A 59,289-nucleotide genomic window follows, 5' to 3' on the forward strand; every position below is an offset into this window, starting at 1 on the left:
TGTATTTATAATTGCATCTATAATTAGATTGTGTACCTTTGATCATTAATATTCATCTATTACTTTGACAGGCAATTTGTTCATTAGTGATCAAAACTAATGATCTATGTTATTCCTATAAACAAAAATAAAGATATTCTTATATTTGAGTATCATAAAAGTTGTTGTGAAAAGGAAAAAAAAAAAAAAAGATTATATTTTTATGGAAACAAATATCTATTTAAGTTGAAATTTTAGAGTAACAAGTCATATTTTTATTTGAGTCGGTTTTAAGTTTGGGTAGTCAATAATATCATTTTTCCAATTGAAAATTGAATGTAATTTCATAAGATTTGAAATTCCAAAATAGGTACTCAAATTCCATAAAAATTGGTAAAATTTTATAATAATATTGCGATTATGATAAAATGATAAATATGAAACATTTCCTTTGTAATTAAATTCGAATATATTCCAAACACAAAAATAAAATTGCATTTCAAATCCAATTCAATTTCTTTTACTTTTTCAAAACTAAATCTATAAGAATCTGGTTCCAAACAAAGCCTATTTTTTTATTTCTAAACCTGTTTGAGTTTCCTGCAAAAATTTTATTGAATTTGCACTTATTGAAATTTCCATCGTTATAATAGGAAAAATAATTATTGCACCCAATAATTGCAGTAAATTATTAGACATACTTTTTTAATTGGTCAATTATATAATAAATAAGGAAATGAAACCTCTACTTAATTGTATTTGGTATAAATAATTAATTAAAATTATTCGCAATTTACTGCGAGTGTTCAATATCACTACTCTTGTAATAGCTATGATATCCATTTTTATTTTTTCTAGAATATTTTGTGATAAAGGATATCATTGGTTTGCCTCATTTTGATAGAATACTACATCATCACCATCTGTCTCCCCGGTTGATCATAGGTAACGGGAATAAATTTTTTTAATTATTATTTGGTCTTCGGTTGTAATATTTTATGTTATCATACTTTGTTATTTTATCAAATTTACATTTCATATATTATGTATAGTTTGTTTTATAAATATATATATTTTTACCAAGTTTTCATTTATTAGTTATTGTATAATTTTTGGATCAATGATTGATTCAATATTTTTATATCTCATGAAGCCTAGTTAAAAAAAAAACTAAAATGGCATAATACCGTTAGATACTCAATTAAGTATTTATATTAATAATTTAGCTATGTTATGCGTATTTTGCTAAAACTACATATTAATAAATGAGAACAAATATAGAATTTTTTTAAGTAAAAAAGTAAAATGTCTAAAAATATATATACGCGACTTTATAAATGATCTACTACTATATTTGTAGAACCATGAATTCACCTCATTTTTTTTCAATTTGATCTAATTTTGAGATGTGGTAAAAAGATAATAATTATTGTAATATATAAACGAATAATATACAACTATTACCATGTTTTTAAAATGATTTTCTATTAACATTAGCGTTCGGCTCACCTTCTGTTTTTTTTCTTTTTTTTTTTGGGTGAAAGGTACTGGAATACAAAGGTTTATGTAGAATTGACGCGCATACAAAGAATATCTTCACAGTATAAAAATCTACCATAAATACAGGAAACTTCGAAATATGGAATATAAGTAAATAATAATAATAATGACTACTTTAATACCCGACTTAAAATATACGGAGATAAAAATATAACGTGTTATTCTAAAATTCCAATTTAAATAGACATCATTACTACCTATCCTTATCTTTTCAATTTTCCATAATAGTATATCTTTTCTTCTTCGTTTTCGCAATAACTTTCATAGCACTCAAATATAAGAATTTGATTTGTACAAAATATAAAACAAAAACTACAATGTTTTACAATTTTCAAAACTTTGCAATAATTCTTTAAGTTCCTAGCTTTATTTTTGTTTCAGTGAGTCACATGGATCATTAGTTTTGATCATTATATAATGAACAAATGTCTATCAAAGTAATAAATGAATATTAATGATCAAAGACACCATACATAACCTAATTATATATAGGAAATGCAATATTAAGTATCTTAACAGTTCTCAGAAATATGCAACATGATATGTATATATATATATATATATAACAAGTATACAATTTAATATATATGGTGGTTAAAACTTTAATCTCCAACAAAAATACTATATCAAGATGAAATATAGAAAATGGATTACAACTTTTCTGATAATTAATTACCTTTTATTTTAAAATGGGTCCCATTATATTTGACATAAAGGTAGTCACATAAACTAAATGAAATAGTCGATTTTTATTTATCTAGGTAAGTACCAGGACCTAAAAAAAAAAACATACTTAAATTTGACAGATAAATGTTTATTATTAGGGCTAAAATCATAAAACTCCCATTAATTTCAATTTTTTATACATCATTTTGTTTATAAAAACCTTAACACTATTACAAAGTTATCTTATTGCCCTAATTATGTCAATGAGGTTAAAGGCTTGTTAAATGATTAAATTACCCTTACGATATACCGCTTTATTTAAAAAATTAAAAACTAATATTTTACAAATTACAACCGAAACAAACCTAAATATTATAATTCAGGTCAAGTTAAATTATGAATATTACATTATGTATTAAAATATCATTTAGTTCATTTAATTTAAATTTTAAAAAAATCTTTTATAGAATTCCCAATATGGTAAACAAAAAACAAAATAAGTCATTAAAATATCATTATTTATTTTACAATTTTTAAAAAATTGAATCATTTTCATACTTCAAAAAATTGACTATTTACAACACAATTTAAATATAAAAATCGACAACAATTAGGATAGCTAATATTTTTTTAAAATATGTTTAAATGGCTAGTAGATTTTGGATAACCACTAATTTTTGAATAAAATTCTAATTAGAAAGTTAAGTTCTTATTTTGAAAAATGGTATATATAAAAAAACGATTGATTCAAAACTCAATTGGAATAATATTTCGAGAGTTAAGTTCATTGTATTTCTAAAAAATAAATAAAATGAAAGGCCACATTATGTTTAAAAAGAAAATGCCTAATTTTCAGTGGATGAGTAAATGCCCCTTCTATTATTTAAAAATGCTTAGGGGTATTTTTGGAATAGCAGTGCTAGACTTCACGAAAAAATAACAATATTTAGGTTCTCATTGGTGAACATGTAAAGGGGTTTTTATGCACCCCAACCCCATCCCTTGGCAAGAAAAATGTAGCGCCGACGTTATTAGTTCATATCACGACATACATCTTATTGGTGATAACCTATGAAAATGAGGTTAGAATTCATGCCCAAATCAAATATTTTTATTTATAGTAATTTTATATCATAACAATAGTAGAAGGGATTGCATTGCATTGCATGACTGTTGATTATAAACTCAAGTGAACAATATGGTGTTTACTTTATTTATATTTTATTAATATTATTTGAATTTACATTATTTGAGGAAAAAAAAAACAATGCAAGTTGATACTTTTAGACATTGGAGCAAACTAAAAAAAAAGCTATGTTCACATAAAAGACTATAAACACGAATTTGGGTTTTAATTCATGATTCCAAAAATTTTGAAAACCCATTTCCCATATTATCAATTAACTTTATTGTTAATCGTGATTTATTTTACTGTATTTAATGTTGATATGATGTACATTGTATTTAATCACTTGCTTATTGCTGTTATTATGTCCATTGGTTTGATATTCATATCAAAGCTAGATGTTAAAAAATTTATTAGATTACTCAGTAATCTTTACTTTAATAGGACCATATGGACACGTATGCGGATGCAAGAGTTATCGCCATTATGTATATCGTAATTCATTGTCCTTATCTTAATTAGTTGTTTGAGTTAGATTAATTAATGAAATTATACACAGCGTGTCCTCTAGATCAATGGCTAACCCGAAGAGTAATGCAAGAATAGTAAATAATCATGAATACAATATAAGTGAAGGGTAGAAAAAACCCCTAATGTATAATCCATGTAATATTTTTATCCCTATTTGAAAAGGCGTGTTAATAACTCCCTTATTCTTTTGTGCGAAAACACTCCTCAAACATAAATCTGACATAAAACAATTTTGTAATGCCCATTTTGTCCTTTTACTTTTCCGAAAATGTCCAATGGAGTGTGTATGCTAACAATTTCATAATATAAGGTGTTATGTGCACATTCAACCTACTTTTAAGGATTTTTTTTCTCACATTTCTAAAAAAAATTAAAAATTTAATCTCTATATATTTTCCCTAACATTGTATTGTAATACCATGTAACTTTAAAGAAATTATTAAATGGGTTTTATTTAATTAAATTGGATTAAATTAATTTTTAATTTATTTAATGTTATTTAATTATCTATGTGCATTTAAATTGTTTAATGTTGAAAATTATTGTATGATTGTTATTTGGAATATTTAGTATGTTGTTGATGTGCATGTATATATGGATGTAGTTATGTTGTTAGCGAGTAATGATAGGGAACCGAAAAGGAATCACCGAATTAGTATCGAATTTGACGTGATTGATCATTCTTATCACGTGTTAAATAATTATTTTTGGAAACTGTTTAAGTAGATGAGGTGGACAAAAACACGTCAGATTCGATACTTATTCGGGATTAATTCATCGGTCTCCATATCATTATTCATAGAGGAAACAGAGAAAGAGAGTTAGAGAAAGAGAGTTGGTCAGAGTTGGAGAAGCATTATTCGGCTAGATTGCGACTTCGGATTTGTTACGAATCTTTAAGGCAAGTCACTCATCTATTCTTCCCATTTGAATTAATAAATTATTCACCTATTTGCATATATTATTGTGCTAAGCAAAACCATGCTAGTATTAGGATATTTTATTTTATTTTTAAAATTTTATGAATTAAATTGGAAGTATATAATTTATATGTGTTGTATATAATTTTTTATTGAGCTATAAGTTTTATTTATGGTTTAGGAGGGTTAATTAAAGCTTCGAGAATTTTTATTGGTTTTTTTTTTTTATATATGTATATTTTTGAATTTTTTGGCCAATTTTAAGCTATTGGAAGTTTCGGCGAGGTTTCGACATCCACGAGGCGTGGCGTAGGGAGTTACCATGCGCGCAGATCGTGACCATTTTTGAAAGAGGCGCTGATCTAGTGCGGTGTGCATAGATAAGCTCAACATTTTGATCCAGTGTAGTCGCGCTCATCATAGTACATAAGACCGGCCAACTAGAACACGCCACCATACGCGAAGGTTGGATTCGGCGTGTGTAAGCGCATCCAAGCACGTGTTGATGTCAGCAAGCGTGAACACTGGCACTCTAACTTTAAACGGTCGTTTTAACTCGAAATTAGGTTATTATTGAGTACAAACTAACCGCGTCGAAACAAATTTTCCAATGGTATGAACTAGTTGCATTAAAAAATTCCAAACATATAACGAGTTATGCCAACTTTAGTAAGAACTGGTCACTTTTCTTTCGCATGTCGAAGTACCGATTTGTATCAAAACCACTCTAAGGGCCTAGAATCTCATGAAATGTTTATTTATAATTGTTATGACATAGATGGACCCATTTCATGTTTCATTTTAGTCACCTTAGCCGTATAGGCTATTATGGTTTATTGCTTCCACAATTCAGACTCGGTATCGGATTGGGGTTTTAGGCTATTGTCGATGATTAACTGGATCACAGGATTCAGGGCATCACAGTGCGGTATAAATGCAATTGATCATTAACGATTTTATTGTAATTTATGATATTAATCCTATTGGCAGTATCTTGAGTATATGGTGGAGTATTTTAATTCAATTTCATATAAATTATAGGACCATATGAGCTGACTAATAAGTTTAGACTCACTTGTTCCTTTTAAATTCGTTGCCATAGAGTGATGTGTGGCTGTCGGGGTATGTGGTTCAATATTATAGGGATTCATTACCCAATGTTTAATTATTTACATTTATTATTGGGATTCGTTGCCCATTGTTTGATTATATATTTATTATTGGGATTCGTTGCCCATTGTTGATTATAGCTATTATTGGGTTTATTGCCCAATATTTAATTATATTTGTCACTCATTGATTCGTTGCCCAGTGATTAGAAGTTTACTATTATATTGGTTAGTTATTCTATGTTTATGGATATCAGTATTGGTATGGCTTTTGATTCAAAATGATTACTTTATTGGTTCTCTAATTAGGATAGCAGAAGGAACTTGCTCGTGGGTTTAATCCACCATTTGTTAATATATTTCAGTTCCTCGTCAGTTCCAACCACAGGGTATTTGAGGACTTAGTTTTTCGTTGAAGTCATCCATCATCTACTCTTATCGTTTATCTCAGGGCAGAAGTTTTTATTTATTGTTTAAACTCCAGACTTATCTACTTCAGTTTATGGAGTTTGGTTTTGGATTTAGGGTCCTTCATATAGAATTCCCAAGTTGTATTATGGAGTTTTTAATTACTTATGTATGGATGTATTTTTATTATTACTTAGATTTCATTTATGCCTTACATTTTCTTTATTATTAAATGAGTTTGTACTCCGTGCTTGTTTATTATCAATTATATTTGATATCTCCATATTTTTTGGTGTGGACTTGATCAACCCACGCTTGAAAATTTGGGGGCATCACATGCATTATTTCTCTCTGAGTTGAGAGTTATATAGTTCCTAAGACTTAATGCCACTCATAAGCTAGAAGGTTCTAATTGTTGAGGCTGAAATTCGCGCAGTCCGATACGATACCGTTTTCCTGCAAGGAAGAGAGGAAAAGATCGATGAACCTTGACGGCACCGGTGTGGTGCCTGCCAAGAGCACTCCGATGATCAAATTAGTCACGGAGGTCTAAAAAGAAAGCAGGGATTAATAATAGTTTTTACGCCGTCCCTTCTTTAATGGCTTAGTGTCCTATTTATGGCTGTCGATTGGAATCAAAATCGTTCCGCTGATATCGATGGTTGATCTTATCTTCCGCTTGTGCGAAATCATAGGAGATTTATTGCCAGATTTGTCGGGATATGATTTAATCCTTTTGACCTCCTCTAGTTATAGTAGGATTATTCTTACCTGTTGAACCACGTCAGATTTGATTTCATTATCCTTGATAATGAAATCTAATCAATCTTATCGAGGGTAGGGTATGTTTATATTTTTTCCTATCAGTTGCCCTCCATTCCCAAACTTGCACGTCTAGCTTTGGGAATGTAATAAATAATAATAATAATTTTTTTTTTTTTTTCAACCCCTGTGAACAGTACCCGTGGGTACTATTCCCGCGGGCACTATTCACGTGAATAGTAACTCATGAATTTTTTTATTTTATTTTTATTTTTATTTTTATTTTTTTCTCTCGGGTACTGTTCATGAATAGTATTTTTGTTTTTTGTTTTTTTGCACTCGAGGGAACAGTACTCTTCCTTTGATAAGGGAATAAATTGTATAAGTTTCACTCCTTAATAAGGGAATTGAACTTTACGAGTTTTACTCAGCTCACCTCTTTAATAAATGATTTTTATTTACTATCCCTTATTGTAAGGGGATATTAATTACGGGATTCATCCAACCCGGGTTCTTGTAGTACAGGACATTCATTTATTATCCCTTATATTACGGGGATATGGATTACGGGATTCATTCAGCCCGGGTCCTGATAATACAGGATACTTATCCCCTATAGTCCGGGGATATGGATGACGGGATTCATTCAGCCCGGGTCCTTATAATACAGGACACTCATTTACTATTCCCTTATAGTCCGGTGATACGAATTACGGAATTCACTCAGCCCAGGTCCTTGTAATACAGGGCACTCATTTACTATCCTTTATAGTACAGGGATACGGATTACGGGATTCACTCAGCCCGGGTCCTTGTAATACAGGACACTCATTTACTATCCCTTATAGTACGGGGATACTGCACGTATAAACTAAAAAGAATTTTATTAAAGACCATTATTGCCTCAAGGCTTATTAAAAACAAAATAACACGTAATGGAGCTACCCTCCATTTAAAATGATTAACTAAGATGTCCCCAGTCTTTATTGTGAATGACTTGATAAGGCTAATTCCAGCCGTGAGACACAATTTCTAGTCGGTATACTCATCTGAGTCATTCTCACGATATGTGTTGTCGCTCTAGCTGAAGAACGATTTCTTATATTTGGTATTATTTTCATCCCTGGCGAGAGGGGTTGGCCTCTTCTTGTCATCTCTTTCCTTCCGTGTACTCATGGTGTCTTCAGCGTTGATGTGTTTTTGCGCTCTGACCAGCAACTTTATCATGCTGGTGGGAGGTTCTTTTGATAAAGAGAACAAGAATCTGGTGGTTTGGAGTCCTCCTATGAAAGCGGTCAAAGCTACCTTGTCGTCCGCCTCTTTTACCTGCAACATCTCTGCGTTAAATCGGGTGATGTATTCCCGAATCAACTCTTCCTTTTGTTGCTCCATGGTAAACAGGTAAGTAGCCGGCCTCCTATGCCTCTGACCTGCAATGAAGTGGCTCACAAACTGTTTACTAAATTCTTCGAAGGTGTTGATGGTTCCTGGCTTCAACTTGTTCAACCAAACTCTCGCTGATCCCTTAATTGTAGTGGAAAAAGCTCGACACATGATTTCATCTGGCACAGCGTGTAAATGCATAAGAGCTTGAAAAGTTTCCAGGTGATCGAGGGGATCTTTGGTCCCATCGAAGCTTTCGAACGAGGGCATCCTGAACTTGCTAGGTAGTGGACATTTCATAACGGCGGGGCTCAGATGCAGATTGGTCCTTTGTACCAGGTCATCTACGGCGGCAGGACCTTTCCCTTTCATAGCCTGCATTACATCTTCCATTTTCCCCTTGAGATCCTTGATCTGCAAGTCGAGATGGGTAACTTCCTTTGTCTTTTCCTTAAGACAGAAGGCTATGCTTTCAGGAGGTCGGGAACTTCGCGGGAGAGATGGGTGAACCACCTTTCTATGTCGGGTTCCCACCTGGCTTTGTTCCACTTCAGTCTCATTTTAGGGGGATGATTATCCTTCTCTTCAAGATTCCCATTACCTCTGTTTGGACTTGAGAGATCTTGTCCTGGAAAGTTTTGTTGAACCGGTGGAACAAGGTGTTGCAAGAGCGTTGTATTTTGCTGGATCAACTGGTTCATACCCTGACTCAGAGTTTGAACTTATAGTTCCAACGCTGCAAGCCGTGCCTGGTCGTTTGGGACGTCCAGGTTTTCACCCGACTCTACCTTTTGACCAGATCCTTGCGACGGTATTCCTTCGGTAACCATACCGGACTGCAAACGTATATACCCAATGAGTAATTAATTGATTCAAGGGAATCATCGTTCCCACAGACGGCGCCAACTGTTGAGGCTGAAATTGGCGCAGTCCGATACGATACCGTTTTCCTGCAAGGAAGAGAGGAGAAGATCGATGAACCTTGACGGCACCAGTGTGGCGCCTGCCAAGAGCTCTCCGACGATCAAATTAGTCACAGAGGTTTAAAAAGAAGGCAGGGATTAATAATAGTTTTTACGTCGTCCCTTCTTTAATGGCTTGGTGTCCTATTTATGGCTGTCGATTGGAATCAAAATCGTTCCGCTGATGTCGATGGTTGATCTTATCTTCCGCTTGTGCGAAATCATGGGAGATTTATTGCCAGATTTGTCGGGATATGATTTAATCCTTTTGACCTCCTCCAGTTATAGTAGGATTATTCTTACCTGTTGAACCATGTCAGATTTGATTTCATTATCTTTGATAATGAAATCTAATCAATCTTATCGAGGGTAGGGTAGGTTTATATTTTTCCCTATCACTAATATATGTATTTTTTTACTAGTCAAGTATCGCAGTATATATATATATATATATATATTGTTAAAACCCCTTCAACTATTGGCCATGTGCAATTAACCCCCCTGAACTATAATTTGGCCGCTTGAACTATTGAATTTGGTGCAATTAACCCCCAATGTGACATCTTCGACCAATTGGTGTAAACGAAAATAATAAAAGACGAATTTACCCCTTACATAAAACTACGTCGTTTCAGTAAAAGACAGAGCATTCTTTTGAATTCGAACACCCATTTTTTGTTATGTAAAGAATTATATATGTGTGTGTGTGTGTGTGTGTGTGTGTGTGAAACCTATATTACAAATTGTAAAGTTTAAAATATTAAATGTATATTATATAGATATAATGATTAAGTATCTTTAATTTAAATTTAAATTATATATTTAATGAAAATGATACATATATTAAATTTTAATTGAAAATAATTTTTTATTTTTTATAATTGTAAAAAGAACTGAGGTTTTCATTCCATGTGATATATTCTCCATTCATCCAATAATTGGATCAATCCAATCGGCACATCTCTGTCACCTTAGACCTCCAGACCAACCAAATCCAACCCTCACCGACACGTGGTGGTCTTTTGTTCAGTTCCTCCCCGACAGCACCCTCCTACAGATTGGCGACGACCTCGACGGCATCCAAAAATTTCGTAAATTTGTGCCTTGTGAATCCACGGCGCTCTGCGACTGGATTGAACTTCAAGATGTCGAATAAGCTGAGGATCTGGTTGCCGCCAGAAGAGAAGAAGAAAGGCAACGGTGACGCAGTGGCGAAACCTAATTCTGTTGCAGTCGACGGCGGTGGCGGCGGGCGCCAGAGATATATGGCGGAGGACGGTGAAGAGGTTCTTAGATCTATTAGTAGGGTTGGTGAGTTGGGTATCGTGTTATAATTCTATTGTAGATCTTCTCGGCCTCGTATGCCAACCTTGTGGGTAAGATTCCCAACTTTACTGGGTGTCCATTCTTGTAAAAAATCAAACTGGAAGGAAACAATTTGAGTGGTAGCATTCCTTGGAACATTGATCATTATGAGAAGCTCATTTCCATGAATTTTCGTCGAAATTAGCTCACCGGTATCATTCCGTAGCAGATGTCGACCCTTCCGTCGATCAACGACGTTGATCTTTCCTACAATTCCTTGTCGGGGATAATCCTTTCCAATTTTGATAATTGTACTACTTTGGAAATCTTCAATATGTCGTTCAATTAGCTAACCGGGACCGTACCGTTTTCCGGAACAGTGTTTCGGAACCTCAACCACCGCCCCAATCTCTCACTCTCTCTTAATACAACCAGTACAATATCTTTTTCTCTCTCCTCTGTTATCAAATGAAGCCCCAAATCCACAGCAATTGCAGATTCTTTCTCTCTTTCCTCTGTTATCAAATCCTTAATTAATGATAATAAACCCCAATACTCTATCATCCTATATAGATGAGGTGGATGAGGATGGGCATGATTTCTCTCTCTCCTGTCAATGTTTTAGATCAACAATGAAACAAATAATTCCTTAGATTTCAGTAGATATTAGATGACAATCGTGATGGTAATATCGGCGTCTAAAAAATTGAAAGATGTTTTTGAAACCGGGAAACCCAATTGGGGTGATGAGTGGTATGATGATGGTATGTCGGTGTCCAAGAACTGGATGAGGGGTATAACGATGAGTCCCGAGATGGGTTCTTGGAACTCGGCGGAGGGCAGGAATGATTTTGACATAACGTTGATGAAGGTGAAGGTGGTGGAATAAGCGATCTTGCTGATTTTGAGTTGTAGATGTGGGAACGGACCGGACGGTGGTGATGGTATCATCTGTTTTATTGACGATGAACAGTGTGTATTTAGCATAAGGGCGTGTTTTGGTGTTTTAAGTGGTTTTGGGTGTAAAGGTAAAGGGTTGTGTGGTCATTTAAAGAAATTTGAGATATCACGTGACCCATTATGTGCACCTTTACGGTCAAATTCAACTGGCTTATCATCGAACGGGGTTAATTGCACCAAATTAGTTAGTTTAGTGGGGTTATATACCAAATTAGTAGATCAGGGGGGTTTTCTGCCAAATGGCCAATAGTTGAAGGGGTTTTTTTGCACTTTACCCTAGTTTTTAGGATAAAGTGTATAAAATACCCATACAGTATGCTTAGAGTGTGTATCACACCCCTTATGTGATAGACGACGTCATTTCGCTTTGTTTTCATTTTCGTTATTTCACAAAATATGTTATTTTTAATAAAATGCAAAATTTATATATAAGGGAAATTTAAGCAAACTCAACCTTAAATGTGTCAGGAATGATCTATTTGCACAAATTGAAACTTTATGGGTATGTTTTTGTACATGAGGAATATGATATGCACGGTAAGCAAACGACAGATGTGTTTTATGCACTTGACCCTATAAGTAAAATAGAGTAAGAAATTAGAATGTACCTAAGTATAATATTTATACGTGCACTCATTCACATATAGGATATGCAATAAGAAAACTTAAAATTATAGTAAGTAAAAATAACGTGTGTACTATTGGATTGTGGCTCATAAAGCACAATTGGTTGCATATTATGCTTCGTTTGGTAGGAAGGAAAGAATAGTGGATAATGGATAAAAAAAAAAAAAAAAATCCTTCGTTTGGTGGAAAAGAAGTAATGAGAGAAGAAAATATGATGGAAGATGGGGAAAACAAAAAAAGAAAAGAAAAAAGGCAAGGGTATTATATAAAAAAAAAATTTTAATTACAAAACTTTCCTTATAATTAACACACTATATTATCTTATCTTCTAACAAACAAAATAAGGTATCATCTCCCGGGGTAGAGCCAGGATTTTAGTTTAGGGGCAGTGGTTAGGAAAAAATATATATTTAAAGGACTATAAGGGAAAAAAAAAAAAAAGGAATAAGAAAAAAAAAAGAAGTAAGAAAACTGACAACTTAAAAAGGAAAAAAAATTATAATTTAATTTAACATGGAAAATATAACATTTTTTTTTAAGAAATTTAAAGAGTAAATGAGGAAAAAATTAGAAAATTTTAAAAACTAATAATTTTAGGGGGGCATTGTATAAATTTTTTCACATATATACATGTAAAATAGAAAGAAAAAAATAACCATATATATAATGGGAGGGCCTAGGTTAGGGGCAGGTGCCCAGGCATGCATTGCCTCCGCCCCTGATTATCTTATCCTCTTCTCATACATCTAATCAAACAAAATGAATTAATGACACAATATATTCCATAGGGATATCTCACTCATATTCTTTTCCATCCCTTTTATTCAAATTTCTTCTTTCATACCAAACGGGGCATTAGTGGATGTGGTTGCACTTGCCTTGTGAGTGCGGGATGTGATTTTCTTTTCCGTTTTGTAAGGTTGAAGACTTGTGGAGTAAGGTTGAAGATCTGGGGTGGAAGTTGTAGCTTATTAGATATCTATTTTTTTGTTGTGATTGATATCCTTAGTAGTTAGTAGGCAAGTCGTGGAAATTATTGTCCAACAAGAAATTAGTAATTGAACACTATTTAAATAAAATAGAGAGGAAAAAAAAGGGTTTGAGTGTCTAAGGAGATAAAATAGTGGGCAAGTGTTGGAGGACGTAATATCATAAGGAATGAGTTTGCTTTTAACTGTAAATCAATAGTGGGCTCGTTATGAGCCCAAAAAGAGTCGCTGGTTTGGTTGAGTGCATTTATTTACAAGTTGTAATTTTTCTCTTGATTCATGATAGTGAAAGTTCTCGAAATATAGGCATACCCTAATAATTAGGTGAACCATGTAAAATATTATGTTATGCATGAGTGTCTATGATTGTAATATTTATATATGTTGTGACAATGATACTTTTACTATCAACAACAACTAATCAAGAGCTAGTTGGAGGGTGTTAATATTCCTAACATATATGTATATTATAAAGATAATTTGTTATTTCTGTAAAACTTTCAAACTTAAATATTAACACTCGTATTCTTTTGATAAATCGTATAAAACACATACCAAACGAATTATGTATTTATATTTTTAAAAAAAATTTGGTTACACAAATATTGATAAAAAGTTTATATTGTCTTTAATTCTTTTATTAAAAGGAAATTAATGTAATTATAGTAACATAATCGATATTAAACCTAACCATTTTGTTTATCTCATCTAATAAATAATAGGACAATTGCATAAAACACCCCTAGAGTATATTCCACGTAGCACTTTTATCCCTATTTAAAAAAGTGTGCAAAAAACATCCATAATATTTTCACATTGTGCAAAAATACCACTTTGACATAAATTAGTCTTGTAATACATGTTTTGCCCTTTTTACTTTTTCGAAAATGCCCAAGTGAATATATATGTTACTAATCTCATAGTATGGGGGTGTTATGTGCACATTATTTTATGTTTTTGTTTTGAAACTTTTTTCTATGTATATATCTCTAATTTTTTTTTTTTTTTTTTTGTAAAGTACAAACACACCCTCTGAGGTTTGGCAAAAGGACACTAAAAGAAAACTTACCTGTTTTTTGGATAAAAACTCCTCATGAAGGTTAAAAAATAGACAAAGACACTCATTTACATGAGAAATTGACCAAATTACCCTTTGACCTTTTATGAGACTTTTTTAACTTTACAATTTAATAAATTGGACTAATCTACCCTCATGAACAATTTATGCATTAAAAAAAAGAAAAACTTTATATTGTTCACTTTTTTTATTTTTATTTTTTATTTACTTTATAAATGTCCTAGCTTCTTAAAAATGTAGATGTGTAAAATGATTTTTTGATCCAATACATATATTTATAATAAATTATATTTGTTGTTACTTTTTTTCTTTTTCTTTTTTATTTTTAAATTAAGATGCTAAATTATTTCATCTAAAAAAATTAAACCAATCTATTTTTCTTAAAAATAAAAAATATGGTACCAATATAATTTTATGCATCTTAAATTATATATCAAATATTATGCATTTCCTAACATAAAAGAAAATAGGTACCAGTATAACTTTATGCATGCCTTTATTTTTTTTTTTTTCCCTTTGTTTTATTATTATTATTTTTTTCCCTTTTTATGTTGGGAAATGCATAATATTTGATATATAATTTAAGATGTATAAAGTTATATTGGTACCGTATTTTTATTTTTAAGGAAAAGAGATTGGTTTAATTTTTTTAGATGAAAGAATTGAGCATCTTAATTTAAAAATAAAAAAGAAAAAGAAAAGAAGTAATAACAAAATATAATTTATTTGAAATATATGTATTGGATCAAAAAATCATTTTAGATGTCTACATTTTTAAGAAATTGGGACATCTATAAAGTAAAAAAAAAAAAAAAAAATGAACAATATAAAGGTTTTTTATTTTTATTTTTATTTTTTTTAATGCATAAATTGTGCATGAGGGTAGATTGGTCCAATTTATTAAATTGTAGAGTTTAAAAAAATTTCCTAAACGGTCAATGGGTAATTTGATCAATTTTTCATGTAAAGGGTGTCTTTGTCAATTTTTAAACCTTTAGGGGGTATATTTGTTCAAAAAATAGGTAAATTTCCTCTAAGTGTCATTTTGCCAAACCTCAAGGGGTGTGGCTGTACTTTACCCTTTTTTTTTAAAAAAAAAAACTTTAAGAATTTTTGAGATTTCAATTTACTATTTTTTATCAAATTTTTTTTTCTTTCTTTCTTTATTTTTTTGGTACCAACATTGTTAAAAAAAAATATAAACAAAAGAAAAAAAATCCCAATATTAGTGTGCATTGGTTTTTGGAGTTCGAAAATATTGTTTTAAAGTTTGCACTTTATTTTCATTTTTTATTTTCTATTTTTATCTTTACTTTTTTTTATACTTTTCTTTTGTACTTTTATTTTCTATTTTTATCTTTATTTGTCAATTGACGGCGTCCTCCAATAGTGTTATTTTCGGTCATTTTACAAAAATATATTTTTATTTATTTTATAAAATGGTTCAGTAAGAATAATTTAGTCAATTTAGGGTTTAAATTTATTTTGAACCAAATTGAAACTTTAGGAGTATTTATTTGAACGCTAGGGGCATCTTCCAATAATGTCCGATTAGGTCATTTTATAAAATTATTTATTTTTATATATTTAATAAAATAGTTCAGTTAGTATAATTTAATCAATTTAGAATTTTAATTTGTCAAGAGAATCTATTTACATCAAATTTAATTTTTTAGAAATGTTTATTGCACTTGACTACTTGAGTGTGTGATTTGGACCTTAAACATATTCAGGGGTGTAATAATATATCCTTACATATAATACCATGTATTTAGGTACTCAGCTGAGTATCAATGGAATAATTTAATTATGTAATTATATGCATTTTGGTAAAACAAATAAAAATGCAAATCTATAAAATGTTTTATAATAATTTTAAAACTATGAATACCTCAAAACTTTTTCAATGTGATCCAATGTTGGGATACAATTGAAGAAAATATTATAAGAATAAACATTTAATATATATATGCACGTTTTTATGATTTAATTTTTTATATTAAAGTTTAGAAAAAATAATATTATCCTTGTATGTATTCCTTCTCATTTATTTTTACTTTTTTATAATAGTCATTTACTTTTTATTTTTTATTCCTTATTACACTAAATATGTTCAAAACCAGAAGAAAAGTAAATAAAAAGGAGGAAATAGAAAGTAAATAAAAAGGAGGAAATAGGGGGAAAAAAAAAAAAAAAAAACACAGCGTTTTATCTACTCTAGGTTACCCATCGAAACAACCAAACCAGTAAATTTGAATTGATCGGAGGTGCGATCAAGTGTGTCCGATAAGAAATTGATTCTTAGTATCATCGTCCAGTTGATTCTCCACTGATTATATATATATATATATGCATATATATTGATGATCAAGTGGGTTCAAAGGGAGTTTGTCCTTAGATAGATTAAATCAGTTTTTGAACAATTTGTTCCTGGGTTTTGTTTGGTTTTAGAAGTATTTTGTTGGGTTGAATCGTGGTTTTCGATCAGAGTGATATGTTGGACTTCAGGGAAGTTGATACATTGGGGCTAGGGTTTTGGGGTTAAAGTCAGAATTAGGGTTAGGGTTAGGGTTAGGGTTATGGTTGGCTTTGGGGGTGAGATGGAGGAAACAGAGCTCGAAGAAGGCGAGGCTTACAAGGACGATACACGCATTGATCCTGACGTAGCTCTCTCTTACATTGTAAGAATTTCCCTCTGTTTGTTTAACTAGTTAAATAGTATTTAATCTGTCTGAAAGGATTCTTCAAATTGCTGTCAAATTGTTGTTGCAATGCTTATGCAATTGGTGTCCGCAGACAGCTGTTTGATTTCGGTAATAATAAGCATTTCCAAGTTGAGCATAAAATTGTGGAATGCACCTACTGTACATGAAATTTTGAGTGAAAGTGCGTGCAAATTTGTTAAATTTCATTAAGATGGCTTAGTATTATCTAAACATGTCAGGGAAATTAAAAAATAAAATAAAAATAAAATCATTTTTTTTTAATAGGATGAGTGAGCAATCAAGCGCACACACACCCATTTGTTCCGGCGGGGACTAAGATGAAGTGATGTTGCTATTCTGCATTACAGAATGTTTTTCAATTCTGCCTGGAATTATGTTTTACTGTATCACATTGGGGACCAGAATCAATTAATTTCACTGCTCATGCTTTTACATGTGTAATGGCATTAGTAACTATTTGGCTTATTTTTCTTGAAGGATGAAAAACTTCAAAGTGTGTTGGGTCATTTTCAGAAAGATTTTGAAGGCGGGGTTTCGGCAGAGAATTTGGGTAAGTTACCCAAAATGGGATTTAGATGAAGAAGAGAAGTGTAAGTGCCTTTCCCTTCTCTAAAAATGATGGTGTGGAATTTATTTGTCTTGACAGGGGCTAAATTTGGTGGATATGGTTCATTTTTACCTACCTATCAGCGGTCTCAACCAAAGAGTCCACACAGAGTTCAGAATCATAGCATTCCAAGATCTCCCAACAATTTGCCCGTGGAGGTATATGGAAAATTTCCTTCTTATTTTTTGATCAATTGGTAGGAAGGAGGAATATTTGGCTGTCTTTTGTCAGCTTGGGAAATTCTAGTTTACTTGAGAACTGTGGGTTTTGTTACCATACAGGGCGCCCCCCAGAATTCCACAGCACTGTCAGATGCACCCTTATCTAAGAGGCTTGACACTGCTACCCACAGTTTGCAGTCATTGCATACTGCAAGGGTCGCATCTGGGGATGTTTCAGCCATACAAGTTCCTTGCTTGTCTTCTGGTCAAGTTGCTGACAAGTTATGCATGAAATTTGAACCTTCTTCAAATAAGTCAATTTATCCAACTAACCAGAGAACACTAAAGGTTCGAATCAAAGTTGGTTCTGATAACAAAGTGCCGAAAAATGCGGCAATTTATAGTGGTCTCGGGCTTATTTCTCCATCATCGTCAACGGGGAACAGCCAGGAGGAAAGTGGTGGGATAATATTAGAATCTCAAGAGCAAAGTGAATCTCCCACCAGTATTCTTCAGGTAAAACTGCTTTGTTGGTTTTCATATATCATACTTCTTTTACTGGATGGACCTAACTGGACCTGGTTGTGTTTCTGGATATTTTCATGTTTAGATTATGACATCTTCACCTGTTCCTGGGAGCCTACTGCTTTCGCCTCTCCATGACAGTGTGCTTTGCTTGATAAGGAAGGACAAACTTCCACAGAACAGTAAGCCTGTGCCTGCCCTCAAAAGCAGTCAAGAGCTTTCTACCGTGTTAGTCAATGGAGTCAACGGTTCACCTTTCATGACGAGGGATGGGAGAGTGTCAAAAGAGAAGAAAGCAAAGTTGGCGAAGAAGAAGGAAATTTTGGTAGAATTGAAACCTGGGAATGGTATTGTTTTTGAGGATAATATGACCGCCGTTGTGAAGAATAATACAGAAAATGAAACAGTGGAAAATGAGCAGTGTTTCTCCAGTGACATGAAACTCCAGCCTCTATCCAATTCAACATGTGATGTTGGGGACATGGTCAAAGGTGGTTTTACTGCAGCCGAAGCTTCCTGGGAGGCTGAGAAGGGTGTCTTGGTGAAGGAAAGTAAGGCTGATAAGGATGGAATGGAAGACGGATTATCATATACTGATTCTGGGAAGGAAGAGTCCTTGGAGTCAATATCTGGCCAACATGGTAAGTATGAGAAGCAAGAAGCTAGGGGTAATTGGGTGGAGAAAACCGGAGATCACAGAATGAGAAGTTCCCATAGGAATGTTTCAATTGATGATGACCGGAGCAAATCTAGCAAAATTTATAGCCCATTTAAAGCTGGGTCTGATGTTTCTAGGTGCAAGGAAGATCCTAATGTTTGGACCATGAATCATCTTAAAGCAAAGGTTGTTCAGAAGTCTACTTCCCATGAACAAGATGAAAGAATGCCTCGTGGTAGGAAGTCGGCATTTGAGGGCAACAGGAAGTCAAAGGGAAGCCAAAGTAATGCTAAGGTGGCTTCTGATTTGGCAGAGCAAAGCTTGATGGTTGGAGTTTCTGTAGTGTCAAGTGACAAGAAGAAAGCTAGTAAAATGCATAATTTAAATTTAAAGTCACAAAAGGATATTTACAAGGCACATGATAAACATAGAGATGTGTTAGAGGACACAAGACGAGAGCAAATGGGTAATCAAATGGATCGATTTCAGAGGTGTACTGGTGAGAGTGGAAAGGACTCTGAAGGTGGGGCTGTTGATAAAGAGCTACGTGCTTCCTCTGAAAAATTGAAAGGGAGATCAAGTTATAAGAAAGCTGATAACCAGCTGACATCTGAGACATTCCTGAAAGAGGATGGAAACGATTACCCTCCTACCAGTGGGGGACTTGCTTCTGAGTTGGAACCAACTTTGGCACCTTCTGTAGTTATTCAAGAAAATTGGGTCTGTTGTGACCGATGCCAGACGTGGCGTCTTCTACCATTTGGTACGAAGCCTGAGCAACTTCCTGAGAAGTGGTTGTGTAGCATGCTTAACTGGCTGTAAGTTCCTTTCTGGAATATTCAGAACTACACGTATTCTGTTGAATTAGATTAATGTCATTTTACAAGAGTTTTCTGATAAAAGCAATATGTTTTGTTGCAACTCTCTCTCTCTCTCTCGCTCGCATACATATGCACAACAGACTCTCTCTACACAGGGAAAGGCATATACTCAGACGTGGTACATTTAAATTCTAAATATGTCACCTTTTGTAAATGTTTGCACAGGCCTGGAATGAATCGATGTGATATCAGCGAGGAAGAGACAACAAGAGCTCTCAATGCATTGTACCAACTTCCGCTTCCTGGAAGTCATAATGGCCTTCAAAATCATGCTGATAAAATTGTAACTGGAGGAAATTCAGCTGAAGTTCAGCATTTTGACCACAACCACAAGAATCCCAATTCACATGCCGTACCTAAACGAGGAAAGAAGAAACAGGTTTCAAAAGAAACACCCAACATGGCTAGTAATGGTGGCCAGATTCAGCTTTCCAACTTAAAAAAGAACCCACAACAAGAGGCAGTGAAAAGCAGAAGCATTAATGACATGAACAACTCTAGTGTTCAGCATTTGAGCAAGTCTTGCAACTTTGCTGTGGAAAAAAATAATATTAAACAGAAAGAGAAGCATGAGAATGGAGGTATATGAGAGCTGACATTTTTTTAATGCTTGTTATGCTACTTCACGTGACAAAATGTATTCTGTTTTCTGATATTACGTATTTGCAGCTGATGTGACAAGGAAAAAGCCAAAAAGCAAGAGAGAGGCTGAACAGTATGCATACGGGGCTAGAAAGAAAATCAAGACCGAAGGTGCAGTTGATACCAATAAGTATTGGAATTCGAAACATGATGAGTACCTTGTTAAGGCGGATTTCAGTTCGAGTGTTGAATTGCCAAATAAGGTAGCTGGTACGAGTATGCAGAAACACAATGGAGATTATTATTCTAAGGATGCAAAGTGTGACACCAAGAACATATTACAAATTTCTGTAAACAAACCGGGAGACAGTGTTCAGATCTCTCGGGATACTGGGTCCTTGGATATGAAAAGTTTCAATGGAAGGGAAATGTCTTTGAAGAAAAGAAAATTGGACTGGCATGATAGTCAGAAATATTTAGAGACATTGCAAAGTAGTGGGAAGCATCTGCCAGACATCAAGTTCTCTGCAAAAGAGGAGCCTGTTGATGGTGAATTCAGAAAGGAAAAGAAATACAGGGTGTCTAGAACTGAGGAGGAGTCCAGTACAAGTAAGGATGATGACAGATCAACCCGAAAAGGAAGGATCACCAGAATCCTCTTGTCAGGTAGTAGAGATAATGCAGTTCATGGTATGGAAGAAATTAGGAGTATGGAGAGGGATCAGCAGCCAGGGAAACATAGATCAAAAGTGGCATCTAGACCAACCTTGGATGATGTAGATTCTTTGAAAAGGGATTTGGGGTCTGAACAATTTTCAACGGCGGCCACTTCAAGCTCTTCTAAGGTTTCAGATTCTCGTAAAAACAGGGCGAATTTCCGGGAAGCGAATGGCTCACCAGCAGAGTCAGTTTCCTCATCTCCCTCGAGGACTTCCAATCTAGACAAGCTTTCACCAGCCAGAGGGGACATTGTAGGGACAAATGATGTTAGAACTGATGATTTTCCTATGGTGGCTAACTCAATAAAATCCATGAGTGGGGAAGATAATGTTGAGAGCAATAAACCTCAGACTGCAAGGAAGAAGAAAGTCTCTGGAGTCTTTCATCCTGAGCTTCTTGGATTTCCTGCTCTAGATTTTCGGGACAATAATGTTAGTCACAAATTCATTGGTAAATCTAAATTCAGTGTTAAACCTCCTGAAGTTGAGAATATACATTTGGTTAACACTGATGCAGATACCTTGGAACAAAAAATTTCATGTCCTCGCAATCTGCATACTTCAGACCATTTTAATAATACATTATTTCCGCGATCAGTAAACGGTTCCTCTTTGCAGACTGAGGAGAAGGACATAAGTTCTGGTTCCAATTTTGGAAGAGTTAAGGTGAAGGTCTCTGATCCATCATATGTTCAGGAAGGATTGAGCTCAAAGCAGAAGCTGCAGGGTGAGGCAGTGATTGGCCCCCACCATCGTGCATCATACCCTGAAGAAAGGAGTGATATGAAGTGTAGTATTAAGTCCATTAAAGATGATAACAGTTTTGGTAAGAAAGGTTCTGGAAAATGGGCATATGACAGCAAAAGCAAAAATCAGTTGAAATTTAGAGAAAATGATGGTTCAGATGTGAAATTGGGTGCTCTAAGCAGGGCAGGCGGATCAGTTTCCTCACAGCAGAACCTGATTCAGGATTTTGAGGGTGAAATTACAAAGAAAAACAATTTAATCCAAGTAGAGTCAAGGGGCGGGAAGTCACAAGTGTTCCCACGTCATGCAGGTAAACAAGAAACAATGGCTCGTGTTCAACCAGTATCTGGATTGCAGAACAAAATTGAATTTGATGTACTTTCGGTTGATGCTTCTGGCAATGGTGATGTGTCAAAGGTGTCAAAACAGGCTGGAAAACCTGTAAACCAGAAAAGTTTGGGAAATCTCGTGTCTAATCGGTGGGAGGTCAGGGATGTCAATGCTTCAAGTCCTCAAAGATGGAATGCCTCTGGACATACTGCCAGTAATGCCCTGAAAGAAGCTGAAGATCTCAGAGAGTATGCTGATCAACTTAAGGTCCATCTATATTGGTTTTCTCTGATTTCCTCCCCCGCCAAAGTTGAAGCTTTTTATGCCGGCTTTGCCTTTCTATTTGTCTTAATTCTTGTTATGATTCGTCATGTTTTGCAGATCTCTGGGTTTGATTTTGAATGCAATGAGGCATACTTCCAAGCTGCATTAAAGTTTCTTCATTGTGCATTGCTTCTAGAAACCTGCAATAGTGATAATTATAAACACGGGGAGATGTCTCCAATGCAAATCTATAATAGTACTGCCAAACTCTGCGAGTAAGTAAAGTTTTTCAATGCTGCAGGAAGTGTTGTTTTTTTATCATGGTTTTCCCAATGTAGTAAGGAATATTGTCAATACAATAATGGCTGTCTCAAGAAGATCCCTTTTATACTTGGCTCAACTTGCATGCCAATAGATAAACTGATTTGAAACTTATTGTGAAATATGTTCTGAGTGGGATTTTACCTATTTGTGCCCCTTAAAACTTGGTTACATCAGAGCAGCCGCTGTGGATCTTTTTTCTTTTATCAATTTTTTTTGGTGGATGCAAGAAATAGTATATTTGGTAAGAAACAAGCTCAAAATGTGCTGTGGATTTTTATTCTGTAAGGTTTTTGATGCAATAGTTCTATTAATTTCCAGTCACAGTCGGAACCTTTGACAAGAAGTTGTAGAATAAAAGTATAAGACACCTGCTAATTTTGTTGAGCTCTCAGTATATAGCCTTGACTGATTGCTAATTTGCTACTACTAAACAAAATCCTAGCTTGCCAAGCCGCGATGTATCACTTTATTTCACCCTTGTAATAAACTGTTGATAAATTGCTATGATATTGATATCTATCATCTTAATGTTGAAATATATATCGATACATCAAAAGAACTGTTGAAATTGATACTTGGAGAGAGAGAGAGAGAGAGAGAGAGGGGGGGGGGGGGGGGGGGGGGGGGGGGGGGGGTTATCAACTAGAAAAAAATTGAAACTTGTACTAATGTTTGCAAAAGTTGAACTGTGGAATAGAATTTGAATTATGGTAGGTTTAATGTAACATTAACTATTTGATTTTTATCCCAGCCTCGGTGCTCTACACATTAAATTTCGAAGCAATTTGGCCAATGTTGAGATTTCTGTTGTTGAGTCTATGTGTCCTATTTTCAGAAAATCTTGATTAATTGAAAATTTTCAAGTTGAAACCATCAGTTTTTTCAATATATTTGAACTTTCAAAGCCAAACTTGCAATATATTGTTGATAGATTTGTTATCTTGTAGAGATACTTGATATCAGTAATATTTGATAAATTTCAATAAGTTATTTTTCTGGCAATGGGTGTTTGTGATGAGTTAAATTTCTTTGTTATGACAGTAGTTCAAATGTTTGTTAACTAATTTTTAAGGATTTTAAATTCATGGAGAAAGGGGGTAGAGGTTGTTAGTGTCGCAGCGGTAAGAGGGTAAGAGAGGAAGATCGGTGTTTAAGGATATGGGAGTTTAGAGGGGAATGTGGGTGTAGATAAGCACAGGCTGCACAGCTTTTACTTTATTCTTAATTTGAGTTTTCTAACATACAAAAGTAGAGGGATTTGATGGCCAAAGGTTGACAATTTGTGGATGTGAAGCCAACCTAGTCTTGAATTTAAAAGCATTTCTTATTTGCTAGTTGCTATTTACTGGTATACTGCAATATTTATCAATAATGCCATAAATACTTATCGAAATAATATATGTGATGAATGTGTTCAATTTTAAAATTTTGAAACACATTCATGGATGCTGCGGTTAAAGCTAATTTAATATGTATCACCAGCTTGTAGATTGAGTGTGCGAAAGTTGACACCTCAAAGGGGATAGTTGTAGGGTTAATTTCCGGTTAGGACATTGAGGGTCCAAACAGGTTTAGGAATGTCCAACAATTGTTGACAATATGTCAAAATTTGATAAATTTATTAATATTTATTCCGACATGTAAGGTTGTGTCTAGTTATGTCTAAAAGTGCAGGTCTGACATGAACGTAACCCCTTTATATCACAATTCATTATATTTAGCTTTAAATCTTGTATTACCGTTTCCTACAACTTTTTAAAGTTGTTCTGAAAATTTCCCCCCCTTTTTTTTTTTTCCCTTAATGAAATTTCCATATTCTGCTACCATTTTGCACCTTTCCCCCCTAAAACTGATCTGTTTGTCTGTGTACTTAGTATTTCCTGTCTCGATATGACAATAGATCTAGACTTTTAATTAAACCCACACTTGATCCCAATCCTCCTAGAACAGGTTATAGTAGATATGAAAGAGAGAGAGTGACTAAGGAATGGAGTGGCGCTTACTATTCTTAGCTTTCTAGCTTAGCTATTAAGGAACTTATAATTTTAGAAGCCATTGTTAACAACGTTCGGTCTCACCTGGTACCCAATCCTCCTAGAACATATTACAGTAGATATGAAAGAGAAAGAGTGACTAAGGAATTAATGCAATCAGCTTGTGAAAGAAAAATAAAATCAATAAGAAGGGAAAACAGAGAGCTAGTTCAAGCTAAAAAAAATAGCTTAAACACCCACAACTCAATCCCAAAGAATTGGTGAGGTAAAAAGCTACTGAAGCAGGCTGAATATATCGATAAATCGTCAAAAACTGCTGATTACAACTTGGAACAACCCTTTTATAATGCTCTGTTCGGTAGGAAAGAAAAAAATTGGATGGAAGGGAGAGAAGAAGGGATGGATGGACGAGGCATCTTTAGGGAAGAGATTGTGTATTTCATTCTTTTTGTTTGGTTGGATTGAAGAGAAGAGAATAAGCTCATAATTTACTATGTTCGTTAAGAGAGAATGAAAGAGAAAGTTTTAATTATTTTTACCATTATATCCAATAATATTTATAATATTGTAATTTATAGAGAATAGTAATGTAGTTTAAAATTAGTATAACTTAGGATAGTATTTAATTTAAAACTTCTATAATAGTACACTTGTCTTCCCTCCTTTCTTCCGCCCATTTTTGGGCGGATGAAAATTTGTAAAGGAGGAAGGATGGGTCATCTTTCCTATTCTCCTTTCTTTCCTTGTATCATCTCTACCGAACAAAGGAAATTCGTTCCTTCCTTATTTTCTAAACACACCTATGCCTGCCTTCCTACCAAACACAACATAAGACACAAGGGATGCTCTAGCAAAGATTAAATCCTAACCCTTCATATACATGTAATCTAAAGGCTAGTATTTTGTCTAGCAAATACTAAAATGACAAGACAGCCCTTAAATGGTCACATGACTCACTTAAAAGGCACATGACTTCTAAAATAAAATCATAATTACAAATCCTAAACATAAAATAACAGACTTAAGACTCGTATAAAAGACTCCATTCCCATAAACAATCTCACAATCTGACTCATCATCGGCTGCCCCTATTTATGGAAACTCAGTCTAGTCTTCTTAGGATGTTCAACTATTTGAAGATAGTCCTATTCCACTTACTCTGCATCAGGAATGGAATGAGAATTACTATTCTTAGCTTTCTAGGTTAGGTATTAAGGAAAGTTATGGTTAACAACGCTCAGTCTCATCTCAAACGGTGAGAGAGTAGGATCCCAATCCTCCTAACAATTACATGTAAATTCCCTTTTGAATCTCCTACTGGGTATTCAAAGTTTTACTTTTGTCATTTTCTTTTTTGGTGATACAATCACACCTGTTAGAGGACTGGGTGGATATAATAAGGTTGCATCATACACGCACGCAAATAAACAAAACAGTGTTATTGTGTATGGAGAACTCAATCTATTGTTTACTGCATTTAGTGTAAGAATCCGAATAGGTCTTTGTCTTCTTTTATCCTAGTTACAGTTTGTTTGAGTAGTTTGACGGTTGATAGTTCTTTTGACTCCTTCACATGGCATGGTTAAGGAATTTGCTTCTTCAGTTGCAAATGTATCTCCAGCAGTGTTAGCATTAGGAAGCAACACCTACTTTAATTAGTTGCGAGTGCAGAGGGTTTGCTTTAGACTTACTAAGTTTGTTTAGGAGACATTTTTCCGTCCGTATTGAAGGTTTGACACCCAATTTTCTGTTGAGAAAAGTGCCATGGGTCAATTATTGTTGAACATTATAGTCACCACAAATTTCAAAGTACTTGTAGGGGATTTAGATTATTGTTCCAATGGATACTCCTCTATAAAGTTCATTAATCTCTGATCTCATCAATTTACCTCCCATCTGTATGAATGATCGGTCTCAACTTGGGACAATGAAATGGTAATAGACGAAAAGCCAAACTTGACAGTGGGCTTAACTGATTGTAGGGTGGAGAAAAGAGGTTATGCCTCTGGATGATGGATTGATTGGTAGTGGGATCAATCAGGATTTAGTTTCATTCAGGATCGACATTCCCCAGGTGTGAAGAATTCGATGAAAGGCCTTCGCTGCAAAAGATCTCGGAATAGGTTGGATTGGAAGGATCCGGAGCCACAAGTATTTCAATGGGTTCAAAACCGAGATAGGATTTTCAATCCTAGAAGTTAAAGCTTGCCAAATCTCCCAAGTCTAGGTTCTCATGGGTGATCAGCATGATGGTTGTCGTTATTCAAGATTTTCATAATGTGTCGGGGACCATGTAGCTCAGAAGATGTTTAACACTTTGGTGTCTATTTTAGTTTCTTTATTGAGAAGGACAGTCAACTTTTGTTGAAGATTATATTCACCACAAATCTCACGGTACATGTACTGGTTTTGCTTGATGTGGCATAACTGATTGTAAGGAGTAGGGACAGTATTTTCAATCCTAGAATTTTATCTTTCCAAATCTACCAAGTCTAGGTGCTGAAGGGTGATCAATGTGATGATTGTTGTGATACAAGATCTTCATATTGTTACAAGTGTTTGAGACCGTACCTCAGAAGGTGTTACACCATTTAGGCTCTTTTTTAGCTTCTTTACCGTCACAGATGTATCTTACTCTTGCTTATTAGTTATTGATATCCGACTTTTTATAATTAAATTTCGCTAAACATCGAATAGAAAAATAAGACAATTTAATTGAAAGGTTTTTTCTTATGTTTCTACTGTGGCTTTTGGAGAGTTGAGGCCGTGTTTTATAGCTTTGATCTTATGTTATACATAATCTAGTATAGTTGGTTTATATTTCGTTGAAGTTTCAAAATATGTTCCATTTTTTGAACTTTTGGATAGCTTAAGTTGGAATTTTTGCTTCATGAAACCTGGTTATTTTCTTGTTAATAGAATTCAAATGATCTTAAATGGCTACATTTTGGTTGAGCATTTACTATATTAATCTAGAGTAGTTATGAGGTAGTTTGTAAGCATTGTATCTGCATCACTGTGCCCCTCTGGCTTCATCCTGAACTATTTTAAACTTGCAGAATTTGTGCCCATGAATATGAGAAGCGTCAAGAAATGGCTGCCGCTGCTTTGGCCTATAAATGCATGGAGGTGGCATACATGAAGGTTGTTTATTGCAAACATTCCAGTACAAGTAGAGATAGACATGAACTGCAAGCCAGTTTACAGGTGGTTCCTCAAGGTATGAATTAAACCACGATAAGTTTAGACATACATGAAATCCACATTCTTCCTTTCAGGTGGCATAATCCTATTTAATTATGTTTATTCTCACTATATGTTGTGGGGAAAACATGGTCCACACTAGTGGTGGAGGAGGAGGAGGAAGGGGGGGTGGGGGGGGGGGGGGGGGGGGGTGGGGGTGCGCGGGGTGTTGGTTGGTATAAAGAACATGCATGAAGAAGTTTGTATGTGCTAGTGCCATGAAGAAATTTGTATGTGCTAGTGCCCTTCCAACAATGGGGAAGGAAAAAAACAAGGGAAATTAAATAGAGGGCAGGAGGAAGTGCTATCATTGGGAAAATTTTACAAATTTGTACGTAATCCTATTCCATTTTTCCATACTTACTTTTGGTATTATGAGATTTTTTCTATCAGGCAAAAATGCTTGTTACACAAAAGCATTTCTAAGTTGTAAGTAATTGTGACATAGGTCCCATATCTATCTGTATGCAGAAGAATTCATGGTTCTTTTTGGGAACTAAATTGCCCTTCAGATTTCTTGCAGAGTAAAATATTATTACATTCTTCTAGTGATTAGAAATTTAAAAATTGGTCAATTATCTAGTAGAAAATGCGATATTCAACCCAATGCTACAATTTTTTTGCTTCATTTTGGTGATTTTTATTTTTGGGTTTATATCTAATTTCTTGTTGTCAATGCACCAGTTTTTTGCCACATCATTTTTTTGCTTTATTTATTTATTTTATTATATATATATATATATATATATATATTATTTTTTTTTTTAATTTCGTAACATGAACTAAATAAGTAAATCGTCTTTGGTGACTTGGAGCTTATTATCAATCAAATCACTGGTGAGTGGCTAGTGAAAGACTCCAACCTGGTTCCCTACAACCATATCTAGTCTGAATTTGATTGCTAGCTGAATGCTATTGTCTCAAGCTTAAAACAAGATTTTGTGTAGAAGTTTAATTAGAAATGTGGGGCCTATAGTCTCTCATATGTTCTCCTCGTTGCGTACTTGTACACGGTATAAGAGCTTTTTTGGTTTTGAGAGGTCCTGGATTTAAGTTTCTCCATTTTGTGGTCATTTGTGGGGGGCTATGGGAGCCTGATAGACATTATTGTGTCCATTACCTCTAGTGATCGAATTTTGGTGCAAGTGGTACTCAGATCCATGTTTTACTAATGGCTTTTGTGTTTTCTTGGAGACTCGTTTACTAGAAAAGCAAGAAATGGGATATTTTTGTTATTTAGTGTTGACTTTCCCCTTAAATTTCTCCATAAGATTGTCCATATAAGTTATCTAAGACGAACTTTGCCTAAGGTCCCACCTTGTATCTAGCTACTCCTGAAAACAGTTTGGTACTATGGCTACTACAACTGCCGGATTGTTTGTCTTTAATGTTTAATTGCTGTTCTGGGGATTTATTATTTTTACCTACTGGTCCTACTCTTTATCGTAAAATTGGAATGCTATTTAGACTTTGTTCGTCATTATGACCTAGTTGGGATGCTTTCTCTTCCTTCTCTTTCATTGTCGCTTCAGCCTTTTGATTTCTTCACGTAGTTGTATGCACTTCAGCGATTTTCATTTTTACTGATCAAACTTTTAATGTATGATCCACCTTTGAGTGTGTGGGAGGGGTGTATGATCTCTTGTATTTTATTGAATTATCCTAATGGTATATATTTTTATGATGTTTACCTTCATAACAATATAATGAACATTTTCCATGTATTTGCCTCTTGTGTAACATGCACAATACTACGCTAACTTTTATTGATCATAAGCAGAACCCTGTCTGCTACTATCATACGTAAAATGGAAAGGACATGACACTCTTTCATTTTGATGCAGCGAATTTGATCATAAGAAACACTCCCATCCTTTTCTCCCGCTTATGTATGATATGAGGGATTGTTTTTAATAACTTTGAATCATAACTAAATGTGCCAACTAGTTTAATTGGTAAGCTCTCATAGAGCTCATATTAAAGACATTCAAGTCTTCCTAGTAGCTCTTGAATTCCTCATCCTGCTAACACTTGATTGACTTGCAACATAAAGGAAGCGTGATTTCATGAGAATGATATATAAGAAAGCTCTCTATTTATATTATTATTTAAAATTTTCCTCTATATTTTTATATTTTTAAATGCATTTATATTACACTTGAAAGGGAACAATTAAAAAGGATACACGTTAATGTGGACTTGACTTAGTTATTGTAACCAGTAAGAAATGTTTAGTATATTGGGCAGTGGTTTAAATCTAGAACAAGAATTTTGGAACTTCTGGATGCCAAATCATCAAGTTGGGGTGTATGTTTAAATTTTAAGAAATATGGAAGAAGTCATAGCTAGTAAAAAGTCCCTTCTTTATCCCTTGTCATACCCTCTATGTGATCAGTTAGACTGATAAATAAGCATGTCTTTGTGCTTTTGATGTAATTTTTAAAGAAACACTTTCGAGGACATTATTAATGTTTGTATGACACTTTTTCTGATCATTTCCTTAGGAGAATCTCCATCATCTTCTGCATCAGATGTTGATAACTTGAACAATCAAGCAATGGTGGATAAAGCTGGTCTATCCAAGGGCATTGGTTCTCATGCTGGAAACCATTTTATCAGTGCTCGAAACCGTCCCAACTTTGTTCGGCTCCTTGATTTCGTAAGTTGATAGTTAGTGGGGACAACATTGAACAATGTCGAGATTTATTTATTTTTTTTATAACAAAATAATAAAAATGAAATCTTAGATATTTGTTGATACTATTTTTTTTTCAATACATTTTGACCTTGCTCAATCAGTTTTCATGTTTGAAACTTTGTATGAAAATTTCTTTTGATATATGAAACGATCCCAATAAATTACAAGACTATCGTAGTTTCGATAATTTGAAATTCCAATTGAAAAAAAAAAACACTAATCTATTGATCATAACAAAATCCTTATCACTTTATTTTGTAACTTAAATGAAATTTCTGTAGAAAAGAGTGAGATTGGCCTGATTGGGTGAAAAGGACATTAAAGATTTTTCTTAGTGACTTGGGGTCAAGAAATATATTGAAGGAGCCTTTGATGATTCTCTTTTCTGGTTTCCGCCTTGGAGAAAGATTGATTTTTTGTGATAATTCTGAAATAGGGGCAATTTTTTTACAATTTTAAGAAAAGATTTTTTTTTTTTTTTTTTGACAAGTCAATTTTAAGAAAAGATTATATACTCCCTCCATCCCAATATAATTGTCCATCTTCCTTTTTGGGCTGTCCCAAAATACTTGTCCTGCTTAAAAAGTCTAAGTAAGATAAATGCATCTTTTCAAAATACCCTTGAAGTTTTCAAAAACTTTCAACTTGATTTTATATATATACATACACATTCAAACTTGAGAGGGTAACTTAGTAATTTTAAAAGGGGACAATGCATTAACTGCATGTCCCCTTAAATAAGTTCTACTCCCCAAAAGGCTCAAATAATATGTGGGACGGAGGGAGTACAAAACTAAAATGACACAAATGTTGAGTGGAGGCGATTGCCCCCACTCATCTCAATGTGGCTACGCCACTGAGGTATGATCTCTGCTTCGTTTACGTGAACTTTTTTGAAAAATAATTTGATAATGCTTTATATTTTACAAACTGTCTGAATGTGTGAAGTACCCGTTTCGGGTGCATGACATTTCATTATGAGTATAGGTATGTGTTTAATGTCTGATTGGAATAGCATCTAGGAAGCATATTTCATAATTCAAGTTTGTTACTTTATTATATAATTATACATAAAACACTACTATTATGTTTCTTCTGTTATATTTTTACTTCATAACAAGTGTCCATGCTGAACACCAATTTTTTTTTTATTTTTTATTTTAAATATGGTTGGGTTTGGATATTTTGGTAAATCGAATGTTTAGAAACAGACTTGGATGAATTCATGCAATGTAGATGATGCGAGAAGGGGTATAATTCTAATAAAGGGAAGGAGATCTGATAAATTTATATTATTCCATCTGCCATCAGTTTAAACGAAATTTTGGTTATTTTAATTTTTGTAATTTTTATTTTGGGTTAAAATTTTCTAGTTGCATGTACTGGTCTCAGGATTGGTTGTCGTTTTAGAAACCCTTTAGTTGATCTTGGTATGGTCACATATGCAAACGTTGGACATTTGATAGAATTTAGTCTACAGATTGGTATATGGTGGGCTTTTATTTATTTGTAGATGATCTTTTTAATAAAAAATATTATGAACTTTGGTTTGGACATTTATTTATAGCTGACCATTTGCTACTTGTCTCTCTCAAATAAAATCAGAGACTCAGCTCTTGTTTGATGTGCACATTAATGAACTTTCAACACATAACTGTTTTGCAGACAAAGGATGTAAATTCTGCAATGGAGGCTTCTAGGAATTCCCAGAATGCTTTTGCCGCTGCTAATGTTATTCTGGAAGATGGTCAGAATAAAGAGGGCATTGTTTCTGTTAAGAGGGTTATTGACTTTGGCTTCCAAGACGTGGAGGAACTCATACGTTTGGTGAAGCTTGCAACTGGGGCCATCAGCCGCCAAGGTTTTAGTGGCAGTAAAAATTAAGTGAAACCTTGTATATATTGAGCTTGTTCCGTTTATTTACCTGGCGGAAAGAAGGATGATAAGGGGACAGAAGCGCATTGGACTTGCACCTGGAATCTTGCGAAGAGACTGGACAATAACAGCTCATTACCTTTCTGTACATGTGTACAAAATGAGATTGATTTGAAATATTCATAATGTATTAGTAACGTTCAGCTTATTTTTGACGCGATAAGAGGGCATTGCATGCTCACCCTTACATTTAATGGGGTTGGGAGGGATTGTGTAAATCTTCTAGTTGTTTGGTGGACTTGGAGGTAATGTGAGAGTGCAGTTTTAAATTTTTTAGGCTCGATTAATTTGGAGCCGGAGGAAGATAGTATTATAGAGATTAGGAACTTTAGGCAACATAGCTGAGGAGGTTGAATTTTGATGTAGTTCTGAGTTATGACTGGTCCATTCTTATAAAGGACTTCATGTTTGTTACCATGTTGTTCATCTTATTTGGAATAGAAAGCCAAGTTTTTTGGGAAGGTTCTCTATATGTTTGTAACTTTGTCAAGGTTTACCTCCTTTTCTTTCTTTTTTAAATAAATGTAAACCAACTGTGCCATTTCCCTCACTTGCAAATGATTTCAATCTGCAGTAAATAGAGCAAATGTTGCAATTCAGTATATAACTAAACATCTACCATTACTTTGGTGATCTCCTCTTACCTATCTTCTAACCTTAACAATTGCAGTTTTATATGTTTTTATCTCTGTACAAGTTGCTTAGATCATATTGCTTTCGTTGATCGTTGTAATGCTTGTCTTTCCATTGTCTATAAGGAGGATTTTGAGGTACAGCAATAAAATTTTGCACCTTTCAGAATGGAGTCCACACTCTAGCAGCTTGACTCTATGTTGATTACTTTCCTTGTCCAAGGTTTGCGAAGTAAGTATGTTTTTTTAAATGTGGTATGTGCTTAATAGACTCGTACCTTTTATTTACTCTGGTGGTTGTTTACTTCCTAACACATGTTTCTGCTTTTAATGTGGACAGCAGGGAGTGGTGTTTGTGTGAATTTGGCATGCAGCAGTGGACCAAATTCGAGTTTTTATCAGCACATATAGAGCCTTTTGCAATTGTGCTGCAATTCCAACTTGAACTGCGTAGAGATCTTAGAGGTAAGACTATAGTTTCATTCATTTTATAATTGAACGGTGTTGAAATATTGTAAGCTGTTCTTTTTGTCTACCTGAGCAACATTCTTGACTGGAAGGTGGAGATCATCCGTTTATTCGTTCTTTTTAATATATATATATATGTGTGTGTGTGTGTGTGTGTGTCTGTTCTTTCTGTGGTGAAAGGCTCCTCTTTCCAATTTCTAATTAATTCCCCATATAGTTGTTTCTTGTAAACAGGGCTGGACTTGGGTTCCATTCCTTTGGGGGTTGGGGTAGGAGGGTAAAGTGGCAAAAAAAAAGTCTTTTTGTTGGTCCAAAGGGGACAATGGGCTAAATAATGGGAATTAACCCATTAACATCGACTTAAGATTAGTTATAGAAGGGATTCGTGGAGGAGTGGGGGGCTTTTCACGATAGTCATAAAATCAATCCTTACTGGAGGTACACTCACGTGTGGAGTTGCATCTTCATCAACACCAGTGCCAGTTCTTCCACCCATTCCGCCGCAGAGTAGAGATCAAATTGCAGTTCTCCTTGACAATTCTAGTATTTCCACCCATTCCGCCGCAGAGTGGAGATGAAATTGCAGATCTCCTTGACAATAATAGTATTGCCTCTTGTCAGCGTGCGATATCTTGTCTCTAGGAGAGGTCGTCTAGATTCAGATGACGTGGATTACGGAGGATGAGTTTTGCCGCATGGACCCAAACTTGTTAGCACATTATCATATCCTGATGAGCGCCATGGTCTACCTACTTATTATAGGCGTAAGCATAGAGGGTAATTTTAGGATTTATTTTGTATATATATTTTTGTCTAGATATATATATGTGTGTGTGTTTTTGTAGTAGAGTTCGATATGGATTGTATTCGATGCTTATGTATATCTGGGTTGTGACATTGAGTGAATACCTTCCGAAGATTATTGGCAATTAATTACAGATTTTACATAGATTTACTCCCTCCTGAATTTATTGGGAGCTTTTATTCTGAAACTTCTCTCTCATCTTTCTCTTCTACCCTCCCTCTCTAATGGCTCCTTGAAATAATTTCTTTCAGGATCTTAGTGGTGATACCTTGTTCTTGCTTAATTCTGCAGCAGTTACTTAAATTCTCAATTTGGAATGCCATTTGCGCTCTTGTATCTACTATTATTATCTTCTTCATTAATTATATTATTATTATTCTTTAGTTGTGTTGTGTTGTGTGTGTGTATAGAGCATTAAAGTATAAAAGCCACCATATTGTTGCTGGCAAATCCTATGCAACTTGTTACTATAAAAGAACTGGACAGTAGTCCAGTTGATTAAATTTTTTTTCCCTTTCTTTCTTTATTTGTTTCTAGTTCGTTTTTTCGTTCAGCTCTCATTTATTACGATTGAGAACTATATTCAAACATTCATGCATATGTTTCAGAACTATATTCAAATATTATTCACACAAGACTATGTTTCCATTTCTACTGCTAGCATGTTGAGGTAGGAGGGGCTTTAAATCTGGTTATAGTTGGTAATGCCAATGGAGCACTAGTAGTAGCTTTCCATGTTAATTATGAAATTGTTTGTGATGCTTGCACAATTAGTGTTTGGTATATTGGTAGATTCAATTGGCTCTTAAAGTTCTCTTTGGCAGGAGACACCATATACATCAGTGGCTCCAAATCTTGGATGGGTGGGCACGCGGAAGCCGGTGGAAATGCCGTATGGAGGGGACTGTATGACACCATTGTTACAGTCTAGCCAACTAAATAATAAGATAGGGTAAAGTGCAAGAAATCCCTGTTAAGACAAAAAAAATATCTAGCGTTTTGTGCACATTTTAAAATCATATTGTCACTTTGTCTTTCAGAGAAAGCTTCCCCTCCCGCAAAGTTCTCAACACAGAAATGGAGGAAGCTGGTATATGAGTAGATGGACTGAATCATGAATTGAACCAACAAGGTCAGACTTGCACAAAGAGAATGAAGGTTATATAATCTCATTTATTTATTTATGCTCTGCTCCAAGTCAAAGAGAGAGATTACAGTTGCTGGTTTGAAAATTACAAAACAGAGCTAGATGTTTGCATCATTACAATTGAAAATCATTAATTTACCCAGTTGAACTAGTTTACAAATTGTAAACAAAACCGAGACTAATTGGACTTCTCTCCCAGATAAACAGAAAATGGCACATCACATCAAGCCTTAACCACTACTAAAACAGAGAAGTCAAATTTGCTCGGAGAGTAATGAGTGTGAATTGATTGACATGGTTGTATTTCAAACAAAAGCAAATCCACTACCCAAGAGTAAACACAGGAGAAACCAATCTGTAGTTCCGGAATCAAAGATGTATGCGTTCATCATTTTCCCATATCCTAGTTACTTTGAAAGATTCAACTTCTCTTGATGTAACTCAGGATCTTCTTCCTCGTATTTTTTTCACGTAGTTCTTTAGGAAGTAACTTTCATCAGCCTTTAACATCACACGCAAGCTAAATTTGTTGTTAAGCAAACATTTGGACAACAGAATTTGATAAACCAAATACCTTGGAATGATCCTCCTCTCCAAGCTCAAGGAAACAAGCAGTGGCCAGTGGCCTCCTCGCGACAAAGGAAGACTCCCAACCCACTTTATTGACAAAAAAATCCATTATCCCCATAATCTTATCCTCGGACGCCATCATACACCCTGGATGCTGCTGAAAAGCCACCAAAATCATCTCTTCGGACAAACCCCACTTCTCACAATCTCCTTAAACCTATCCGTACCAGTCGTGAAAACCATAGGTTGACCACGATATACGTTTCAGGCACACCTGATTCTATCAGAACTTCAATATTGGGTGCCGCGTATATGTGAACATCACGCAACAACAGGTCAGCAAAGCGTTTTATAGCTGCAATTGTTTTTTCTTCAGACTTGAGCAACTTGTTGAAGAAATTGTATGATGGGATTATTTGATTTTCCAAACTCCTGAACAAAATTATTGGTCTTGCAGTCAGTATTTTGGCAATGTCTTGGGTTGAAAAGCCTTTAGAGTGGAAAAATACGATTTTGGGTAAAAGGGTTTCGTCGGGGTCGGACAAGAGTACCCGAGGCTATCTTCTGATGAGAAGTGAGATCTGGGTTTCGGTGAATCCATGGCTGCTGAAGAATGCGAGAACAGAGTCCAATTAGTCTAGGGTTTTGAAGTTCACGTACTTCGAGGCTGCAACAAGAGCCTTTTCTGGAGGAAACCCACATGATTTTATAAGGTAATCGACTGTGAATGAGTGTTGATTTGAAGTGCGAGATGTGGATTTGGGTGTCGATGATGATTATGGGCAGTGTTGAAGAAAATGCAGTTTGTGGGTTGGTGAAGTTGACACCAATGTAGGGTGTAGGAAGGGAATAAACTCGAACATGTGTCCTCACACTTGGCATTCCAATGTTTGACCACTAGTTAGTATGTTGGTGTCCAGTCTTTCTTTAGATTTCTCCTCTTCCAAATTTTGCTGCTAACAACTGCCACAAGGTTTCTATTTCTCTATATGAATTCCTGAATCCTGGCTCAATTAGAATCTACGGATCTTTCAATTCCTTGAATTATGATCATCTCTTTTTTCAGACAACCTAGACAACCTTTTGCGTGGTTGCATCAAAATCCAAGCAACAAATGAATAACTCACTTGACATCTAATTCACTTGACATATAATGCTCATAAATTTTTATATAATGAAATATAATTCACACTGTGATAATATAAAATGAATTTTAAAATTTTGCATTGTACCATGCGGTTCAACTATTTATTTACTATTGGTTAAGTTTCAATTTTATATGCAAAACAAAATCTTTTTCCATTTATACGCGTGCAACGGAATATATGAGCCACAGTGAAAGTTTGATTCTTTCTTGTCCTCTTAAACAAACACGCATGATAACTACCAAATAGCTCATGTCACATGGCATTAAGAAGAAGTAATTACATCTGTTTTGGATCATGGCACTAGGAGAAAACCCTGTTACAGAAATTACAACAGTGCCCGTCAAAGAGAGAATGAATAACTCAAAGCTCCTTGTGACATACACTAGTATATCTAGCTTTCATTTTCGTTTTTGGAAATCACTGTTTCTAGGTACTAACATTACACCAATGTAATCTATATATATATATATATATATATATATATATAACCTGCACGAATGCAGCAGACCTTGTTGCTCTCCAGATTCTGGTCATACTGGGGGAGAGCTTTGGGAAACCCGAACTCGCCAAGCAAAATATTGAATATAGAAGGAGTTGAGGCTCATTGCTATTCCGAAGCACAAAATTGAGGATAGCATTATTGCATAAACCGCCATCAAACAAAGCTGCATTGAGAAGTTAGAGCTATCATAAGGCTTCATACTTTAGCCACCATTAAAACAAGAATCCAATGCTGAGATGAATGCAACATAATATATTCAAGATTTTTAGCTAACGACTAACATGCACAAATTAATTTTATGCATCATATTGTTGATTGGAGATTAATTGTTTCAAGAAGATAACGATTAGAGCAACACTAGTGAACAACCCCCCCACCTCAATAACAAAGCGATTCAGGAAAATAAGGCAGGCAGAATTCGATTGCTATAATAATATTTCCCTATTAGCTACGCATTCATAGCTCAACATAACTTTCAACTGTGGTTTCGTCCCATCTGAACATGATTTTTTTTATCTTGCTAGTATGAAGATAAATAACTACATAGAGCCTCAAATTCAATTGAGTTGGCCTCTATGTACATCAATGGTTGAAATTGAATTACATATGATGCAGTAAAATTGTAGTGGAAGTGATGCATGTATGATGCACTTGGTCATAATCCATGTAGGAATAAATCCGAATTAAGTAAAGGAGACACAGAGAAATGTGGGAATAAATGAAGGAAGTGGAGGGGAGTCGGGTTTGCGGCAAGTGACATGGCAGATTTCAATTTATTTAGGATTACTAATCTAGTCTTTTATCTTTCTTTATCTAGGGGAAAAAAATAATCATTTGTATATACAAAGGAATATAATGCCTTTTGTAGTTGAATTACATATGATGCAGTAAAAAAATTTGCATGAACAGCCGTGAACAAAGTTAAGCATATATTGTTGATTAAATAACTATCAGAAGTATCACTCACCATAGAATAGAATAAGTGGAGAATTATGGCCACAAGGGCAAACTCAAGAGCTGCATATGCCTCGATTGCTGCATGTGAAACGAGTAACTCTAAGACAGTCATGCTCCCTTATATAAAAAAGTTAAAATTATGGAGGCTCAGGTATGTGTACCTAGGATGACCGCAAAAATAGATGCCAAAACGCCAAGCGTGAAAGAGAATGGTGCAGCAATTATGATTGCTTGAGTTTTCATGTCACGAATCTACAAAAGGAAGGTGTAAAATTAGCACCGCCATGTCCGATATCAATGTTTAAACATGCAAATTAAAATTCTGAATTGGTACTATTTCTGTCACCTCTACTCAGTATATGAATTCTGAATTAGCCTATGAAGCATAGATATGGATGTGAGAATCACCGCCCCTGGTGGGAATATGGGATACAAGTACAAGAAGATATGGATGCATCAATATGACATAAAAAAAAAAAATGATGTGGATGCAACTAGCATGACAGTATAGATGTATGTATGTAATTACATATGTATATTGTACGTATAAAAATCTGAAAGTAATTGTTTGTCACGTTATTTACAAATATTGCAACAAACCCCCATTTTTCACCAATATATCAAATGTTTGATGTGCCTAAAATCCCATAAGAAAAATGAAACTTATGTTGCATGGACGTACTTGGACCAAACTGACATGATTTACCCTAATTATATCTCAATTCTTCTTGTCTAAGAAAAACAATCCACCATTTGAACTTTGTTTTATTGTTTTTCTTACCAACTATATTTTTTGTTGAATTTATCACAAGTATACCTTGTACCATGGTGATATACTAGAAACGCCAAATCTCTTTTTTGGACATATGAACTATTTAAATGGTGGATACGAGTTTGAAATTAAAACTTTATTTTCAGGTTATAAAATTCTTAGAAAGACGCGTATTCACAAATATCCAAGTATCAATGTCCAATACAAACAATATATCCTATAGCTTCCTTCTAGAAGAATCCATGTTTCATAGCCGTTCACATTCTGATATTTTTATGTCCATAATCATATCAAAATGGCTACTAGATAATGAAAATGGAAGCACAGTGAAATAGCCATTTAAGGGATCACTAGGATGCTCATGCAACTTTTTGATCCAGGAAAACTGAAGTGCTCTTAGCTGAACAGTTGAACTAAGGTGGTCCTGATTCTACATCCTTTGTATTACACCATGGAGGATCTTATGAGAAGACTTGTCCAGCATGAAGCATCAAAGAAGCTGACGCTTGGACATGTGGGGTCTGAGCTCTGATTGGATGTCTGAGACAGCCGCTTTGAAGCATACGAAAGATCAGAGTCTTTTGTGTGTTAGTAAAAAAGGATTTGAAAGTGAAGCAAGATGGATACTAATTAGTGAAAAATGAAAAAGACAGCTTGAACAAATATTTTTGGAGCTATTGTCTGTTTGCATGTAAGATAGAAAGTGTTAGAGATTCTTGTCCCACGTCGGATCCAGATGGGGAGGGACTTGGGCATATATGAGAGGGTAGGCAGCACCGCCCAATAGCTTAAGCTTTTGGGTCGGATGGCAAGTGCCCGACCCATTACAGTTGGTATCAGAGATTGATCCAGTGTCACGCTAAGCGCTCGGTTGGGAGGTGCCCGGGTCCGCCCTGAGTAGGTAGGGTGGTTCGACTGCAACGAGGGCGTAGAATGTTAGAGATTCTTGTCCCACATCGGATCTGGATGGGGAGGGATTGGGCATATAGACAGTGAGCCGTTGTATTAGAGCAGTAAGCTGGTGCACATAAGAAGTATAATATCAGAAAATTTGAAGTATAATATCAGAAAATTATTCGTGCCACTCTTCCAAAATGAGTGGGTTGAGAACTCCTATTACACCCACCTTTAACTCTGGCCTTCTACAACTCTTTAACTCTGATCTTGAGATGGCTGGATACATTTTCTGATGCGTTTTTCTATACTAAATTCAATTTCTATTTCTTATTTTATTATTAAGAAAAGAGATTAAATACAAGCTTTATCCTATAAAAGATATCAAGCTAAATATATTGATGTTGTTTCTGCCAGATAGCTTACCAGTAGCTGCTCAAGGAAGAAAAATTAGTATATTGTGCTAATTAAAACAGGCACCACAAAATCTTGCCAGGCACTGCATAAATTATGAAAAAAGAAAATTAATCAGAATTAGTTAAAACCACCACAGGAAGAAACAACAAAGAGAGCGAACCCATAAGCACTTTTAATTGAAAGTAATTTTATCAGTTAAAAGATTTGATTTGGACTTCCTTAATTCACTGTGTCAGCAATGATTTTGTTGTACATTCCAATAGTGATTTGCTCAAGGGTGACATTGAGTTAAAGCCGATGTCATGCAGATGAGTCATAATGAATTAAGAACATCAGCTTAGGCTGAAAGATAGTTGATCAGATAAGTTAACTGGTCTAGCAACATTGAAAACCAAATTACTTCAATGAAACTTTCAACCATAATTAACTCACCTTACTGATCGCGAATTCAAAATCAGTTGATTGCGCTCCTGCCTGTTATCTCTTTGAGTGGAACTTGACAAACGAAGCAATGTCACTGGTAAGTTCAAAACCTCTTTCCCACAGACCTCGCAAATCTTGTTTCCTCTTGCACTAAACCACTTAATTGCACATGCTTCATGTATAAGTCTGAGAGCACCTTTGCAACTACATTCCATCTTGAGTGTATTTTCTTCTTCAAAAGCATCGTAACAGATCCTGCATATTGCTTCCTCTTCAGGAATCTCTTCATCATCATCTTCCGTTGGAGCAGTAGTTATTTGATCTGATTCTTCACGAAGCAGAGTAGTACAAAGAATAACAGTAAACAAGAGACTATTAGACATAAACAGTTAAAACATCAATCACAAATTATTTTGCCAATTTCTGATACTCAGTCTGAATATAACATGGTCGACAAGAAATTAGTTAAATTAATCCGACCTTCAATGGATAACATCTGAATTGTGATTCTAGATCAGTTACACTGCCACTGTATTTGACTTTGTGACTTGAAAACATGTATAGTTTATTTTCACTTAACAGAAAAAAAAAAGAAAAAAAAGGGTTATTCTTAACAAAACTATCATAGTTATTTTTATATCTTTAAAACTATCTGCATTGAAAAAAGTTAGAACCATTGAGCAAACACTGGAAAACTCAATCTACTTGGACTCTTGGAGCATTTCTATATAAATAATAATAGTAATAAATAAAGAGGAAGCAAATCTATAAAATAAAAGGAAAATAAGAAGAATTAAAATTGCCTGTATTTCAACAATATAGATTTTAAAATGGTGCAACTCAGACAAATCATATACTGATGGAAAGATTTTCCACTGCTTTACGAGTCAATGAACCAACCTGAAGAAGGATTTTATTTTATTTTTTTCCCGGTAGGTAAGCTGCAGAAGGAATTCAAATAGAGAATATATTTGAAAACTAAATACCACCATTAGGATCTGTACTTTGAACAGGCTCTTTACGTGTAGCAAAAGACACCGATCTTACAATAACAATATTTCTCCCAGGAATAGAGAGGGACCTTGAAACGGTAGCTTGAACAGCCCCTATCTGTAAGAAATTTACCACAACTATTTAACTTGACTAGGTTCTAGACCATTGATACAAAATATGCTTCCAAATTAAGGCATTGAAAATTTTAAAGTTTCCCTGTGGTAAGATAATGATCATATAAAAAGAGAAGAGCCTTCTAACATTAAGTACAAAATGCCCAAATCAGTAACCTACTGGTCCCGAATAATTAACAGTAACTGGAAAGTACCTCTCTTTTTTTCTTTAACTCCATCTGGACTCAACACCTTATCCCAACTAAGTTTGGCTAATTAAACCTTGCTTCACCATTCTTCTACATCTAATGCCATAACCTCAATCTTTCCTTACTATCTCAATCCAAGTTCTTTTACTCCTCTGTCCTTTCTTGATGCCCCACAATAAATGTCCACTTTGAAAAGTTTAACTTACAATGTCTTACAAATTTAAACTATTACACTTCTATAGTCGATGTGAAAGAAAGGTTAGTTTTGAAAATTTACCCTTTCCAATGAAGTGTGAATGAAATAAATGCTTATCGTATTAAATTTGAGGAAGATTCTACCAGACTACCACTTTTTAGGATGGAAGGAGATTTTTTTTTTTTAGTTTCCTGTGGGAGTTAGATGAGATAAAGTACCTTCCACGCCCTTCAACAGAAAGATTCCATTTGTTTCAATGGATAAAATTTTAAAACTGTGATACATGATGCTATTTTTCTATTTTGCTTTTTTTTTTTTTTTTTTTTTTGAAGCAGAACATTATATATTTTTGCTAGAATTGCAGTTTACTTGTAGCCAGGCATGACCACAGTGCTAATCCATTAAAATGATTTCTTGAGATAAGCTTCCATGTAAAACCCAATATTAGAAAGAGTAAATAAGATAATTTTTTGAGTTCATAATCCAGGTGCAATACAAGTGAAGATTAACTTACATGCGACTTCTGCCTTTCACCTATGTCCTTGCTGAAGCAGGCGTGGAAGCCGAAGGGGACAATTTTGAGGCAGGCGACACTGGAAGAGAAGTACTTCTGTTCCAAGCGGACACTAAATTGGCCAAAACTGGGCTTTCGGGAGATGCCTTCGGATCCGAATTGAGGAGAGAGGTTTTCTCACCGTCAGGTGCAGTAACTTTCTTCTTGAAGCTTAAAGCCCGAAGAAAGCCTCCTGATGATGAACCACCTTGAGAGTGGAGTAATCCCTTTCCACGACGGCTATTGCCAAAGCCTGAGGGCCTAGGAGGTATTTGAAGGGAGAGATCTGAGCACCTCACTCTTGGTTCTGAATTTACAACTTCATTTGTGGGACCACTGGTTTCCAGATTAGCCTGCATGCAATTAACATTTCAACAACTCTCAAGCCATTCAGTTTTTAAGCTATCCAGAAATATATTATCTACATTGAAGTGTATCGCAGACGGGTTAGATCAATGCATCAAAAACATATTGCAAACTTGCATGCTTATTCCAGGTCAAATAGTAGTTTATATCCCGCAAGGTGAGAATCAAGATCAAAGACCTCTACGGATTAAACATGTTCTATATATTACTAAATGATATCATAAGAAATTATTTCTACAAAGATATACCTTTTCACATTGTTTGCTAAAGGATGCCATAGAAATTTTGAATCCCAACTTAGTATCTAGATCACTTGTGACCTATAAGAAAAGATGCACAAATACTGAGAGTAACAACTTGCATTCAGACATTCCTAAAAGTCATGAACATTGCTCACAAGTTCCTATTTTTTCATATTTAAATTCCAGCTGCAAATTTAAAGATGCGACAGTTCAGTGGCATCCATTTGGATAATCTCTTCCATTCAAACATTCCTAAAAATCATGAAAATTGCTCACTAGTTCCTATTTCTCTATATTTAATCAAGATATGCCACTTTCAAAGACGTAACAAGTCAATTGCATCAAAAATTGCAACTACCCTAGAATTTGTACCCAGAAATTATTAATAATTGTCAAGAATCAACTTTGGTTTCGCACAAAATCATTAAAAGATGGATTTTGAAGCCATAATTCTTCACATAATTAAAATATTTAGTCCTCACAATTTAGTCCTAAACTTAAGCATACACAATTTCTTTTTAATTTTCTAAATATGGTTACTTGACAAATTCAGTTGAAATAGAAGCAGAGAACACGTTTAAGCCCCAAAGAACTCTAATTTGCCGAAACTAAACGAAATACAACAAAATACTAAAGGTCACTTAGACATCTGACCACTCTTTATGGGTAAAATGATCTAAAGTAGCACTTCTGGGTAATAAAACAGAACTAACATAACAAGACTTGCATACTAACTCAAGGAGACACACACACACACACACACAAATATATGTGAGAGAAAGAGAGAGAGAGAGAGAGAGAGAGAAGAACCTTTGTTGGATCATCTGCAACTGAAATAGTGACTGGCTGGGTTGGTTGCATTGTTCCTTGTTCTTCCTACTTAGGCTCAACAATAAGAAATGAATGAATAATTTATGTTAGATCAGAACAGAGAAGATCAAGATCTAGAAAAGAAAGATTATTGATAGGGAAAACTATACCTACCTTGACCTATAGATAAAAGGCAACTAAATGTTGACAAGACATCTTCTATTTTTGAACAATAATATTTTATTATCAAATATAACGATTTCACTGGATAAGGATAAGAATGATAGATATTTCTTATCCAGATAATAAAAGACGATGTGGTTCAACTGATAATCCTAGCAAAAGAAAGTCAAAATGGTTAAATCATATCCCTACAAATATGGCAACGAACAGATCTCTTTTGATCTTGCACAGGCGGATTTCCTCTGATCCCGCAAATAAACCGAAGGAGAGCGACTATAAGAAGGAAATCCTACCGGGCAATAAAGGTAGGAGAAAAAACTCTTAAACAAAAGATATATAGTTATTATGTGATACGATTACAAGTACTAACTTGATCGTCGGAAGGTCCTTGGCTGGCACCCCACCGGTGCCATTCGAAATGACGTCATTTTGTTTTGCAGGTAAACGCCGTCGTTCCGAGTCGTGAGGATTTACGCATCAACAGCTGGCGCCGTCTGTGGGAACGATTAGTTTTCTGAAGAAATAACTATCCCGACGTGACTTGGCTCGGACGACAAAACGAAAGTTTCCGATCATTGAAATCATCCCAAAGTCATCAGTTGACAACGGGTTTCCATGTATGCGCCGTCTGTGGGAACGATTAGTTTTCTGAAGAAATAATTATCCCGACGCGACTTGGCTCGGACGACAAGACGAAAGTTTCCGATCATTGAAATCATCCCAAAGTCATCAGTTGACAACGGGTTTCCATGTTCTTATATAAGGTCGGGACTCTACATCTTGATTACCCGTCTATCATATTGGGGTAAAGCAGTGGGTTGCGTGATGCCACCCAGTGTACGATGACAATAATCAAAATTTGGCACGTCGACCCAGGCCGTCCAATATGGTGTTTTCCATTTAGCGATGCTTGGTCCCCTCACTACTGAGGTTTGGTCGTGTAAGACCAGACTCCATCTCATATCGGGCAGCAGCCAATTACCAAGGCCTGATCGTTGAAGACTAAGATCAGGTCCTTCTGCACCTACATAAATGGGTAGGTCTCCACCCATTAAGAAGATCACCACCAATAAGGGGTCTCTACCTACTAGTAAAACTTCTATTACTAAGGATGTCTCTAGCAACGGAGTCTCATTACTACATCGGTTCGTGCAATCAGGGTGGCCTTCTACATCCAAGAATATATCGAGGCCTTCAGGTCCAAGGAGTTCAATGTCCCTTAAGATCCCATGAGGTCTGTATTCCCAAGGAGGTTCCTAAGTTAAGGGCGATCATTGGACCCAACGAGGTACTGGCCACCACACCGTCATTTGGTACTGGCCACCAAACCGTCATCTGTCAGCCGTTGGATACCACACCCCTATCCACCAAGCATCAAGCTAGTCGCTGGACACTAAGCCTCCACCTACCATACGACAGTCGTCACCTCTCTTCCCTTGCAGGAATTGCCTATCGACTTCAGATTATGCAGAATTTTGGATTGATAATCCATTGTAGGTTAATTTTCAGTAATTTTTTCTAACACAATTTAATATTTTTAGACAACTGTAAATTGTTGCAGCACTAGACACCCCGTATGTTGTATAAACGTCTATGGAATGGGTCATCACCCAAGATCCCAGCATCGGGGATAGAATAGTGGATCATACAACATCAATCGTCGATCTACATATGATGACAAGGTTTAGAAGATTGGCGTACCTTGGTGCATCGAGCTAGTCGGGTTTTTAGTCTCTTTCCTTAACGACCCCTTGAGGGCACTAGTTGTCTAAGACCGGTGCTCGATCCTCTGAAACCATAACCAGGTAAGTCTCTACACATTGGGAAGGGTACAACCATTGGTTATCATAAATCAAGGTTTGGTTATCCAAAACCAAGGCCTAGTCAACCAAGATTAAGAATTGATTGCCCAAAGTCTACAAAGGCTCGGTCATCCAAGATCAGTGCCTGATCACCCCAAGTATGGTCATCAGAGACCAAGACCAAGGCCTAACTGAGGAAAGTATGGTCATCAAAGATCAAGACTTAACCTACAAAGGTCAGGTCAAAAAACGATCCTCCCCTTTACGTGTTATACCCATGTGGTAATTAATTCCCTTACTAAAGGGACGAGCTGAGTTAAGCTCGTAAAACCTAATTCCCTTACTAAAGGGACGAGCTAAGTAAAGCTCGTAAAATTTATTCCCTTGCTAAAGGGACGGGCTGAATAAATCCCGTAATATAAGGGATAGTAAAAAAATGTCCCGTACTAAAAGAACTCGGGTTGAATGAATCCCGCAATCCATATCTCCGTACTATAAGGGATAGTAAATAAATGTTCTGTACTATAAGGATCGGGGCTAAATGAATCCCGTAATTAATATCCCCGTACTATAAGGAATAGTAAATAAAAGTTCCTTACTAAAGAGGACGAGCTGAGTAAAGCTCGTAAAATTTAATTCCCTTATTAAAGGAGTGACGACCTGAGTGAAGCTCGTTCAATTTATTTCTTTATTAAGGGAAGAGTACCCAAGGGTATCAAAAATAGTACCCAAAGGTACTAAAAATAGTACCCGCGAGGAGATTACCTAAAGGTACTGAAAAAAGTATTCGAGGGAAAAGTTCCCAGGGAAAAAAAAAAAAAAAAAAAAAAAAAAAACTTTTACTATTCACATGAATAGTACCCGCGGGGTACTGTTCCTAGGGCAAAAAAAACAAAAAACTACTGTTCACATGAACAGTACCCGCGGGTACTGTTCCAGGGCAAAAAAAAAAAGAAAAAAAAAGCGGGGTACTGTTCCCAAGGTCAAAAAAAAAAAAAAAAATAAATAAAATAAAATATTACATTCCCAAAGTTAGACAAGCAAGCTTGGGAATGGGGAACAACTGATAGGGAAAAATAGACCTATCTTGACCTAACGATAAAAGGCAACTAAATGTTGACCAGACCTCATCTACTTTTGAGGGATAATATTTCGTTATTAAATAAAACGATTTCACTGGATAACGACTTCGTTATCAAATATCATCATTCTTATCCAGGATAATGAAAGACGACGTGATTCAATAGGGTAAGGATAATCCTAGCAAAAGGAAGTCAAAAGGGTTAAATCATATCCTTACAAATATGGCAACGAACAGATCTCTTCTGATCTTGCACAGGCGAATTTTCTCTGATCCCGCAAATAAACCGAAGGAGAGCGACTATAAGAAGGAAATCCTACCGGGCAATAAAGGTATGAGAAAAAACTCCTAAACAAAAGATACATAGTTATTATGTGATACGATTACAAGTACTAACTTGATCGTCGGAGGGTCTTTGGCTGGTACCCCACCGATGCCATTCAAAATGACATCCCTTTATTTTGCAGATAAACGTCGTCGTTTCGAGTCGTGAGAATTTACGCATCAACAATTATTTATTCGAAAGAAACTGTGATTCTAAACATACACGTGCTCGCGTGCGCACATATATATATATATATATATATATATATATAAAGATATTTGCTGAAGAAGTAGGGTCAGGATTAGGAGAGAGAATAGTAAGGTTATGGTCGCGCCTGCTTGGAAGATGACCATAAAGTTGAGTCGCGTGGGACCTACTCCAACCAGCAATTTCGTCTTCTTGTCCATTACTATGATGCAAGGTGAAACTATTAGATCAGACCATGTTTTACCCAATTACAACTCATAACTTTTTATGAATGTCAAATGTAGGTGGTTTTATTTTTAATGAAATAATTTATTAAATTTTAAAATAATAGAAAGATTGACAAATAAAAGGATTATGGAACATATTTTTTATTTAATTTCTGATTTTATTTTCTTTATTTGATGGTTGTAAATTCGTAATAAAATGTTAGTACTTTCCATGAATAAGGCTGAATATAACAAATAGAACTATTTTTCTACTTGAATATTATATTTCTTGAATTTTGAAAGAATCTCTTTCAGTCTTCTGTAATTCTCTTAATATATGTGTGTGTATATATATATATATACACACATATTTAATTTTCATACAAAACCGAAAAAAGAAATGAAAGAGAAAGTCAATGTATACCTTCTACCTTTATGGTATTTTTTTTATTTAATTTGTTAACAAAGTGGCCATCATCAAATTTCATGGACTCTGCTTTGCAATAAATGTGATTGAAGCTAAAGAGTCCCGGTAACCTACAAATTTAGGTGACTAACCTTCATTTCTATCAATAGCCATCTGTAATGTACTTACGTAGTATTATCTTTTTAACTTTTCAAAATATAAAATTTTAAACTCTTCTAAAAGCAAACAGGTTGACCGGTTTTTCTTATAAAAGCATTGTAGTTCAAAAATGTCAGCAAGGGCAGCACTATAGAGGTTTTTTATTTTATTTTATTTATTTTTTATTATTATTATTTTTATTTTACAGTAAATCCTAAACTACATCAAAAAAAACTTCAACCCGTTACCGTTTCAAGACAAATACAAGAGAACCTGCGTAAATGTAACATGTTAATATATCTATATATATATATATATATATATATATACATATTGTGTAAAAAAAAAAAAATAATATTAGTCATAAAACACTATATTTAAAAAGTATTTGATATATCTATAATATGGGTTCAATTCCACGCTATCTTTTTCGGACAAAAGTTTATTTGATTTTTTTTTTTTTTTTTTTTTAATTTTCGGAATAAATTACCTGAACTCTAAGAACAAGATTCGGCGCTCATCATTAAATTTTTAAAAAATTAACCATATAAAGAATTTTTCCTAAGTTATTTAATTACTAGAGCCTACAGGTGTTGATTCCATGTACATATATATATATATAATATGTTGGGAAGTAATTAGTAGAGACTGCAATAAAATATATATATATATATATATAGTAGAGACATATTTATCATTTTATATATTTTATGAAGATTAACTGTCCTCCTATTCCCAAAAAAATATAAAAAAAATTGCCCTCCTATTCAAGTCTAAATCTCAGTAATTGTCGGTTGAAATTTTACAATTTCACACAACAATGTTATTCATTTTTCTAGTCATTTTCGGTGCTAATTTTTTTTTTTTTTTTTTTCCCGACAAGAATAACGATTTATTTCATAAAAAATCAATTGATTACAAGCATATTTTGATCCTGAATATCATCAAGCAAAACATCAATAAAAGTAAAAATGTGACTCAAAAGCCAACTGACCCACCTAATGGGCCAAATCATTAGCTTCACGAGAAACAAATACTACTGAGAAGAACTGATAAATGAAAAAGAGAATGTTATTCGTATCAACAACCACAATATTTAAATGTGAAAGATAAGGACCGAACTTCAGAATAACTTTCACCACTACCTCAACATCCGTTTCAAAAATGACTTTATCAAAGCCCCGTTGAAGTGCCTGAAGCAATCCTTTTATCAATTAGGAGGGACATCCTAGTCATATTTAATAATTTTGAGAAAGCATAGGCTTTCTCGGTTCCCAATTGCTTACAATGTGAAAATATGGACATTTCCCCACTTTGATGTGACGTGATAACTACATGACACAAAAATTTGTTGAACTGAGGGAATGTTCATCAAACCACACATCCTTCTCATTTTCTTCTTCTAAATACCGTAATAATTTTGTATTTGTTCTATACTTACACACCTTATTTACCATTTAGGCTTTGTTTGGAACTAATTTTTTTTTAAATCCTCCCAACTTTTCTAGGATTTTTATGTGGTATGAAATTTCCCATTAAATTCCGCCAAATCACAAACCTCTTAAAATTCAAGAAGTTCAAAAAAAAAAAAAAACAAAAATGAAGTTTGAAAAAAAAAAAATTAGTAGAGTTAGTTTTCAAATCCCCTTCAAAATCCTCCCGATTTTCTTAGGATTTATATGCCGTGTGAAATTTCTCATGAAATTCCGCTAAATTCCAAACCTCTTAAAATTCAAGAGGTTCCAAAAATCTGAAATCCCTTTTCAAATCTAATTTTGGTGAAACCCTTAATTTAACACAGTGTTAATATTTTCTAGGGGTGTAACTTGGGTTGGGCAGCTCTGTAAAGTTTTTGACTTTTCAACTGTGGGGCCCACTTGAGTTATAAGGGTCATTGCAGACCAATTTAATTCCAAATTGTTTTCTCTCTCGGCAGCTCATATCTCTCTCTCTCGCTGCTTCTGCTTTTTTCTTTTCTTTTTTTCTTTTTCAACTTCAATCCTTGATTCCATCTTAATTACTTACCGGATTTAGGTGCCGTTTGAGGCAAAACGATGAGTGTGACGAGCTCTACGCGTTGATGCAAGCAATTTCCAGTTTTGAGCCTTCTTTGGAACTCGAAAATTTAAACCCATTTCTAGGGTTTTGCCTATTTTGAGGTAGGGGCATCTTAATCCACTCTAGTCTTGTTCTATTGTGAATTTTACCTCCATGTTGTATTAAATATGCTTAATTTAGAGTTAATTATATCTATGATGGTATTAATGATGTCTAGAGGGTTTTCACGATCTTGAATATGGTTGGTTCATGTGCAAATTATATTTAGTTGTTGATTTACTATGTTTACTATGTGCTAGCATGCTGAAATTGATGTATGAGAGTATGCTTATTTAAATTGCGCCAAATTTCCCAATTCATGATGTTGAGCTCATATATATATATACATGCACATGCTTAAATGTATTTTGTTGTATCTTAATGTGTTAATAATTACTTGGGAGATGTTGAACATGTTGAATGTTTAATTTTATGATGGAAAATTTTAAATGCCATGACATTGAATGTATGGAACATATACACATGCACATACCATTGGGTTTGCATGAAATGGGAGAAATTGTTCTTGAAATAAATATGGGGAATTTAAGGAAAGTGTTTTTGATAAAATGGTTTTATGCGAAACCCGGTCGCTGCGGGGTTACCAACGGGCCGGAAGTTAATATAGCCTAGAAGGGACTAGGGAGTCGCCCTAGCGTGGTTGAGCTAGCTGGGCCCCATAATGACGCCGCGGGGTTACCAAGGGTCGGGACACTAGCCAATCATCCTTTCGTGTCGCGGCGGGGTTACCAAAGGGCGGGCTGTATTAACGTTTGAAAGTGATGATTTTGAGAATGAAAATGGGGAGTGTCATTGACATGCATTGCATTTCATTTCATTGCATTGCATTGTCTATACTTGGAATTGACTTGTATGTTGTATTTGATCCCCTACGTTGTATGATCCCTATCTCCCATTGGCCTATGTTTTGCTTGAATTCACAAGGACACAAGATTTGTGTCTTAAGTGTCACCTACTGAGTATATAGCTCACCCTACTATTTATACATTTTTTTCAGCTCTTGAAAAAGAATCGGTGGACGACAACCCACCTCAAGCTTGAGCGATACTAGAAGCTCACTTTTGTGGCTTTTGTATATTTCCCATTATTTTTGCAAAGCACTAAAAGTATAAAGGTATATATGTATATTTTGCAAAACTTTGTCATGTAACCTTGTTGATGAAATGGGAAGGATAATTTTAGTTAAAGTAACTATCGGTGTTATTTGATTGTGTATGATCATATACTGTTGCCGTGAATTCGGAATTTGAGCCATGATAGGTTAAAAATGAATTTAAACAGGGTATGGTAGGCCTATTTTTAGGGGAGGTTATGCCGAATTTTTTGTAAAATTCTTGGCATCAGCTAGGGTCGTTACAAACTCAAACCTAACCTGAGCTCGCCCCAATTTTTCATGAACTTGGATAATTATTTTTACAAATAGGGTTGGTTATGAGTTGAAAAATCTCAACCCAAATTTGATTAGAGTTGGGCTTGAGTTGAAGTACTAGCAACCCGATCAAATTGGAACATGAATTTTAATATTATTTTCATATATATTTTTACTTTTAAATACATTATATAGAATATTTAAACCACGATTACTTTTTTTTCTTTTCAACTTCATTTGTTAAATCTTAACTTATTGTATGTTAATATTTAAGATAATTAATTTTCTAAGAATTTGTTTGTAATTTATTCAAATTTAGAAAATGCCTTAAATTTTTTTTTTTAAAAGTAATTTAATCTAAAATTAATTCAAGATCATATTAAATTTTTGATGTGAAGATTAGTTATATGTGTAATTTGAATTCACTCCAATTTTAACATGAAATGTAAGCCCGAGTTACACGTCTGAATTTAAAAGTAGAACGATGAGTTAGGCTGGGTCGAATAGTTAGAATTGGAGATAGGGTTGGGTTGAACTTGGATTTAATATTTCATATGATGAATTAAGCTTAAGATATACTTTAAACCCGCATAATCCGTCCGAGTTATGAAACTAATTTTTTAAATAAAAAATATTAATAAGATGTCCATAACAATAATTTACTCGGTATGTTATCTCAATAAACGGAGTCTAAGAAGTGTGTGAATATATAAAATGAGAAATGTTCTTATTCCTTAAGTGGACCTTTCACGATTTTTCTTTTTTTTTTTTAAAGAAAAGTAAGTGGACCTTCCTTGGTTAATAAAATAATAATCGTGATATTTGACCAAAACTAAGTCCACATTCATGTTTGTTTAATTAGTACAACATGGATGGCTCCGGAGTAGTTAATACTATTAGGAAAATTATTCTATGTGAAAAATGAAAATTATAGTGGTGGAGCCCACAACCAGGGGCGGACTGGCGGAGGGAGGTTTGGGCCACGGCCCCAAACACGAATTAGCCCAAACTTAGCCCCTCAAAATAAAATTTTTTATTGGGCTTTAGTAACTTTAAATGCAATACGGTTATAGTATAAATTTTTTAAGCCCAAATTCTAATAGCAATATACTTACTAAAAAGTCAAATAGTAGTAATTTAGTAATATAATATTTCGCATTGTATATATATATATATATATATATATATATTTTATATACACACACAATATGAATTTAATGTAGATTTTCAAATTATGTATGGAACAATGCTAATATGATTTTCAATTATGACAAATAATCAATATTCTTGACTTTATGCACATGAAAAGGTATTTAACAGATTTGAGTTGATATTATCATCTAACATTCTGAATTTGGGTTTGCCAAGGATCAGAAACTAGATCCAATATTTATATAAAAAATAAAAGTGAAAAATAATTCACTTCCAGATGGACTTGGCTTTAAAACAAAGCATAATAGACTTCAAGCAACCCACTTTAAGATTGACAACAAAAGGCATTATGAGCTTCGTCGAGTTCGGTTGCATACTGTCCGATTAAGAGGACAACTTTTGGTAGGGTAAATCACATTGGTCCTAAGTTACGCCTTCACACATTAAACACTTTACATTCATCTATATCGATTATAGTCATTCAATATAAAGATGATCTTATAAAGATTTTTTCTTAGATATTTACATGTACCAATTAAATGTTGGCAAGTGATTACTGATTATTAGAGATAGAGAATTATTTAACATTTTAATATATTTTATGCAATTTATATATTGTGTTCTTTCCTTTGAAATCTTACAATTTTGCCCAACAATGTTCTTCCTTTTCTAGTCATTTTCACTCCTCAAACTAGGAGGAACATGCTTGTCATATACGAAGTATTTGGATTTTGAGAAAGCAAAGCAGAACAATAAATTGCTTACAATGTGAAAAGATGAACAAATATTTACAAAAGAGAATCAGAACAGAGAACAGTTTTTTCAGATTTTAAACCTGTTTGATTAAGAGAATTTACAAAACAGTTTCCCGAAAATAAAAACTGATAACCTGCTTGGTTTTATGAGTTTTTGAAAATAATTTTTTGAACTAAAAATATTATTGTACTTCACACTTTTATTTCTTTGTCTCTTTGTGTACTAGTTTGTCTATTCATTGTCGGTTTAATTGTATTCTTAGCTTTACCTCCTCCTCTGATCCTATTCTGGTGTAGCTTTCATAATAGTAATACTTATATACGAGTGTGTGTGTGTGTATACCTCTTTTTTAGAGTATGTTAGTCCACCGCCATCTCTGATTCTGCAATATGCCTTACCTAGTATTGCGTGAGGCGCACATACGGAACATATACCCCAAATAGTATATGGTTTAAACAAGGAGAAAAACCTACCCAAAGATAGGTTTCAAGTGTCACTTGAAGATTGCATACATAAAATGATTTTCTCACACACACATAAAACCAATACTCTCTTGACCCGAATATTGTCTTACTCTTGGATGCCTCTCGGATGCTTCAAACTATGGAGGGCAAAGGCTATTTATAGCCAAAATGGGACACCAAAATGAGGTTACTTGGTGACCACTCAAAAGACTTGTTGGGCACACATTCTTGGAGGCCAAGGCTACTTGGTGACCACTCAAAAGACTTGTTGGGCACACATTCTTAGAGGCCAAGAATCATGATGACATCATGGGTGATGTAAGCCTCAAATTGAGCCATATGTTCAACAAATCTCCATCTTGGAGAAAATTCTCCACCTTGGCGAAAATTTCGAATGAGCCACAAAACTCCATCCTTGGCAAAATTTCTCCGCCTTAGCAGAAATGATAAGACAACATCATAAAGAGTCTTTCTTTAACACAATGTGAGTAATAAAAATAACGCCATCATCATCTCCAACAGAAAACAAATTAATAAAGAATTTAGTTAAATTTGAGTCATCCTCAAACTTAACCCTCGGGCTCTCATTCTTCAACCCATGCATGTCGCAGCCACAAGCATACCTTCAGTATTTGTGTCAAACTCTAAATGTTTACCAAAAGCAACCTCAGAAATTCCAAGTTTGACATCTCCTTCAGCAACCTTCTCCAACCGCCCACAAACCACCGGCTGGTAATGAAAAGTCATCTTCTCACCCTTGTGGAGAATAGGACGTCCTTGACTTTTCCTCGCATCTCTGTTGTGACCAACTACTTGCCTCCCACGCATCTTAATGACACTCGAATGGACTATCTCATTGCCACCAAGATTATTGCAAGTCAATATCACACCTGTCCTCATGGGTTTACCTCCCTGTAACGACTGTTGCAATTTCGGTTGCCATCTGCAAACGGATTTCATTCTCCCACCATGTTATGTAGTCCCTTCACAACCTTTTTGAGAATTAGGATCGTAACTCCTCTTTTTATCTTTTCCTTTGCCAATACCTTGCTGAGTGAGCAGGGTTTACATCTTAATGCGCCAAAGACTAAAACTAATCTTGCCATCAAATTTCTCAATCTCGTATTTTGTCGACATCTCAAAAAACTCTCCAAAAGCTCTGATACCAATTTGTTATGAAATAAGGATCGAATAGGAGTTTATGGGAATAAGAGAAAAAATAATAACAAGAAAAATGAATAAGCACACACAAAAGGGACAATGATTTATACGTGGTTCACCCTCACAAATAGGGTTATATTCACGGGCGATGATGATTCGTATCACTATAAAGAAGAAGATTACAAACTGAAGAACGTTTTGGTTCTTCCTCACAATAATCTCTTTTCTCACACGACTCACTCATTCACAAAGAAGACTCATTCAACACTCAAAAAATACCCCAAATAGTATATGGTTTAAACAAAGAGAAAAACCCACCCAAAGACAAGCTTCAAGTGTCACTTGAAGATTGCACACATAAAAAAATTTTCTCACACACACAAAACCAATATACTCTTTTGATCTGAAAATTGTCTTACTCTTGGATGCCTTTCGGATGCTTCAACTATGGAGGGCAAAGGCTATTTATAGCCAAAATGGGACACCAAAATAAGGCTACTTGGTGACCACTCAAAAGACTTGTTGGGCACACATTCTTGGAGGCCAAGGCTACTTGGTGACCACTCAAAAGACTTGTTGGGCACACATTCTTAGAGGCCAAGAATCTTGATGACATCATGGGTGATGCAAGCCTCAAATTGAGCCATCTGTTCAACAATTTACTCATTGCAATCAGTGCATGAACAGCTGAAACGAACTTCATTCTCTCAGGGTTAAAACCCATTTTCTTTACTTCCTCCACAATCTCCTTAAACCTATCAGTACTAGTCACGAAAGCTCTAGGTTGATTTGTCAAGAGAAACACAATATTCGATTCGGGCGCACCTGATTCTCTCAGAGCTTCAATATTGGGTGCCACACGTATGTGAGGATCATGCAACGAAAGCTCAGGAAAGTGTCTAATAGCTGCAATTGTTTTTTGTTCAGACTTGAGCAATTTCACAAAGAAATTGTATGATGGGATTATTTGATTTTCCAAACTTCTTTTCAAAATAGCTGGTCCAGCAGACAGTATTTCGGCAATGTCTTCGGTTAAAACACCTTTAGAGTGGAAAAATTCGATTTTGGGTAAAAAGGTTTTCTCGGGATTGGACGAAAGTACCCGAGGGAGTTTTCTGATGAGTCTTGAGATCTGGGTTTCGGTGAATCCATGGTTTTTGAAGAATGCGAGAACAGAGTCTGGTTGGTCTGGGGTTTTCAAGTTCAGGTACTTGGAGGCTGGGAGAGCCTTTTCTAAAGGAAACACACATGATTTTATAAGGTAATCGACAGTGAATGAGTGTTGATTTGAAGTGCGGATTTGAGTGTCGACGATGATGAAGATAATGAAAAGTTTTGAAGAAAATGCAGCTTCTGGGTTGGTGAAGATGATACAACACACCTCAAATAAGGCAAAGTTTTGAATTTGAAATTAAACATGGTTTAGCGATAGAAGGGACTCACCTGTTGTTCTGTTCTTGTGTTCTTTAGAGGGATTCTTGTCGTAAATTTGGATCTCCTTTCCTAAAACCCTCTTTCCTGGTGAACCTTAAATACTCCACTCTTTCTTAAGCGGTATTATATAATGCCTTACACCATTAAACGACATCGTTTCCATAGAGCAGGAATACCTCTGACAAAGAAGTGTTGATAACAAATAGTTTTGTCACGACAGTTTTACAACTTGGACCATACTAAATATCTCGGATGAGTCCCTCTCTCAAACTATATATCACCTTTTTTTTATTTTTTATTTTTATTTTTTTATTTTTTAAATAAGGAATAACTATTAATATTCTATATTTGAAAAATAAGGTTAGACACTCATGGTAGAAAAACAAGTGAATTGAGAAGGAAACATGATTTTTATTTTTATGAACTTCAATGATCAAGAATTTCACACTTACTAAACTCTCAGTTTAATGAATAAAAAAAATGTAAAAATGTCAATGCATTTTACTTTATATTACATAGTAAATACCAATTATGGTGTTGGAAACCCTTAGTTATTATTATTATTATTATTATTTTGTTTTAAGTAAACGGGTATTCGGGACTTGGCCTTGGCTAAATCCCCAAGATACTGTGCAAAGCGCTGCCGCTCAGCTCTTGTTTGATGTACACATTAATGAACTTCCAACACAACTGTTTGCAGACGAAGGATGTAAATTCTGCAATGGGAGGCTTCCAGGAAATCCCGGAATGCTTTTGCCGCTGCGAGTGATGAATGAGTAGGACTGCTCGGTGCAACAGGCAGGCAACAATTGATGGTATGGTGGATACACAACATTTAATTAATCGGCCATGACAGAAGTCCATGACACAACATTGGGTTTGCACATTTCATCGAACAATTGATGTGCAAAATTAATTCTTTGCAGTCTTGTGTAACCATTTATGAGATGATTGGTGCTAAAGGTATCATTTTAAAACCCTAGATTTAGTACATTGTTGTGCATAGAGGTTACAGAAAGAGAATTCAGTGGAAGCTTGAAGATGTTCAATGATATGGGTTTTGGTATGAAAAAGGGACAGTTCGTTTTGGCGGGAAAGAAACGAGGATAGTGGGCAAAGAGGAGATTTTGGTGCAACGGTGGCTTCATTTTCTAAATAAATGAGTAGGTAAATACCAGCTTCATACAAACCAAATGGAATAGAAACTTGTTTTATGGACTTATCATCTTTAATAATAGGTAAATATATTTGTTGTTGAGGTTTCTGCCGTCAGTGCATTAAGGTAAGCATCCTATAGCAACCAGAAGTGCAAAATGATCCTGGACAAACAGAACATCGTATTTAAACTAGAAAATGTTCTCAATACGGAAATGGGGGAAGATAGTATATGGATTGAATCATGAATTGAACTAACAATGTCACACTTGAACAAAAGAGCAATGTTATATAATCTCATTTATTTAAGGCTCTAAATGAAAGACGAAGAAAAC

General features: G+C 34.7%; 1 protein-coding gene and 1 pseudogene across 2 annotated transcripts; one reads left to right on the forward strand and one right to left on the reverse strand.

Moving 5' to 3' along the window:
* Positions 1 to 16,487: 16,487 nt before the first annotated feature.
* Positions 16,488 to 33,220, forward strand: LOC132275268 (cysteine-tryptophan domain-containing zinc finger protein 7-like). 2 transcript variants are annotated; one of them, XM_059776728.1, is made up of 11 exons: positions 16,496 to 17,046; positions 17,569 to 17,641; positions 17,738 to 17,856; positions 17,980 to 18,375; positions 18,470 to 19,860; positions 20,089 to 20,504; positions 20,593 to 22,568; positions 22,683 to 22,840; positions 27,943 to 28,103; positions 30,631 to 30,785; positions 32,490 to 33,220. In XM_059776728.1, the coding sequence occupies exons 1-11, from the start codon at positions 16,945 to 16,947 to the stop codon at positions 32,706 to 32,708; spliced, it is 5,166 nt and encodes a 1,721-aa protein (XP_059632711.1). In that variant the 5' UTR covers positions 16,496 to 16,944; the 3' UTR covers positions 32,709 to 33,220. The 2 variants fall into 2 exon arrangements, 1 of the variants encoding a protein (XP_059632711.1); XR_009470592.1 differs by lacking the exons at positions 30,631 to 30,785; positions 32,490 to 33,220 and having other exon boundaries at positions 16,488 to 17,046; positions 20,593 to 22,549; positions 27,943 to 28,085.
* A 4,541-nt stretch (positions 33,221 to 37,761) lies between these two features.
* LOC132275269 (uncharacterized) lies at positions 37,762 to 45,175 on the reverse strand (annotated as a pseudogene).
* Positions 45,176 to 59,289: the final 14,114 nt, after the last annotated feature.

Source organism: Cornus florida, unplaced genomic scaffold (genome assembly GCF_030987335.1).
Source record: "Cornus florida cultivar Cherokee Brave unplaced genomic scaffold, ASM3098733v1 CherokeeBrave_3.0.0_Hap2_Chr09, whole genome shotgun sequence".
Lineage (NCBI taxonomy): Eukaryota > Viridiplantae > Streptophyta > Magnoliopsida > Cornales > Cornaceae > Cornus > Cornus florida.

Excerpts from the sequence above, each read along its gene's own strand:
- LOC132275268 (XM_059776728.1), top strand. The coding sequence starts at position 16,945 with ATGGTTGGCTTTGGGGGTGAGATGGAGGAAACAGAGCTCGAAGAAGGC. Across the intron at positions 17,857-17,979 it reads CCAACAATTTGCCCGTGGAG|GGCGCCCCCCAGAATTCCAC; the intron begins GTATATGGAAAA and ends GTTACCATACAG. Across the intron at positions 19,861-20,088 it reads TGTAGCATGCTTAACTGGCT|GCCTGGAATGAATCGATGTG; the intron begins GTAAGTTCCTTT and ends ATGTTTGCACAG.